The sequence below is a fragment of the Lygodium microphyllum genome, chromosome 13, assembly GCF_053477565.2.
Source record: "Lygodium microphyllum isolate KBCC chromosome 13, Lygodium_microphyllum_v1.1.10, whole genome shotgun sequence".
Classification (NCBI taxonomy): Eukaryota; Viridiplantae; Streptophyta; class Polypodiopsida; order Schizaeales; family Lygodiaceae; genus Lygodium; species Lygodium microphyllum.
In genome coordinates, this window is record NC_141147.1 from 77,048,115 (window position 1) to 77,120,203 (window position 72,089).

General features: G+C 39.4%; 1 protein-coding gene across 1 annotated transcript; it reads right to left on the reverse strand.

Moving 5' to 3' along the window:
• Window positions 1-39,615: 39,615 nt before the first annotated feature.
• LOC148026802 (pyruvate kinase, cytosolic isozyme-like) lies at window positions 39,616-46,810 on the reverse strand. The gene is made up of 3 exons (XM_087691327.1): window positions 46,344-46,810; window positions 44,938-45,399; window positions 39,616-40,625 (listed from the first exon to the last, which is right to left on the reverse strand). Exons 1-3 carry the CDS (start codon window positions 46,602-46,604, stop codon window positions 39,813-39,815), a joined length of 1,536 nt encoding a protein of 511 aa, XP_087547453.1. The 5' UTR covers window positions 46,605-46,810; the 3' UTR covers window positions 39,616-39,812.
• Between the last annotated feature and the right edge of the window lie 25,279 nt (window positions 46,811-72,089).

The window sequence follows — 72,089 nt, forward strand, 5'->3', positions numbered from 1 at the left end:
GCTCATTGATGCTGAGATTAGATTGCAAAGGCTGAGCTTAGATTTGATCGGGTAGTAGGGGCCTTCAATGTCGATGGTGGTTGATCGCCATTGTTGAGTATACCTAAAAAAAGAAAAAGGAAGTGCACTACCTGGGGGTGCGTCTACCTCACTATGAAGTGTTGCATGGTATCCGTGCTAGTGAAACTAGGAGTTGGGTCTCAGGGAAGGTTGTGGTATTGTTCCACACTTGAGGACCCAATTTGTGTACAAAGGAGGTGTTGTGGGTGTCACTTAGGGAGATGGATCTAACCATAGGCATGCACAAACTCCCTAGGTGTGTCCTGCCCTTGATGTGCCCTAAGTGTGAAGTGGGGGGATAGAAAGGGCTAGGGGGTTAGGCACAAAGGCACAGAGCCGGCTTACCAAGGCCACTGGACATGCCTAACATAAGGACCCCTAGGTGTAGTGTTTGTGGCACTCTGATATACATGGAAAAGCTCATTGTTCATTTCCTTTTTTTTTTTTGGAGATGCATTGGGAGGGGGCACGCTAGACATCATCTTGATGCTCTACAGTAGTTACATTTTGAGGGGGCCTAAGAAATTTACCAAGGAATGTATGGCTTGGTATGGAGCCCATGTTGCACAGCCTTCCTTCTTAGCTCTAGTTTTCTTTTTAGTTGTTCCAATGTCTCTTATCCTTTTTGGCTACATGACATTCAATGTGCTCAAGGAGGATCCACATTGCTGCTCTAGCCTTCTAGTCTTGACAGTTGCGAGATTTCTTTTCACCAGGAGGCGTTCACCCTTGGAATGTGTGAGCTTATAGACTAAGTATTTGATTCCATTTTCATTAGAGCGATCTCCTCCTCCTCCTTTTGCCTTAGTCATTCTTCCTCCTCGTCTGGCATTTTCATGCACTCTTCTTCTAGTCTCTTTGATTCCTCCTCCACCCTTTGTTGCTCTGTTTCCTTTGGAGGTGGATCGAGTTCTTCTCATGGGGATTTTGAGAGTGATCTTTTCCTCTCCCATTGACTCGATAATTTTTTAGCCTTGCTGCTCACTAATCTCGCTCTTGCTATTGAGATGGTTGGTCATTCTCCATTTGTCCCGCTGTTCCTTGTGGCCTTCATCTCCCTCTTGTTCTCGGATTGGTGCCTGCTCACCCCCAGCATGTTATATGCATCCCTTCTTAGGCATTTCTCAGTCTTGCTAGTGGCTAAACCCAAGGCATTCTCCACCATCGCAGGGCTCAACTCCACCTCTACTTGGTGAGCTTCTTCTCCTCTTCTTGCTGTCACCATGCCATAGTTTCTTTTGGCATTGAAGCTTTTCGAAAATTTTGTGTACTTGCTGTAATCGATAGCTTGCCCGATCTTATCTTCATACTTTTGTAGACTACACTGGTCCATGAATTTTTTTAAAAAATGGCTCGCTCTTCCATGATGGTGTCTTCTAGGTTAAGGGTAAGCTTGAACGTGAATTGGTTGAAACCCCTCGTTTCTACCATCAAGCCATACTTTGCTTGCTCTTTCACCATGAATGGGAGCTTGCTGCCTTATTCTTGCCCTGGTTGTAGAGTTTGGCCAAGAAAGAGAGAGTAGCCAGTGACTATGCTTTGGGCCATGCTTAAATGTAATGTGTGCTTTTTGTTGGGGTGATTTTCTCTTCCAGCAAGTGGGGCTTCCGTCATGGCTTTTTGTTCTTCGTATTTCTATCGCTTTCTCCATAATGGCTCTTTATGGGGTTGTTGGTCTTGTGGTGACTTGGACATTGAACACTTTCGTACATAGACCTGGGTCGTTCTACATTCACTTGGCAACTCATGAGAGTACATGCAAGTCATATGATTCAACCATAATGAATAGGTGCAGCTAAAAAATACATCACTTATCTGAATCCCATAGTGTTGACTTCGATGCATATCACCTGCACTTGACTATCATTGCTTGTGTGTGTGCTGACTTTGTTTCTTTTGGTATTATCTATACACAATCACAAAACATATTGTTTATTTATATACATGTTTATAAAGCCATGTCACTTCATGAGAATAAAAACCAATTGTAGAACTTAGGATTGTACTAGAGTGTGGCACACGTATCTAGTAATTGTGTCAGCCTACTCAATAACAACAGATGTTTTACAACATCGAGTGGCATGGTGCCTTGTCTGAGTCTACTAGCAACATGTAGCTCCTCCTCAGTGAGACTTTTATCAATCAAAGAGTTCTGTTGGATAGTTCCGTCTAAGTCCATACCCCGAATGGTAGTTAATACTCGGAAGAAAGTTGGCACCACATAGCTCGGGTCTCTTTGAGACCGACTAGTCACTCCTCTGAGACTGGGGCTCCAAGTTCACCCATTGTAGCATGGTTTTCAAACCAACATTTTTCAAATTAACTTCAACTCTTTGATTGCCGATTTAGCTGCTCTATCTCTAAGAGATTTGGTTGGCAAAGAGATTTGGTCACAATTAAGTATAGTTTGTTGGCTTCCTCGTTAGAGATGAGTTACATGTGTTCATGTAGAAGCTTGTCATAGTGCACGTTAAGATATTCTTACTCTTCCCATGATAGCAAATATAACAAATATTCCTCAAGCTGCTCCCTAGGGAATGTGCCCATGTCCTCAAGGACGTAGGCATGTGCGAATAATTTGAGTTTAGCATCTAACTCGGTCAAGCACTTTGTGACACTTCTATGTTCGATGAGGACTTCCTTGGTTGCCATCTCATGCAAGGTTCTAGGAGTTTCCCTAAGCTATAGCATAGCTTGGGGTTCAGGCTTAGATGAGCAAGATTGGTCAATGCTAGGATTGCTCATGTCCTTGGGGTTTTCATGTTTCTCCTTAGGATTTGTTCCTATTGTGTCATGGTTCTCCTCGGGTGTGACTGCTATAGTTTTGTTAACCTCTTGTGATAGTGTTGTATCCACTCTTGATTAGCCAATGTAAGTTTTGTTTTGTCGGTGGATTGAGTGTTGCAAGCAATTGTTGATGGTAATGGTTGCTTTGATTTATTAGAACACATGGATGTATTTGAGGTTTCACCATTGTTAGGACAAATGGCAACTGGTTCATTTGTGGGTGGAATCGATGCTTTGTTCCTCAGCTCTTCAGCACTCTTGGTCTCAATCTTCTTGGCATCTACAGCCACTTGCAACTGATGTTGTTTTTGTTGTTTTCTCCTCTTTTTCTTAGGCAATTGAGGTGTACCCTTTAAAGACTCAAGACCTTGAACTAGGTTAGCCCCCCGTTGATGTGCTTGGTTGGTGGGTCCCTCAACCTTCTCTTTCTTTGGTGTGTCCTCATGGGACACAATCACAGTGTATTGAATAGCCTTGCTAGGTTGTGAGGGTACAATTGCCTCTCTTTTTGGAGAGTCTAGCTCTTTAGCAATTGCTCTAGGTCGGGCGTTTGCTCTTGACTCTTGCCCTTACCCACTGGAACTTTCCTCCATTGCTTCTTATCAGAGCAGATGTTGTGTTTAGAGCTATTTTTCTCTTGCTCTGGAGGTTTAGGTGACTCTAGTGTAGAACCAAGAGATGGTTTAGGGTTCTTGTCATGTAGGCTTGGACAAAACTAGCTGAAGAAGTTAGGGTTATATTGATGGGAGCATAAAGATCTAGGATTGCAAGGTCTTGAGTGAGGCAAAAGACATATGCGCTAACATTAAGTACCATGTTTTCTACTCCTAGCCTACTAGCCACATGTAGATATTCTTCTAGAAGCAATTTATCATATACAAGGGATGTTTTTAGATAGTGGCAAAAAGCTGGACCTCATGGACCATTGCCAACACTCTTAATGAGGTCAAGGCAATGTATGTGGGATCATGTATTAATGTCCAAAGGGATTTTCTTTGCTCATCGAGTGTCATTAGTTGGTGGCCAATTTTGGTTGGCCAAACTTTGGTTGGAGTACCATTTCTGCACATTTCTACACAAAGTTACCTTGTCCTTTCCCTTTTCATTTGATTGCTTCGAGCTTTTCCTTATTTCTCTCACATTGAGAAGTATAGAGTGAGGGTATCAAGTGCAATTCTCTAGCTATGGTCTTTGGGATGTCCTTTATGACTTCCTAGGCAATAGCTACATAGCGGGAGCAAACATGTTGTTGCTCACGTCCTAAGTCAGGGGTTTGTTGTCTGTGAGCTTTGTGTGCTCTGGTGTTGGCCTTCCACTATCTACATGGACGTATGCACGTGTGATGGCTATCAGCTTGTGATCAAGCTTTATCATGCACTTCATCTCTCGTTCATTGGTCAGGTGTGCCATCTCTTTGGAAAAATCTTCGAGAGATTTCTCCTCAAGCCTAGGCTTTAGGTGCTTCAAAAGTGTTGGAGGTGTCAAGGATGTTGGTTGCAACACCTCTTCCACAGGTGAATTGCTAAGGATACTTTCCGCAAGGGGTGTCATCAATGGTTGATTGACTGCTGTGATTCTTGATTGAAAGTAGTAGCAACTAGTTCAGTGGACTGGCCACTATTGGTAGACTGCGGTGTCAAGTCCTTAAGCAGATCAAAAGTGGTCATTATTTTGTTACCCTTTACACATTCACTTGTGCAGATCGAGCATTAATTGAACTAGTCACGGTGGACTGCACATGCATATCCTTAGGTTGAGAGGTGGTGTCATGTCCCACACCTTGGACATTTGGAAGCTCAGATGGAGATAGAGATTGGGATTGAGCACTTGCACTTGATGACTACTGTTGTGCTTCATGTGTCCATTCAAGGAAAGAGGGTGTAGGAGATTTGGGACTCCTAGATGGATTGGGAACTAGTGGCTAGAAGATTTGCTTGTTGTTGTTAGACAATTCTGCCATTTGCTTTGTTGAGCAATCAGTCTTATCATGAGCAACGTTGTGCCTATGATGCTCATTATCCTCTTAGCTAGTAAAAGGCTCCTTGGACACTAGTGGTCTTTGTGCACACTTGGCAGTTGCATCTGACATCCACTTGTTAAGCACGCTAGACTAAGGATCTACCTTTCGAACAATCATGTTTGGTTTCTTGATTTCAATCGTGAGGGGCTCAATCACTCTAACGTGGTTGACTCAAGGCTTGGATTTTCATTTAGATTTCCTCCTACGCTTCTTTACTTTTGATATTATTTGGCCTTTAGCTACTAGAGGTGGTTAGCAAGGGGTTTTGGTAACCAAATCCATTGGTTACCTACGTACTAGCCTTGAGCATGTAGCAATACTTTGGATATCCATCACGGCGTTGTGCTGGCTCTCCATCGATAACTTTGTCTATAAGGCTTGGGCTTGTTTTGTGGTCTTCTACAATATTTGTAAGTCCAAAGCCTATCCTTGGCATTGTCTTTTGACCTTCTTGTTTCAAGCATGGCCTTGCTCACTGGTTCTCTCTATTCTTGTATCAACTCTTTCAACAAGTCCTTGCTCCTAGGCTTGCTTGGTATGTCAGAATGTTCCTTATCTTTCCCTCAAGGTTTGATGAGGTCACCCTTACTAAAGGTTGTGATTATCCTCACACCTGGTGTAGTGTCAAGTGTATTCTTTGTGCTACATAATCAGTCTCGCACTTTGTCACTCTTTGGAAGGGTCTTCCTAGGAGGATTTCCTTTCCACAATTAGCACTATTTGGAGGAACATGGAATAGGATAGGCAAGCTTTCAGTTTCAATAGTTACAAGGATTTTGCACTTTCCTATAAGTGCTTGTGGGTGTCTCCCATAAGGATTAAGAGTTGCATTAGTTGGCGTGAGCTCTTGTTGGCCTAGTCGAGTCCATAGTTCATAGGTCAAGATATTAAAATTTGCTCATTCATCGATGAGAGCATTGGCATTGTGCTCTCTTTTTGCGGTGAGTTTGACCCTAAGATAAGCAAGCCGTAATATGTCTTCATCTTCTGGGTCTTGGCTTATAAATTCAAGCCTTCTGATATATGCCTTTGAGTCCCCAACTGCACAACCAAATGTGGATTCTCCACCGATGTCTTGGGTCACTTGTGCAGTATCGTTCAAGGTGCATCTATCGTCAGTACTGTCATGTCTAGTCATCCTCGTAGTTGTAGCTTGATGTTATTGCATTCCGCTTTGACTAGATGCAGTCTAAATGCAACATATACACATTTTTGTGGTGTGGCCTTTTTGCCCTTGTTGGCTAGATTAGTCCTTTGAGGTTCTAGGATCTTTGGTTTGGGTATGGGCTCTTGCTTGCTATTTTACAAGTGAGAATCTATGTTGGTGCAGAGCCATTACTACACTAGGATCTAATTTGGAGGACTTGTCACAGTGCATGTTTTCTCTCTAGCCTACTTGTTGGGGGAGGTGTGGTAGGGGTTGGGGGGCAGTCCCCCTGGCGCGTAGGGTCGTTACGCTTACTAAACACCATGAGCAATTTGAAGGACCGTTTGTAGCCAAGTTTTGAACTACTTACTCTAGATTTCAGCCCAGTGATAGATCTATGATGTGCTTTCGGCTCTATATGGTCTTTGGGTCAGTTTCAGGGCTCAAATGTATCAAATTTGCATTTTGTTCCCCTATCTAATTTTGACATTTTTTTGTCTGATTCTCAGAGGTCCTATTCTTAGGAGTCCGATTATCAGAATTGGACATCCAATTTTGGGTTTGATTAGCTGATCGGACTCGAGTGGTTTGATTGTTCCGATTCAAGTGGTTTGATTCGGGTGATCCAATTATGGTGGTTTGATTATGGGTTAGTTTGTGTGCCTAATTTTTGTGTGTTTGATTTTGGGAGTTGGACGTCCAATTTGATAGGTGTCCAATTCTGGATGGTTCAATTTTCGTGTCCGATTATGGGATGCTTGATTTTCAAAATCGGATAGGGGTATGTCCAATCGAATAGGATGGGTTGGTCCAAGTCCAAAAATCAGACCTGTTCTGGGAATCGGACTCTGGTAATAGTGTCTAATTCTTGCAGATGAGTTTCCAAGGATGACAAAAATCAACTCGATTCTAATGATTTTGGTTATGAGGGGTCGCACAAACTTCCAGAATGTAAGAATAGATCCTAATGAAGGATTATGTATACTTGGAGTAGCAAATAAACTCCAAATACGAATCGGCAAACAAATCAAACACTCTTGCCCTATTATGACAGCAGAAACCCTAATGCATGTTTTCCTTTTTTTCTTTGTTTTTCCCTACCCTAATGCATCCAAATCACAAAGCAAACACCTACACTACTCCAACTTACCTTTCCAAATCCAAAAAATAAAAAACTTACTTGCCAAGGAGATCTTCAAAATCCCTCGCTTCCTACACATCTACCTCAAGCACTAGTTTGGGAAAAACCCTACTTCTATGCTCGATTCAAACTACACAAGCACTCAAGGCTTAAATCCATTGGTCATGGGCAAACAGAGCCAAAATGTAGAGGCATCAACTGCCAAGACCCATGGACCGTTTATTCTTTCAAGCGTTTCAAACTGAGCAGCACTGATGGCTACCTCTCACATAGCCGATGCGTTATCTCTCTCTACGAGTGTATGGAGCTTACCTCCATGCCCGATTGAGTTGCCTCCTCTCTTGAGCACTTTGCTAGCTCCATGCTCCAAGTGCAATCTTGAAATGAGCTCGATCCTCAAGCTGCACGCTTTAAGATCCATTGCCGCGAGTAAGAGAAGAGAAGAGAAGAGATGAGAAGAGAAGAGAAGGGAAGAGAAGAGAAGAGAAGAGAAGAGAAGAGAAGAGAAGAGAAGAGAAGAAGAGAGGAGAAGATGAAGAGCTTCTCCACCATGGTCCCTCACCCTCACACTCTCACATTCCCTCTCTCAAGCACAAGCTCAAGAAAGCAAGCAAGAAGAAGAAGAAGAAGAAGAAGAAGAAGAAGAGGAGGAGGAGGAGGAGGAGGAGGAGGAGGAGGAGGAGGAGAGCTACTTTTGGCCACACACAAGAATGAGCTCCTCATTCACTTTTCAACTTTATATACAAAACCCTAAATCCCTTTTGGGTGATCATCCCCTTATTCCCTTTTTTACATGGCCCCGCGACCGTAGCCTAGGCCCTTTTTTCCATTGTCCTCCTATCCTCCTAACTTCCTTCCTATCGCCCATCTACCTTTGCAATTTGCACGAGTGAGAGCCTAGCACTCTTAAAATAAATCATGCTACGTTCTCTCTTTTACAAAAGTATTGACTTGCGCTTTTTCTTGTGCGCCTCTCTCCTTGATTTATGACTTTTTTGCACTTCTTGTATTTCCATATTTTTCTTAGCATGCCTTTGTCTTCCATTTCACTTTTGCCTTTTGCTTTAGATTTTTTGGATTCTCCACCTTGTTTGTTTGAGGGTTAACAGTTATAGTGGTGACTCGAACTTTCACAAGGGGCTCTAGCATGGGAGGCTTGTGTAGTGGATGCGTGGTACTTTTTTAATCGGGTACCATTGAAGAAGCCTATGCCCTCTTCGTTGAGGGTCTTGAGCTCCACATTGCTCATCTCCTATTTACTATCCTCCTTTGTACTGTCTTCGTTTAGGGAATAGCAATCTTCATACTCCTTGTCTGAACTATCCTAATCTTAGTGCTTGTCATCTCCTAAGCCTCAATGTTGCATTTATTTCTCATTAGTGACTGGGACCCAATGGTACCTCATGTTGAGATTGTACACCTTGGTCCACCTCCACTTGGATTTGTCCAAGAGATCCTTGAGGGGTACAAGGTTAGCGGCTAGGTTGCCCCAGCTAGCTCATCCGCCAAGTGCTCTAAGATCTCGTGGAGCTCTTGCTTGTTGTTCAAGATATGGAATGCAATAGGGGTGGGCCGTTCACTAGGGCTTCTGACCATCATGCATAGTGACACTGAGGGTTTGTCCTTGGGTTCACTAGGACTGCCTTAGGAGCTTGCTCATATTCCTCGTTATTCGAGAATGGCAAATCAATTGTGGCTAGTACATGCATCCAATCTCTCTCATCCTCAGTGCATATGAGATTAGCCTTATCTCTATTGGCTTGCTCCCTCTTAGGGCAGCATGAAGAGATGTGTCCTAGGTGACCACAAGTTCAACAAGAAATCATCGACTCTTGGATCTACCCTCCCAAGCCTTTGTCTTTCCCTCTTCCTAACGCCATCACTGGAGCTGGTTAATAGTCCATGAGAACTCCATTGCCCTCTTCGTCATATGAAACATAGGGGTTCACATAAGGCTCCTCATCGTTTGGTTCCTCCATGTAGTGGACTAGAGAGTTGCTTGGTGGATGGGTTACATAAGGTCCAAGCAACCTAGGTATGCTTGTGGGATTGATCTCTATCCTAGGGATTGCTAGCTTTGCATTGTTAGGTGCTAGAAGGGCCAATGGGGCTCCTCTCTTGAAGAAATTTAGAGGCTTATTCCCTAGGTAAGGCTGGTTGTAAGGCTGTGAGTATGGAAGTCTCTGCAGCAGTCTACAATGCATGGCATCATGGCCAAATCTTCTACAATTGGCACAAGGTCGGGACCTAGGGTCCTAACACTCAGCTGTGAGGTGGTTTCGTATAGTCTAGCTAGCTCCATTTTCGTCTCTACTAGCTCCGGGCTTGGGTTGATGCCCTTCCCTCTACCTTGGTTGCTTGGGCATCATCGTTTGCTAGATGGCATTGCCCTTTCTAGGGTTCTAGAGTCAGCATCATCTCAATTTGAGATTTTGGAGCTTGTCTTCTTAAGCTGGTCATCCACTTGGGCCTCATCGTTTGCTGGATGGCATTGCCCTTTCTAGGGTTCTAGAGTCGGCATCGTCTCAATTTGAGATTTTGGAGCTTCTCTTCTCAAGCTGGTCATCCACTTGGGCCTCATCGTTTGCTGGATGGCATTGCCCTTTCTAGGGTTCTAGAGTCGGCATCGTCTCAATTTGAGATTTTGGAGCTTCTCTTCTTAAGCTGGTCATCCACTTGTATGGCCTCTTCAAAGACCCTAGCTAGTGCATCTCTTTGCAAGCTTGAGTTGCCTACCAAAGCCTTGTAGAGTTCCTCACACTGTGTATTCTGTTGATGAACACTGTGGACACACCGCTCTCTCAGTGGGTCACTCGTTAGTGGGGATTCTCTCATAGAGACTCTACACGTTAGTAACATAGTTCTTGATGTCCTCTTTGTCCGCATGCTTGACATTCATCAGCTGCATGATAAGATTATCTGAGTACCCGGCCTTCGAGAATCTCTTAATGAAGAGACTCTTGAGGTCATTGAAATTGTTGTGCTTTGTAGCATCTAGGTTTATGTACCGCGTCCTACCCTTATTGCCTAAGCATAGGTCGAAAGCTTGTGAGGGCTAAGCAAGATTTGTAGCCTCGCATACCTACTCGAAATACTCTACAAAACTATACTGGCCATTGCTTGGTCGACTGGTACTTGTCTAGTTGTTTCGTAACAGTGGGGATCCTCAACTACTGGCTCTTGGAGCCCTAGGTAAGTCCTAATCCTGCAAGCAATGATGTTGCTAGTGCTTTTGTGCTTTGTTCTGCCGACATGTTGTCTATTAGTTAGTTTGTGAGAAGCTCACTCAACGTTAAGTCTGCCTCTATTAGCACTCTTTTCCTCTTTGCATTTGGTCTTGTTTGGTTTCTATTTGCTAGGGCTAGTTGGACTTCTCGCATTTCAATGTCATGTCCGCAATCTCCTATTCTACTATTTGCTGGTTATATACCGCTATGCTTTGCAAGGCTTTTTCTACCATATTTCTTTCCTCCTCAAGGTCTACTATGATGTCTTATAATGGTTTTCCATGGTGATCTAGCCTGGTTTGTGCATCATATTCGTTCACCATTCGTAGGATTTTGAGACCGGGAAATCTCCCAGGTCGAGCTCTTTGTTTCCACGGTTTATACTAGGTTCTACCATATCCACAGTCTCCTACTCCACTAAATTGTCGATGAGTTTGATCAAGTCGAGTAGTGTTGTGCTCAAAATGGTGTTGCTCCTTTGATGTGTCTAGTCTTTCGTGTGGTGTCTATCACTTGGTCCTGCCGATTGGGGTTGCTTGATCCCCCGTCTAGGTTTAAGGGTTGTCTCCTATTGGTGGGTTCATTCTGTTCATTAAGTCTGAGTGTGTTCCTTTTTATTTACAGACAATCCTCAATTTATGTTCACTCCGTGCATGTGTGGTGCTCTTTTCCATGCATTGTGCAAAATCAGGCTTTTAGTTTTTTCAAGTGCACTTCAAGTGTTGAAAACAATATGGGTGCGAACATGAGATAATGAATGCAGCTCCCGCACTCCGATTTAAGTTCTCGATTGAATAAGGATTTATACTCAGTCTCATTGGCCGCTCTCTCTAGTCTCTAGGGTCTATGCTACACTACTTAGCTCGACTAAGGTCAATGGGGATCTAGGGGTCATTTTAGGACTCTAAAAGGGACTAAAAGCTGATGTGACTATTAGCAATCGTGTCAATGGGGGTCTAGGGGTCATTTTAGGACTCTAAAAGGGACTAAAAGCTGATGTAATTTCTAAGGTCAATTGTGCCTGTAAGGATTTCAGAGATTTCCTCAATTGCGGGAGGTATTCTGCCTCGCTCAGGATGATATGCTAGATTTGTCAGTTTTTCCTATTAGAATTTTGGTCCGATTTGACAGTGTCCAATTTTGCAGTGTCTGATCCTCAAAATCGGATGTTTGATTTTTGAGTGTTCGATTTCTGTGCGTCTGATTTAAACTAGTATGATTCTGGCATCCAATTGTTTTGCATCTGATTTAGATTGATCCGAGTGGTCAATGGTCCGATTCTCATTTGTCTGTTCGATTTCCAAGTGGTCCGATTTTGGGGTGTCTAATTTGCATGAATCTGATTGTCCAAATCGGATGGGCCACGTGTCCGATCGGATAGGTTGGACGGTGTCCAAATGATTTGATTTCCATAATCGGACCGTCCAATTATGCAGAACCTGATAGTTTGAGTCCAATTCTGGGAATCAAACTCTGTCAGTCGCATCCAATTTCGACAGTTGTGGTTCTAGCAATCAAGGCTAAATCAAATCAATGGCAATGATTTTGGGCATGCCAGGCCACACAACCTTCCAAAATGTAAAAATAGACAAGGGCAAGGTTTGTATATACTTGGAATGGCCAAAAAACTCCAGCACAAGTTGATTTATCCGTTTCTTTGGCCTTGGATTCTCTCTTCTCTCACAAGATCTCTCTCTCTCTCTCTCTCTCTATATATATATATATATATATATATTGCAAAAGCTAGAAATGAGCCTTCAATCCCCTTTCTTGGGTCTTAAACCTTTGTTTTAATGCCCAAGTGCTACCCCAATTTAGTGCTTATGACTTGTTAATGGATTGCAAGCCTGTTTCCCCTAGTTTTTGCTGAGTTTTGGCCCTGTTTACAACATAAACCCTAAAAATATTTGCTTCGATTTCTTGATCCTATCCTACTCTAAATGCAACAAAAATCAAAGCCCAAGTACTTAATGATTTATCCTACTTGTCTACTCATAAAAAACCCAAAATACTTGTTTTGAAGATTAAAACCCCAAATCTCCTACCTATATCAAGCATTAGTTTGGGGGTGCAACCCTACATCGACGCTAAATTTGAGGCACGCCAGTGCTAAAGCTTGAATCCGTTGGTCCCAACAACAAAACCAAAATTTAGTGGGAGTTCACGCTCAACCGCCAAGACCCATGGACTGCTTATTGCTTCAAGCATTTCAAGTGAGCACAAATGGCTATCTCTCACCTAGCCGACACACCTTTAATCCTATGGGGGTGTAGTGATCTTACCTTGATGCCCAAATGAGTAGCCTCCTCCCTCAAGCAAGCTGGTAGCTCCACGATTTGAGATGCAAGCTCAACCCTCCTCCTTTGAGCTCCATCCTCCATAGCTGCGTGTGAGACAAGAGAAGACGACAAGAGAAGAAGAAGAGAGGAGATGATGGAGAGCTTCTTCTCCAAGATCCCTCACCCTCACACACTCCCTCTCTTACTCCCTCACACACTCTCTCAAGCGCACACAAGCAAGTAAGAAGGAGAGAAGAAGAGACCACTTTTGCCACACACCAAAGAATGACCTCCTCATTCATTTTTTAGGTTTATATACAAGCCCTAAATCCCTTGGGCACTCGTCCCCTTTTTTACATGATTGGGCATGTTCCCAAGGTCCTCTTTCCCTATTCCTTCTAGTAGCCTTATCCCTTCACCTATGTCTGTTTAGACTTTACAACTTGCATAGGAGGGAGCATGGTACTCTTATAAAATGAATTACATTGCGCCCTACACTTTCCTTGGTTGCGAGAGCCCTCGGAGGCTCTCCTTCATCCTTGAGAGAGCCTCCTTCACCCTTGTTTGAGAGTACCTTGCTAGAACATCCGGTGCTCTCCCATGTTTTTTTTTAGCTTGCTTTCTTCTCCACTTTTCTTGCTTGGGCAGAATGAGCTTCTTCATTCACTTTTTGACTTGGGCTTCCTTGGTCTTCCTCTGCTTCTTTTTGGCTGCATGGTCCGTGTCCAGTGACATGTCTTGTAACACTCTCCAAGACAATGCTGAAAATTGTAGTTATAGCAATGTTAAAATAAAGACATTAGTACTTCTCAATCCAAATGTAGGAAAATAGCCAAGAAAGCAAGCTCCCATTGTCATGGATATTTGAGTAGCAACCGAGATACAAAGAATGCAACTAGTAGAGTGAATAAGCACGGACCACTAATACCAAAGACTGTCACAAATTCAAAGTGTTAGTAAACCATACATGCCCTAATCATATATATCACTAACAAACTATTGGTAGAGGTAAGTGCCAATGTCTAAAGCATACAAAATCAAATTAGTAGAGGTAACTCCATCTAATAGTATACAAGAGAGCATATACATAAACCATAAGTCCCACTACCTCAAAGAACCAAGCTCTGCCAAGTACAAGCTTCTCCCACTAGAAGTGAATCTACAAGGCAAAGTGAGCAAGCAAGGCTTAAGATATATACATCAAAGCATCCGGGAAGCCCAAGGGTATCCCAAATACATATGAGAGCATAAGTGTCCAATGAAGCTTCAATAATCATTAAACTGAGTAAGAATGGAAGCTCAAAGCTATTGACCAAAGCCCAAATACATCAAATGTAGCTCAAATCCAAGTACATAAGCATGTCATAACCATATCCGGACTCATATCTCAATGGTAGACATCACTATAGACATGTAGTATACTCGAAATATCACATATGCACAATATGCATTCAAAGCATGAAGCTTATTATTGCATGCTTATTGTCCAAACTATTATGACAATAAACCTTTATAAAATTGAGGTAATCAAGCTCTAAACAATCCAAATAGCATCCCAAAGCATAGCCATACCATCTCAGCATAGAAATAACATCTTCGAAGTATCAAATATGCATTATGGAATTTACTATTTGTCAAGATTGTGGGAGAGAAGGAAGGAGTCTCACTTGTAGCTTTCTTGCTTGCACAATGGGGGAATACACACAAGGGTGGAGGTTGAAAACAATTTTCCTCTTCTTAGTTGTGTAAGCCAAAAAGAACTCTCGTACAAAGAAATAGAATAACCCTATATATGGGTCTCAAACCAAACTCAACTAACTAAGGTGGCATACTAACTGAGCCACGAACTAGAGTAGATAAGGATAGCTTTCATCTAGCTATTATTCATGGGCGGTGTACCAACCGCATCTGCAAAACTGACAAGTCGGTGACATAAATGCACAATGGTCACCCTGGCATATCATGAGTGGAGCTCGATATCTCAACACTCCCCCTCAAGCTCAATCCCAATTCCTGCACACCAAGCAGGTCTCTGAACTTGCGCAGCTTCTCTGCGCCCAATGCCTTCGTGAATATGTCAGCTTCCTGATCCTCTGTGCTGACATAAACTAGATCAATAAGACCTAGTAAAACTCTCTCTCACACATAGTGATAATGCACCTCAATGTGCTTTGTTCTAGCATGATAGACTGGGTTATTTGCCAAGTGTACACTACTCATGTTGTCACAATAAATGACAACTGGCCCATCTGTAGGCTGATGCATATCATAAAGTAGCTTATGCAACCAAGCTACCTCACATGCAGCCATTGCTGCACCCCTATACTCAGCCTCTGTGCTCGACAAGGCAACTGTAGGCTGTTTCTTGCTGCTCCAAGTGAATGCAGCACTCCCAAAAGAGAACACATATCCACTGGTAGATCGTCTATCAGAAATACTACCAGCCCAATTAGCATCAGTGTATCCATGCAACTGTATCTGAACCCCAGTCTCATAAAATAGTCCATACTACAATGTGGACTTCACATATCTGAGTATGCGTTTAGCCGCATCCAAATGTGGTTTCCTTGGAGCCTGCATAAACTGACTTACCAATCCAACAGCATAGCTCAAATCTGGCCTGGTAATAGTCATATAAATCAAACTTCCTACTATGCGTCTGTACATAGTAGGGTCTTCGAGAAGCTCACCTGCATCTGTGCTCAACTTCACATTCTGCTCCAAAGGAACTGAAATAGGCTTACAGCTTGTCATCCCATATTTGGATAGCATGTCCAATCCATGCTGCCTCTGCAAGAGCCATATCCCACTTGGTGATCTAATCACCTCAATGCCCAAGAAATAACGCAGCTCTCCCAAATCCTTCATGTCAAACTTTTGCTTCAATAGCATTTTCACATGAAGGATATCTTCATCACTATCACCTGTCATAATCAAATCGTCAACATAAATGACAAGTAGCATAATACCTTTCTCTGTTTTTCTCACATAAAGTGAAAAATCTGCCTTGGAAATCTGAAAGCCAATAGTGACAAGATACTGTCCTATCTTGTCAGACCATGTTCTAGGTGCTTGCTTCAAGCCATACAAGGCTTTCTTCAACCTGCAAATAAACTCAGGATGAACATCATGCACATAACCTGGTGGCTACTCCATATAGACCTCTTCTTGCAAATCACCATGCAAGAAGGCATTCTTTACATCCATCTGATGTAAAGACCATTCCTTTGATGCAGCCATAGCAATGACTGCTCTTACGGTTGCCATCCTTGCAATTGGACTGAATGTTTCTTCATAATCAATGCCATATGTTTGTGCATACCCCTTGACTACTAATCTTGCCTTGTATCTGTTCACAGAACCATATGCATTGTGCTTCACCTTATAAACCCACTTATAGCCAATTGCATTCTTACCTTTAGGCAAAGGTACCAACTCCCATGTAGCATTTTCTTCCAAGGCATCCATTTCTTCATCCATGGCTTTCTCCCATTTTTCTTTTCCCATGGCTTGCTCAAAAGAAGTGGGTTCTGGTTCCTGTATCACTTTGACCATACATGCATAGTGAAGGATACCTAGCTCTAGTAGACCTGCTCAAAGTAGGTTCACTCCCAGGTGCTCTCAAAACATCCCTGGTCTTCCTTACTCTAGGTGTAATAATAGAAGGAATATCCAACTCATCATCAATACTCTGTTCTGAGCCACTGGATTCACCATCCACATAAGAGTGACCTGCATTCACATCAAACATGGGCTGATGTACCTTCTCTTTTCCTTTTCATGATACCTGAATACCACTATCTGCATTGCTTTGAGAAGATTCCCCTGATCTCAATCTTCCTATCCATTGCGAAGAATGTGAACCGCTGCTAGAGGACGCTCCAGGTCCACTAATATTTTGTGACTGCTGCTGTGAATTCTGTGCAGCATTACCATTTTTTGCATCTATATCATCAATCACATTTACTGGTTTATACCAGCTATCCATCTCATCAAAAACAACATCTCTGCTCACTCTAAACTTACGAGTAGAAGGGTTATAGCATCTATACCCTTTGTGCTGCAGAGAGTAACCAATAAAGATGCACTTCTCAGCTTTTGGATCCAACTTGGATCTCAACTCATCTGGCACATGAACATAGGCAATGCAACCAAAAATTTTCAAATGAGAAATATTCGGTTTCCTACCAATATACCTCTCCTCTGGAGTCATCCCATGTATTGCTGCAGTGGGAGTCCTGTTCATTATGTAGACTGATGTAGCAACTGCTTTAGCCCAGTAAAAATCTGGCAAGTCTTTTTCATTGAGCATGGCACGAGATACCTCTCCAATATGCCTGTTTTTCCTTTCTGCAATTCCATTTTGTTGTGGGGTATGACTACATGAATATTTCTGCTTTATGCCATGCTCCTGTAGGAACCTTGCAAACTCATTTGAGAGGTACTCTCCCCCTCCATCTGACCTTAGGCATTTTATTTGCAGGCCTGTTTCTTTTTCAACCATAGCTTTAAGAGTTTTGAAATGCCCAAAAACTTCACTTTTCTTTTTCATAAAATACACCCAAATTTTTGTGCTATAGTCATCAATAAAAGTGACAAAATAATGAGAGCCTCCAAGAGATGCAGCTTTAGTAGTCCACACATCAGAGTGGATTAATTCCAATGGCTTCTTACTCTCTTGAACATGTCTGGGAAATGGTTTCCTTGCCTGTTTTCCAAACTGACAAGCTTCACATACCTTATGCATTTCTGCAACCTTGAATTTAGGCAATCCTGCAACAATATTTTGGGCCTGCATTGATTTAAGTCACTATACGTTAACATAACCAATGCGTTTATACCAAATATCAATATCTGCAACTACACCGGTCCCATGTGCAAACATTGCTGCACTCAATTCAGGCATGTCTGCATCCAATGTAAACATTCTGCCCTTCTTCTTTCCTTTTGCTATCAAGCGACCTTTATTTTTCATATCCTCAACAAAGCATCCATGAGGATTAAATCTGACCTGCAAGCCTTGCTCAACCATTTGACCAACAGAAACGAGATTCTTGGTGATATTCGGGACATGAAATACATCTGACAGGTATTTCTTTTTCCCATCCTGCATAGACAAAGGAATTTTTCCAATCTGCACAATAGGATGTGCAGTATCGTCACCAGTCTCCACAAATCCTGGTTTTTCCATTTTTCTTGCATCCTCCATCCATTCTGCATGACCTGTCATGTGGTTTGATACACCTGAGTCAACATACCATGCATCGTTGCTTTCTTCTGCACTTGTCACAGAATTGTTCACGTGCTACACCATAAACAAATGCTCATTTCTGTCATCACCCTGTCTACTAGAAGATGCATAATTCTCTTGTTGCAATTTTCCATTCATGATGTCATTTTGCTTTTTATAGCAGTCTTTAGCCATATGACCCATTTTACCATAGTAGTAGCATTCAACATTGTTGTTTGCATTTTGCCCTCTTTGCCATCCACCACGACCTCTTTGGCTCCCCCTGCCTCTAGAGTTACCACGTCCTCCTCCATAGGACTGGTTTTCTTGAGTCTGCTGCATATTCTGATTTTTACCACGGCCTCCAGATCAGCCTCCTCTACCTCTGCCTCAACCTCTTCCAGCATTTGAGTAGAAGACAACTTCTTTTGAAGTTCCTCCTAAAGAAGATGCACCACCATTTCTCTGCTCCTCAGAAATTAGAAGAGCAATCAACTCCTCAAAATCAGGAAATCTTTCACGAACTAAAATGGATGTCCGAAACTGTGTATAATCCTTTCCTAGACCATTCAAGGTCACAGAAACTAAATCATCATCTTCCATTGGCGACCCAATGGAAGCAAGTGCATCTGCAATCTTCTTCACCTTCATGTGGTAGTCATTGATGCTCATATTTTCTCTTTACACATTGTGCAACTCTTGCTTGAGCTGCATTTTCCTGGCTTGAGTATTTGTGCTATACATTTTTGACAATGTATCCCATGCCTCCTTTGGCATACTTGCATCTTGAATATGCACAATCACAGAGTCTGAAATGCTGATAGACAGCCAGTACATAACTTTCCTGGCTCTCTCATGCCATGCTTTAAATGCCTGCATTTGCTATTGATTGGGAACATCAGGAAGAATTGGTTCTTCTTCATTTCCTGCAACAAATTTCCAATATCCTTTTCCCATAAGGAAATTCGTCATTCTAAACTTCCATGCTTGGAAGTTGTTCTTGTCAAGCTTTTCAGTTACAATCTGTGAAAGAGAATCAGACGCCATTACAGAACACTGCAAAAAAATCTGTCACTGCAAAAAAACACAGCTTCACCCTCACAAGGGCAAATCTGCAAAACTGGCGAAAGTGGTATTTGACCACACAGTCACTTCCTATTGACGATTTTGTATCAACAGGCAACAGGGATGATTCTGTAACTCCCAATGTCTCTGCGCACAGGCATACGATGAAATTTCTACAGTAACTTTTCACCGACATGTAGAATAGTGGTCGCACAGCATAAAACTGGGCCTTTTCCTGAGTGCGTGCAGAAAACTTCCGCCTCCAAAACAGGCTCCGAAATGGCCTCAAATAAAAAAAACAGGGTCACCAAGGGCTAAAGCCCTTACCCGCAACATATACTGCCCCCTTGCTTCACCGCGAAGGGTGTCTCAACCTGAGACAATGCACTCTTGCACTTTCCGGCTGTGCTACCTGCAGAGACTTGCTCCCAAAACAGAAAAATGAAAGCAACACTGGTCCTCTTACCAGAACACCGCAAACTTGGTTTGCTTTCTTGAACTCCTTACAACGAACAAGGCTCTGATACCATGTCAAGATTGTGGGAGAGAAGGAAGGAGTCTCACTTGTAGCTTTCTTGATTGCACAACGGGGGAATACACACAAGGGTGGAGGCTGAAAACAATTTTTCTCTTCTTAGTTGTGTAAGCCAAAAAGAACTCTCGTACAAAGAAATAGAATAACCCTATATATGGGTCTCAAACCAAACTCAACTAACTAAGGTGGCATACTAACTGAGCCACGAACTAGAGTAGATAAGGATAACTGTAATCTAGCTATTATTCATGGGCAGTGTACCAACCGCATCTGCAATTGACAAGTCGGTGACATAAATGCACAACGGTCACCCTGGCATATCACGAGTGGAGCTCGATATCTCAACACTATTTGCTGCCCAAACCTGAACTATTATGTTCTATGTGAAACAGAGAACTAAAAACTACACCAAATTAACTCTAAGAGTCCTTAGATCTATGGCTCTTATCGCCCTTGTCATTTCTAGATATAGAAGCCTGAATCTAATTTCATATGCAAAAGTTATGGCCAAAACATGAAAGTACATTAAGCTGCCATAAATGTCCATGACTTCTGTAGCATGCTCTATATCTACTCAAAATGGATATAACGATTGCTTTTCATCTCAATAAGTACTCAACAATGTTTTGAGAAGCTCCTCAACAAGCCACAAGCCAAGCTAGAATAAGTCACAACAAGAAGGGAAGACTCAACGCATACATCGGGAGGAAGAAACGATGTGTTTGCCATGAAAGCTTGAGCTAAATCTTTGAATTTGAGCTAAAGAAAAGGATGAAAAATCTCCCTGAATGGTTGAATTTGGTATTAGTTGAAAGATAGAGCCCAAATGGAAGCACATAAGTGGTGGAATCAAGAGCAAAGCAAGAGCTATGGTAAATGGAGCAAGAGAGCAAGAGAGAGAGACATGGTATGTGGAAACTCCAACGATCACAATGTTTGACCGGCCTTCCCTTATTCAATAGTAACTCAAAGGATAATGAATAAAATAATGATGATAGACACATGCCACTTGCACTATACAAACGTGCAGTCATAGTATGTAAAGTAAATATAGGGTGACATAGGCACAGGTGCCTTTAGCCCCAACAAGGAGCTCTTCACCAAGGGACTCTTTGATTGCATTGGAGGCTAGGACCAACCCTAGATGTGAGAGATCTCTCCACATGAGGACATTAGGCTAGGAAGTGACAAGTGTACCAGGGAGGCTTTGACCATAAATTGCTTGGGTCTGTCGACCTAACCCCTGCAAGCCTAGGATGGACTTCTTGGAAAGGCCCGGATGGTAGATAAGGGCAGATTGGTGGATCGTGTAAGATTTGGATACAAGTCCTAGATTAAGGGATGGAATACCTGGTTGGCATTCAATTTGCATCTTAGAGAAAGTGCGTGATGAAAATATATTTTTTTGCAAGTGCTTTCAAAGGATTGTTTGATATTCTCTTTGTGTCTGTGACAATAAATTACATGAAGGAATCGATGTTAATGGCTAATTAAGGAAGCCATCTTTGCATGTCAATATAAATGTGTTAGGATAAGTAAATAACTAAAACACGCCCTTGAGGAAAGCAAGAGGATGAAATTCTTGATAGGTTTGCTGTCTTATGGATGGGTGGTCTCAATGGGCTGAGAGTTTTTCTTCAAGATGATGTAATTTGGAAAGATTGAATGCTTAATTGCCTAGTGTGTCATCTTAGACCCTAATCAATACCATTTTAGGGGACTAGAGTCGAGACTATACCCTATGGGTAGAGGGGTTGATGTGTATCACTCCTCCTTGTTTCTCACTCTCTTTGAACCAAGTGTGATATTGATCTGCTTTGGTTCGAGTGGACTTGTGAATGCAGTGGCTCAAGGATCAATGCTAGTTAAGTTGATAGGTGACCTTATCATCAAATTAGAAACTTGGATTCAAGCCAATCCTTATGGGTTATGGTAAGAACCTTCCATTATCGAGTGGACTTGAGAGAGCCTAGGTGGCAAACCCCTTATTATTCTAAAGGGTATCGGGCAACATCGCTTAGGATAATCTCTTAATGGGCCACTAAATCGTGTCATTGAGGGATCCTCAGTCATGCACATTGCACTTGATGTAATGAAATAGAGATCATGATTCAATGTCAAATAAGTTTGTCGTTACATAGTTGGAGTAGGAGTTTGAGACAAATTGGAGACATAAGCAAGTCTTGAGCAACATGAGTCTCTTGTTATAGCAATATGATATATTTACATTCACTAAAGTTTGGTTTCTTGAGTTGAGTTGATCAGTGAAAGTTGAGGGAGGGAGAGCTTGAGAGAAAACATAGAATGTATAGACATGATCAAAACATAACAACTTAGAAAAGAATCAAGAAATGTAAAAACACACAACAAAAATAGAGAAAAAGAGAACTTTGAAATGAATGGATGTTGTTAATAAATGAAGGTCAACATAAGATGCTCAAAGGCAAAGCAATGGAAGTAGTTGGAGTGTGATAACCATCGGAGATGGATCCTAAAATAGGCATGTGGATCTAATCTACAGGATAGTGAACATAAACTTTTAACATATATACTATTCAATTCAATAAAGAAAATAAATTACACAAAGAACTTGAGAGCTAGAGTACTCTTGTGTAGTAGACAATGCCAAATTGTCCCTTAAGGTCCATACCCCTTACATTGTTTCTTTAATATTGGATATGAGCCTTTACACAAATCACTTGTGATCCATGTGATCAATATGGTTGTCATAGACCCCAACACTCTTTGCTAATGATTCCTCACATGCCTTGCTCTTCAATGGGCCATATTGGCTATGTCCTTAGTTGCTTTCATGAACTGGACCAACAATCTTTGAATATGTCTTAATTACATAAATTCATTGTATCTTCAAGCATAAGAGCTGCAATCACTCCAACCTTTAAACAAGTTTCTTGCCTTTTTGAAGCCACAAGAACATACATGCATCTCCCAATGTATCGTGAATGGATCTCATTTTACTCCTCAAAGGTGTAGTTCTTTGTGAAGTTCACAATAGAGACCACTGGCTCATTTGGAAGAACAAAGAAATATAGTCCTTAAATTGTTGTGCTTGCCAACTAAATACAAAATTGTGAATGAAATACTTCTTCAAGTGGTCTCGATACACTTGAAGAAGTTCTATATGTAGAATTTTCTCGTGGACAATGTCTTTCATAGTGCTATTCCTTCCTTTGTTTTTTAATCCACTAGTACTTGCTATATTTTGAAAGATCTTGATACGCACTTGCTTACTTTTCTCAAGATCTTCTCTTGGATAAAACTACATTTTACTTATGCCACATGCATTATATGTTCCCATTAAACATTTATGGCGATGGAAACTGTGATCAGAAGGAATAGAGAAAAGGATAGAATCCCAAAGTGAAGTGATACCGTTGCTTGTGTCCTTGAATGCAAGACATCCATTTCTAACAACTCCATCATGACAACTACATTAAAAGTAATTGCATGTGCAACAAGAAGTATGAAGATCAAAACTTTGAGTTTGCATGTGATTTACAGCCTCTATATATATATATATATATATATATATATATATATATATATATATATATATATGCACAATATAGCAACACGTGTAGTCTTCTCTTAATTTTCCTTGAATATAATATAGAGTTCAACATGCAATATACAATTTCAACACTATTAGCAATAAAATAAAACGATAGTCAATTTTGAATTACGACTAAAAGAAGTAAACATATCTATTTAGAAGTGTTTTACTTGTAAAATAGTATAACATGAAAAGAAAGAAAGCACCACTAAAAGTTGTTGCAATACCACTATTGAGTGGTGCAACATTATAAAAGAGTCATGTGACAACATTTAAAGCAGTATCATAGTACTTGAAAGTGATGCTAACAATACAAAGAGGGGGGTAACACTTCTAAAAGGTCAAGAAATAGTAGACATTCAAAATAGTGGCCTATGAGAACTTGAGACTAGTGCAACACATAAGACTCAACACATTTCATTGTTGAATACCAATTTTCAATGTTTACCAACTAGTTATGACCACTTTACAATAGTGTTTGAATGTTGACTATCAATAAAGAGTACATATTTTTGTTTTGAAGTGATGATTTAACCATATAAAATTCATCACTAATCAATGGAAAGATGCGACATACTAGCATAATACTATGATAGAGCAATTGCAAGTGGTGGCCACCCACTCAATGAAAGAAAGGACTTCCAAGTGGTTGCTACCACTTGGAAGTGTTGAGCAACCAACTGCTAGGAAGAGATGAAAAATCACTAAATATTGTGATTTACCACTTATGAGTGGTGAAAAGCCACTCCTAAGTGAAAATAAACCATTTCAAATGGCCACTCCTTCTTCCGAGGAATCCTTAGTAAAATTGGCTCCAAAGTGTGGTATAGCCACATCTCTACACACGATTAGTTTTTGCACCTTCTTTGTTGGCTACTCTTGAAAGAAAAACAAAAGCATGGCAATCATTTTGTTTGCAATGCACAACTATTGGTCTCAGAATACCCATTCATACAATGCATTGCTCTTGAGCCCTTCCATGATTTGTAGCGCCATTGTTGGGATCACTTAACATCACTGAGCTTGATCTCTCAGAAGGCCCCAGTAGTACTAAGGGTGGAACCCAAGAGGAACACCAAGAAAACAGAGAAACTAATGTAAGAAAATCTATCTCGTCACATCAACAAGCATGTTCTTCATATTTTATTCAAGCATAAGAAAAAATGAACACCAAGAACAACCAAGCTTCATGCATCATTGCATAGTGAATCTCCCATAGATCAATCATAACAAATCTTAAATCTTCATAGAAACCATCAAAGAACCAAAATAACACAAAGGAACGATCAACTTTGAATGGAATTCATCATATAGTATTCATATTTCATCATCTTCATAGTCTTCATAGTGTTTTTTTCAATCTCTCTCATAGTCTCACTCAAAGATACATTGTTTTTCATACAAAATTGTCTATCTCTCATACATTGTCTCTGTCACATATGCTCTCTCTCAAAAATACATTAGAAAATAAATAATAACACTCAATAATCCTCTCTTGATTGTGGATACCTCTCCCAAAGGTATGCTTTATATGATACGTCACCAAAGACACTACAGTAACCCTTGAGAGCTCACTACTATCACTATCACTTCAATCTTCACTTCAAGTCTTCATCATCTACTTGTTCTACTTCTTCAAGATTTTCAGAGCTTTCGTTCATCTATTTCCAAGATTGGAAAACATTCTCAAGCTAAACATTCATCCAACAGAACACTCATAGAGGCATTGAGAACAAAATATAAGATTTACAGAAGCTCTACAGAACACTTCATAGAAGGTCAATAGAAGGCATAAAAACCAGATAACTCAAACCAAAATCAATTCTATCCATAAAAAACCATTCAACTCACTTTTACTCATTCCTTAAACCATTCTTTTATAATCATAACATCTTAATAAGAAAGAAAACAAATTTTAAAAAAAGCAAATCATCACCATGAAAACATAAGTAGTTTACACTAAGGTTGAAAGAGAGGTATTTGCTTTACTTGGGAGGTTGAGAAAGAGAGGTCATGTGTTCAAAGTTTGCTATAGGTTCTTGGGAAGAGCTAGTCTATAACTAGAATTGGGATCCCCTTTTTGACACCCCTATGGCATCTAAAATGTGTAGTTGTATATATTCATCTAATAGCAATATCAATAATATCACTTTCACATAGAAATGCTCTTGAAACACAACGACAATAGTAATTTTTGCTATTTCCCATTGGATTGAATGCTATAAAATATTGTCTTTCATATTACATTATTACTCGTATATATATCAAAACAAGGTGACGTTATCACAAGGGCCTGCCAACATAACATAAATGATAGGTTCAAAGGCTTTAAAGAAGGTGTAGGAAATACCTAACCATACATGAAAGTGAGTGTCAAGCATACTCATCAGGGAAAGTTCACATGTATACAAATAATTGGGAATATACTTGGATACCATGTCTCAAACATGCATTAACCCATGAGAATGGTAAGTTTCCATTCAAATTAATATTTAATATAAAACTCAAATATCTCTCTCTCCCTCCATTCTTCCCTCCCTCTATCTATCTCTTTATGTATGCATGGTTTGAGTATTTTGACCAATTGGCACACGTTTGCATAAGTATGACTATCACACATATTACATGTAACCTCCATTCTTCCTTCCATAGGAAGAATGTGTCCAATAAAGTCTTAACTTCTCACTAGTGTGTTATGTGATCAAGAGCACTTAGTCACCTACTTTTTAATCTCTTCTTGTTTGTCTCTATTAGGTTCTAGGGCATGCTTGAGCCAAAAAACAACTAGTCTAAATTTTTTTTCCATCACCCATTGCAAGTAGAACTTCTTGTAATCTGGTAGTGATAGGGCCAAAAGAAACTTAATGGAGAGCCATCAAATTTTTATAATGACTAGAGCATTGGTTTCTCTAGCCATTTTATTTTCTAGCCTAAACATCCCACCTCATGCATGACACATATAGTGTGTTTTAGCAATTGATGACTTCAAAGTAACATAAAAATTGTTCATGCATATATAGATAGAATTTTGATTCCTAAAACAGGTTTGCATATATATAGAGGGTAAATTATATCTTGGTTGTGCATTACAATACCTACTTAAATTCTTCTTGTGATGCTCATGTGCAACAAGCTGAACCCATTTGATCATCCACAAATACATTATTAACATGCTATACATATACATTTATACACATTATACAAATATATATCCATACAAATGCCTAAATCTTAAAAGCCCATACATTATACAGGTGTGTATCTCTACAGGCCCCTAAATCTCATGAGCCTATATATGCATTGCATCTAAACCAATGCTTACGCATATATATACACATTTGCACATGAAGCACTCATTCACAATATGCATACACAAGGCATAATACATGGTAATACTAAAGGTGACACATCTAACTAACCCACAAAAATGTTGAGTGAATGCATGCACATGCATACTTTCTAGATGCAAAGCCTAGTTTCCATGTACATATCAACTCAAAATCCCCTAGATCCCAACACCATTACATACACACTTGCACAACTATTAAAGACCACATCTTTCCATATAGATAATTTACAAGCATTGTATGCCCTTAGCCTTACTCATATATGTGTGTGTGTGTGTCCTTTAAGGTGCATGTTTATGTGCACAAATATGTGTAAACACCTTGTAAACATGAAAGTATGTATCTTAACAAATTCCCAAATGCCCCCTCCCCCATTCCTCCAGGGACATGTACACATGCTAATAACTAGAAGGACCACATATTGTACCTACTTTTTCATACACATACCCCCATGCTAGCATATGTATAAGCATGCCACCATGAATGACAAATTATGGTTGCCTTGGTGGAGGCTTATATTTGTAATGATTTTTTCCAATTACACGTTACATGCATTGTTGCCAGGTTGCACCTACATGAGGGCGTGAGCACCTTCACAATGGTTCTCCCCTCTGTGCATGTTGATGGGATGAGTGCCTTGAATGGTTCTCTATTAGTGCGGGGCATGTTCCTTAAGAGCGAACTACTTTTTGTCTTGCGGAAGGTTGATGGGGACAGCTATCCTTTTCAAGCATGAGACTTTGCATGTATGAATGCGGATGAAGTTGTACATGGGTGATACCACAATATTCATATCTCAAGTGCTAACATCAATGTGATTTGATTATTCAATAGGATTCCAATGATTATTTGATGTATTATGGCTAGCTGCATTATTCAGTTCATTATTTTTTCTAACATGATTTTTTGAATTTTTTATTGCTAATGTGTAGAGCAAGGTGAATTGGATATAGATGGCAAGTGCAATTTATCCTATAGACTTCTTCATTGAATTATTTAAATAGATGCACCATTGTTTATTCTAAGGCATGTGCACATCCTCTTTGTAAATAATTATTGAAACTTAAGACTTTAGGAGATATATTGAAAATTTTTTAAAAATATTTTATGGTTCTCATCAATTGTGAGTTGTGCAACTGATTGCAACCATTTATTCATTGAACTCAAACTCTTTTAGAAAAAGAGTGATTGTAAAGGGTCTATCTTTGGGCAAAGAAATATTTATTTTAATATTATAAATACATCATGGAGGAGATGCCCACTCCATGTACTTGGAAAAGTTGCATCTAATAGTGTGTCACTCAATTTTGATTTACTCTTCTTTAAGTCTATTTTGAATTTTATGAGTTGTGCTTTCATTTTTATAAGCAAAAGAGAGTGAGGGAGAGGTTCTTCTGCCCGCTACGCAGCACAAGCCTCACATCCGATTTGTGCAACAGGTATCAGAGCTCAACTTACATTTGGGGATTCCAATAGTCTAACCTCTTACATGAAGCCGATCTCTCTAGAGCAATCAGGCTCTATGGTCCATCTTAACTCATTCAACTTCACAGCTAGATTCCTAGGGCTTCAAAACCCCAAAATCCCCTATCTCTACTTAGAAATTTTGCAATTTAGTCCAACATTGAAAAAATCAAACCCCCCTACCATGGTGCTATCATTTTGAGAGTTCTAAGCCAAAATAAGGTTTGTAAGAGCTTAATTAAGCCTTGTTTAAGCTTGAAGCTTCTTCTTCAATTTCATGGGGAGGAGGCAATTTGTTGGGCTACTGTGTGAGGAGTAGGCCAACGGCATCCTCAAGTGCTTCAAAGTCATTTTTTTTAAAATTAAGGCTTTAAACCTTGATTAATCATCTCTTGGTTAACTAACTCTAGCCTCTCCTACACCAAGTCACCTACAAACCTCCCTGATAAGCCTAAATCACCATTGACTTCTAGTCTTCAAGAGGGGATTCTTGCACAATCACTCAGGGGCTACAAAATTTCATCAAAATACCATCATTTTTTTTTCTTTCTTGCCTATTCTATCTCATCATTTTGTCAAGAAGTTGCTCTTTATTTTGGTGCCTACATGCCAAAATTTTATTTCCATGAGTGAAGCTTTTTTTATTACAAGGCGTCTTTATTATTTGGATATCTTCATCAAGCCATATGCAATCAACATGTCTCATGAAGGACCATCCACCAACATTGCAAATTTTGATTCCACATCACCGCTTCCTGAACCAACCATGGGGCAACACATGGATTTATTGGCCATGCAATTAGAAGAAGAGTGCCAACATCGAGCCCAACTGGAGCAAGAGAAGCTATGATCTGTCAAGCATCCAGCATCCCAAATTTCCTCTGTTGACGACATTATGGTCAACACCATCCATGCCACCCTTAAAGCACAATCCATCCGCAAAGAGGTGAAGATAAGCAAACATATCTTTAAACTTAATGCTTACAATGATATTAAAGATGGTCGTAAGGTTCTCTCTTGGCTAAGTCAATTCTACTCATATTTTGATAATGAAAGTTATGCTGAAAATGATAAAATCAAGTGTGCTTCACATTATTTTATCAACAAAGCTTTTTTATGGTGGAATGTCACACACAAGAGCATTGATCGTTCTCTTATATATGGGAGGCATTCCGTAAGAAGGTTCTCACTAATTTTCTTCCTGCCCAATTTGAGCTTCACATGCAACAACAATGGGATGTCTTTATGCAGTGAGAGTGAGAGACCATTCCTCGGTACACCAAAATATTCTGAAGTACTTTGCTACAACTTTAAATGGTCAAGCTTGTAGCCGAATCTACTTTTAAAAGGAAGTATATGTTCGGCCTTCTTTCATTTTTCCAAGCTAAAGTCAACATGTTTAAACCCAATACCTTGGATGAGGCTATCTCTTTAGTGCATGACGCCGAAAAGAAACAAACTAAAGATCGACGATAACTTTTAGTTTCCATGGGAAATAATATGGGTAACAACAATTCTTGTTTTCATTCTTTTCGTACCTCCAACTTTTAGTTTGGAAAGAATAGTCATAATCGCCAATCTTAGATGCAAAAATTTATAAGCCATCCTACTTTAGATTCTAATCCCAAGATTTCTCATCTGCCTACTAATATGCCTAAGTCGTCTGAATCTAAAAATGTTAATCCAAGTATCTCAAATACCAATTCCAAGAATGTAATTTTTTATAAAATGTAGTCACTTTGGCCATATTGCGAGTCATTGTTCTACGGGAAATACTCATGATTGGAAAAAGCCTACTACACATTTAAATTATCTTGGAGCTAACGAAGCAATTAAAGACATTGAAGTAATGCTTGATTTCAATGAAGATATGCTTATGGGAGAAAACTCTAACGACATTAACAAACTTGCTAGTAAAATTTCTATCCATGCTTTATTTAAAATGAGATGTAAAATCCATAATAATAAAAGGATTATCTTGCTGCATGATGAAGGCAGCACGCATGACTTTGATTTAGAAAAAGTAGTCAAAATTTTGTAACTTAAATTATTCCATCCACTTATAAAATTAAGGCTACATTTGTAGGGCAATGATATAACGGAACTAAAGAAGTATATGGATTAGAAATTTGCATTGGACCTTATAGAGAAAAGAAAATTTTTTGTAAGACCGTTACAATTTGCTGATGTAATTTTATGTATGCCTTGGCAGCATCAATTTAATCCTAACATTGATTATGACACACATTCGATGCATATTCAATATGAAGGTAAAATTCTTTTTCTTGAAGGACTAACAAACACTGAGCTATATCCATTAATTAGTCACAGTCAGGGGAAGCATGCCATTCGAAAGTAATCTAAAGCTTTTTTTGTATTAATTAATGAAGTTGAAGCTGCCAAGTCTAAGTTAACCATAAGACTATAAAATTTTATTAATAAAATTTTTGATTATTTTTCTTCTAACTTGCCTCTTCAACTTCCTCCATCATGATCCAAGGATCATCAAATTGACCTTCTACCTGGCAGTTAACTCTCTATAAATCTCCTTAATATCGCCATAATCAGTAGAAAAAAAAGAAATCCAAAAAATAAGTTGAAGAACTATTAAATAGAAAACCTATTAGTTTATCTTTTTGAGCTCCCATTCTTTTAGTGAAGAAAAAAAATTAAACCTATGTGCATAAAGTACAGAGCTTTAAATAAAACTATTGTTGAAAACATTGATATCCAATTCCTTGTGTGGATGATTTGTTTGACAAATTGCAAGGTGCTACTTTGTTTAACAAGATTGACCTTAAGTCTGGCTATCATCAAGTCCACATGGCTACACCTAGCATTTATAAAACTACTTTTAGGACCTAAATTGGCATTACAAATTTTAGTAATGCCCTTCAGATGTGCTAATACACCTACCACTTTTAGTAGAATTTATCATTGTGTTATTGTCTTTTTCGACCATATCCTTGTGTATAGTAAAATTGAAAGAGAACATGAAAATAATTTATCTTTAGTTTTTCAGTTTACTAAAACAAAATCATATTTTTGCTAACCCAAAAAAAAGTACTTTCTTTCAAAGAGAAATTGGATTTCAGGTCATATTGTGTCTCCTAAAGGAATACAAGTTGATCCATGCAAAATTGAGGTTATTAATACATGGCCTGCACCCAAAAATATGCATGAAGTCCACTCATTTTTAGGACTAGCCAATTTTTATTGGGTAACTTTGTTAGAAAATTTTCATTACTTACTTTGCCACCATTAACGTTGTTATTGAAGAAAGGATTTGCATTTCATTAGGGTGACAACCAATAGCGATCCTTTGATTTACTAAAGCATGCATTAACTCACACACCTATTTTACAATCCTTGATTTCAATAGATCATTTTTTCTAGTCGTTAACTGATGCTAGTGGTTCTAGCATTAGTGTTGTATTGATGCAAGATGACCATCCAATCGTGTACTTTAGCTGTAAATTGAAACCCTATGAACTATAATACATATGATAAGAAACTTCTAGCTATAGTACATGCATTATGAATATGGAAACATTATTTAATGGGGTCTGAATTTATGATTAAGACAAATCAACAAAGTGTCAAACACCTTCTTTCTCAACTACAAATTTTTGATAGCCATATCCAATGGGCATCTTTCATTCAGTCTTTCCATCCTCTAATCCAGTATTAGCACGGTAAAGAAAATGTTTTAGGTGATGCATTAAGTCCTAAATTGTTAGTTAATAATATTTATGTGATTTCTCCATCTTCATTAGATGCAATGAAAAATACTCATTTGCATGACTCTTATTTTCATGATGCTTGGTTGAAAACCAATGGATTCCTGTTAATAATTTTTTTGTCTATGATGGATTCCTCTTTTATGAGAAACTTTGTGTGTTACCTATCCCTTTCATCATTTTGTTCTCCAAGAAGTTCACAATCCACCTTCTATTGATCATCGTGGCATCATTCCTACTCTTCGTAATTTGCAAGAAGATTTTTATTGGCCTCACATGAATCAAGATATTTTTGCCTTTGTTTCTGAATGTCTTGTTTGCCAAATAATAAAAAGGCATCATGGTAAACACTATGGTTTGTTAATACATTTACCTATTCCTAACTCACCTTGGAAACAAATCTCAATGGATTTTATTGTTGGTTTGCCAATGATTTTTTGACAAAATAATATGCTTTGGGCTATTATTGATAGATTTAGTAAGCAAGTATATTTTATTCTTTACAAGAAAACTCTAACTACTTCACAAGCTGCTAATCTTTTCCTTAAACATATATTTGTACATCATGGTTTGCCAAACATTATTGTATCTAATCGTGATCCCCATTATTATAATAATATTTGGATAACTCTATTCTTTAACCTTAGTACTAAAATTGATTTTAGTTCGATCTTTCATCCTGAAACTAATGGCGGAATTGAAGCAACTAATAGCACCGTTCTTGATTTAATTCATGCATATACTGTCGATCAAAAGACGTGGATCTAGAGCATGGCATGAGCTATGGAGGGGATGGAAGATGTAGACAAGACTTATGTAGTCATGAACACAAACAAGACCAACTATCACACGAGTGAATTAGGTTCCAAGATTGAGACTTGGACTCATAAACACAATCTTGCGTGTAAGAAAATGACACAGACACTTGATCGAAGGACAAAAGTACTATGACATTTTTTTAATTGAAAAGTGAACCAAGTACATCATTATATAGTCTTTGACCTTTCTCCACTCTCCTCACTATGCATGTGGGATATACAAGAGCCTCTGTTGGGCATCATCATTTGCTCTCTTTTTCAACACCCCCCCTCAAATGATGAGTTCCTACACCTACTGACATTTTCCCCCCTACATGTAGACATGGCCGGGAGACTTTCTCTTAGGCAGCCTAATCAGGTCAAGCTTCAAACTTTACATTCTTGGTAGGTTTTTACAATATAACATCCATTATGGAAAAATACAAAGAATTTTTTATTTAAAAAATGTGTCAGAGTTGTTGTTGTAGACAGTAGAAGCATCTTCTTCTTCTTCTCTTTCATTCATGCACTGATTCTGGTGGTGATCATCTTACACTTGTTGGCCTCTTTTCTTTTGAAAACATTCATTGGCTACATGGCCAGTCTTACCACAATAGTGACATATAATCTAATCCTTGTTGTTGTTGATTATGAATCCTTGACCTCTTCCTTTAGTAGGTCTACCAGCTCCTTTGGTGTATAAGAGGTTTTCCCTAGATGATGGGACACCATCTTTTGCATTCTTGTTCTTCTGTTTATTCTCTTCATCAAGAAGAGAATGCTCAATATATTTCTATGACAAATTAGGTACATTTCTGAGAGTAGAGACAATATTTTCATAAGGATCCTGATTTACACTAGCAAGGAGTACAATAATGGCTTCGTCTTCATCTATTGTTTTCTTTAGAGTGGCAAGTTGAGTTTTTAGACTTTTGAATTTGTTAATATGCATAGTTATTGAAGTATTGTCTTTTATGTCAAGCTTATAGAACTGCATTAACAACTTGACCTTAGAGTTTTTGGCTTGACTTCCAAAGATCCTGTCAAGCTCATCCCAAGCCTTTTTAGCATCTCTGATGCCCAGAGATATGTTGTAATACATCGTCAAATAACAATCCCCAGGCAATAATTCCCAAAGCTTCATTATTCATCTTTTTTCACTCTTTGGAATTTGGTTCTTCATATGTTGGTTGGACCCTTCCAAGGATTTTTCCATCTTCACTTTCTTCTTCTTCCTCCTCCTCTTCCTTAAACAGGTCCCACAAGTCCTTCTGCATGAGGTGGTACATGGTATTCTCCTTCCACGCATGAAATCCTTCTCCATTGAACTTAGCTATTTTCTCAAGCTCTGCCATGTTGATCAGCTTCAAATAACCAGCAAAAGAGTTGTAGTTCAATGTGTCAAGAGACACAAGAAGATTAGTGTCAAACTAACACTAGTTGAGTATCAATGAATACTATTCTTTGAGCTTAGTGTTGGATGTCAGTGCTTGATCTGCTTCTTGTTTATTGATCTGAAGTGTCACTCTTGCTGGGAATTGAGTTCAGGCTAAAATCAGAGTGGCAATGGGTCAGTGAGCTAAGAGGAGTGGGAAAATGAAGTGGGGATGAATTTGAGTGACAATTAGGGTTATAGACAGGAGACTAACTTCTGAGCTCGTGTGTAGCTCATACATTAAACCATTTTCATGGGACTTGAGGTGAAGATAGTCCATATGGTAGCCTTCCTTTGCCCCATACTTGCAGGAAGAATCGTGCTGCATGTCGGGAGCCCAGACGATACAACCAGAATAGGGCACATATCTATTTTAGTGAGCTTGAATTCATGTAATCAACCATGGGGAAACACATGGATTTGAAAATATATGGCCTATTTTAGAAGATCTAGCTGCTCAAAGTAGGGTAGGTACAATTTTGTCTATGGCAGCCATGAAAGTGGGAATGAAGATAGAGGTGAAAATGAGGTCATAAGCTAGCATTGAGCTAGATTGAAGTTTAAAAAAAATCTTGAGAGAGCAAAGAGGAGAGCTAGATTAAGCTGGGCCATGCTCAACTCTCTGATACCATGTCAAAAGACGTGGATCTAGATCATGGCATGAGCTATGGAGGATGGAAGATGCAGACAAGACTCATGTAGATATAGACATAGATAAGACCAACTATCACACAAGTGAATTAGGTTCCAAAATTGAGACTTGGACTCATGAACAGAATCTTGTGTGTAAGACAATGACACAGACACTTGATTGAAGGACAAAAGTACTATGATATTTTTTTATTGAAAAGTGAACCAAGTACATCATTACATAGTCTCTGTCCTTTCTCCACTCTTCTCACTATGCATGTGGGATACAAGAGTCTCTGTTGTTGGGCATCATCATTTACTCTCTTTTTCAACACTATCTCTTCACCTGGCACATGGGATCAATATTTATATCTTTTACAATTTTTTTAGAATAATACGCCTCACTCTGCCACCAACAAAGAACCTTTTGAAATTATCTATGATTGCAAACTGCAAACACCAACATTTCATTTAAGTCAGAAAGTGCCTTTTGTTGATGATTGGGTACATACTCATTCCACTATTTTTGAACAATTGATTGCTAAGTCCCAGCAATCCTATATTAAGTAAGTCAATAAGAAACATCAAGCTATGCATTTTAAAGAAGGCGATTATGTTTGGTTGTGAATTGAGAAACATAGATTGCATACTGCTGAGAAGAATCCTAATGTTAAACTTGCACCCCAATTTTATGGACCATTCAAAATTCTTAATTGTATCAATGCTAATGCTTCTAGATTAGAATTGCATGTCCACTGGAAAATTCATAATACCTTTCATATTAGTCTTCTCCATCCATTTAAAGGTTCATTACCTACCCATCCAATGTATGATTCTCCACCATTGCTTAAAGATGATTGTAAACTTTTAATTCTTGAATCTATTATTGATACTGATTATATGACCATCCGCATGCACTGATAATACTTATCTTGCTATCTTGTGAAATTTCAAAATCATCCTATATTGAGGAAGCTTAATGGATGACTGCACATGCTTTGCATGGCTTTCCACATTTATTGACTCCACATCCAGCCAATAGCAATTGAAGACAATTGCTATCCTACCCTAAGGATATGTTTACAGGTGATATCTATACGAGGGGATGAGCACCTTCAATGGTTCTCCCTTATGTGCACGTTGACGAGATGAGTTCCTTGAATGGTTCTCCATTAGCATAGGGCAGGCATGTTCCTAAGAGAGTGAATTAATTTTCATCTTGGGCAAAAGGTTGATTGGGGATGCTTATAATTTTTGGGCATGAGACTTACATGTGCGAACACAGGTGAAGCCATACATGGGTGATACCATAATATTCATATCTCAAGTGCTAACGTCTACATGATTTGATTATTTAATGAAATTTCAATGATTATTTGATTTATTATGGCTAGTTGCATTTATTTAGTTAATTATTTTTCTAACATGATTTTTTGAATTTTTGGCGGAAGGAGATGATGCGTAGAGTGAGATGAATTGGATATACACAGCAAACACAATTTATTACATAGACTTCTTCATTAAATTATTTAAACAGATGCACTATTTTTTATTCTAAGGCATGCACATCCTCTTTGTAAATAATTATTGAAACTTGAGACTTTGGGAGATATATTGAAGATATTTTAGAAATATTTTATGGCTCTCAGTATCGTAAGTTGTGCAACTGTTTGCAATCATTTATTCAGTAAACTCAAACTCTTTTATGAAAAGAGTGATTGTAAAGGGCCTATCTTTGAGCAAAGCAATATTCATTTTAATATTATAAATACAACATGGAGGAGATGCTCACTCCATGTATATGGAAAAATTGCAACCAATACCGTGTTACTCAATTTGCTTTACTCTTCTTTAAGTCTATTTTGAGTTTTATGAGTCATGCTTTCATTTTTATAAGCAAAAGAGAGTGAGGGAGAGCTTCTGCTCGCTACGCGCAAACCTCGCATCCAATCTTTGCAACACACACCCACATATTATGAGTCCATGTATATATTTGGATGCACTTTATAGCTGCACGTGATGTCTACAGTAGTTCTTTTCTTGATAACCACACATGGATGTATATTGACTATTTTTAAAACTCAAGGATCGTTTACATGCATTCATATACATACAAAATGCATATACTCTTGTATCTCTATGTATCTTCTTGCTTCTCTCTCGATAGGCCTCCTTGCCAATCTAGTAGGCTTCTATATTCCACATTTTTAAAACTAGAAGTGGTACTTCATGTGAACATGCCAAAATATCCATGCTCTCCACATGTCTCATCAATTCTTCAAATAGACTCAAAAGCTTTCTAATTAGGATGATAAACTCATGTTAGTTCCCCTTGTTACCGATAAAGCATGCCATTTGTCAACTCACTCGTCCCAATTGCATTGATCATAGCATGTCATTGAGATCATCTCTTTTGATCTTTATTAGAACTAATGGCATGGTAGAAAAACAACAACAAAATTGTGACATTTCTCATCATTGTTGCATCACCACTAGCATGTCATTGAATTTTTCATCAACCAGCTACATCATTTTCTCATTGAATGAGAGAGAGAGCCATCACCCATGCATGTCAAACTAATTGAAATGCATGAGAGAGAGAGAGAGAGAGAGTGTGTGTGTGTGTGTGTGTGTGTGTGTGTGTGTGTGTGTTTTAGGGAATGGCTAGTGATAGATCATGTGCCCCTCCCCTAGTTACTAACGTGGAAAGGGACCCATGACTTCCCTTTCCATGTGTTTTAGGGAATGGCGAGTGATAGATCATGTGCCCCTCCCCTAGTTACTAACGTGGAAAGGGACCCATGACTTCCCTTTTAGAAATACTATCACAATTAATTTTTATTCACATTGTTGGACATGCCCTTAATCATCAATAGTATTGGCTGGCCATCAACGATGCTACCATGGGTTCAAGATATAGTAATATCTCGTGACATATATCTATGAGCTCATATACAATAGCATCCATACATATACATTTGATATACGTAGTATTTGTATACTTGATATAATATTACAATCTATTGCGTGCACATACCTTTGAATATATGTAGTGTATGTGCATAAAAATATGCAAAAAATATGTTTGTTACACTACCAAAAGGAAATTGAGTGCATAATAGTTGTGATATATACAAATGTGTGCATACATTGAGCATCTAGTAGTGATACATAAGGTCATATGCATTACATTGTGATATTTATACATACATGTATGCCCATGAGTATGTGTGTACGTGCACACACACACACACACACACACACACACACAAATGTATATATTAGTACTATCAATGCGGAGCACTACATAAACGCATATAATTAGGTAGTGCTTTTATAATGTATAGGTACAAAATAGATTGTGACAATATAACATCACAAATTCCTACTTGAGAGCATACAAGTGACCTGAAAAATCACAAATGTATGGACTAAGCCACATACCAAAAGTTAATATGACACATCTACTACTTTAAACTAGGAATGTGCCAAGGTATCCCGTTAACTACAACAATTTGTAGGCCATGTACCAGTTGTGCTTGGCATCTCCATGAATCTTGCATACATCGCATCGCAAAATGGCTAAGCGGACACTTGGTTGCACTTCCTCTATTAGTTGAAGTCCTCAAGGATCAAAAGTAGGAAACGTCAATCAATTTAATTGTAGAAACTTAGCCTTCCATTCTAAGGCACTTAATAATCAAGAGATTAAGTGCCCTTAAGTTTACAACCATTCCTGCATTTTATGTGCGGATGCGTCATGATCAAACCCCAAGGTTCTTGTAGATATGATAAAGTTGTTTAAGTTGGAATTTGTTGTGTTATCTCATATTTGTTTGCTTTCCCTCTACCCATTATTAAACCACTCATATATTTGCTTGTATAAAATTGGCCCCATTCATTGATTTTGAGTTATAGCTTTTATATTGTTGTCTCATTGCATAGTTTTATGCTTAACGTTTTACAATGCCAATATTACGTTTTAGCTTCCTTGTATTCACATGTCTATTCCAAAGTAACCCCTCATAAAGTCTCAACATTATCAAGAGTACCATTGTTGCCAATTTTACATCCACAAACAATGTTTATTACTATTTCCTTCCCGAAACTCTCCTAGATGTCTAGATATATGTTTGTATTTTTTGAATGCATAGTAACTCTGGAAATACACTTGAACTTGTAGACATGAAACATATGTATTCCCCTAATATTAAACAAAGGTTTTCATATCTTTATACGCTGCACAAAATGGGAAACAAAGTCAACCAGGATGCTCGGTGAGATGTTACCGAAAGGGTATGTGGGGGACCTTTACAACAGGAGCAGGATCCATGCAAAGATCTAATCGTTAAACAAGCAATTACTGTTTAAGGTAACTTCAATATTGATCTTCACATGGAATATAATTTTCTCAAATAGACTTGCCACGATCAATAACAAGATTAAGCTGGCTGATTGCGAACATGATTGGTCAGAGTTGGATCATGACTTGTTATTGCATACTGCTTCAGAAGCCGGCACCGGGTGAGGATCAACAAATCTCAATCCCTACACCACACATGTGGCTGATCGACGTCGCCCAGCACCACACAGAGTGCCTGATATGCTGACTCTTCACCTTACCTATCCTTGTCTTGTCGTTCAACTACCTTCTGCATACAGACACCAAAACGAGCAAATAGACATTTCTACATACCCACTAAAACATAGATGTTCCTGCTTGATGACTGCAGTCCATGGCCAACGTTGCCAAGCGAGGGGCGCCATAACATCTTGCAAATCAAGCAAGAGATTCAGAACACGACGGTGTCTCTTTGTGACATCTGCGGCGGTTCACAACGCTCAAACTCAAATTGGGATATGAGACAATACCAATATGTATATAGTAAATGTGTTATTATTTCCTGTCGTACGGAAAATTGCCGCCCAAAATGATCACTATCGGCATAGGGCAAAAGGAAATAAGATTTTTACAATCCTGTAGAAGGTTCTCCGAAGTGCTTTGATGTCCCATGCCATTGATTCTTGTTTCAGCATTCCAATAAAACTTAAGAGATCAGAATTCTAACATGATCTTCCTTTCCTCCCTTCCTTCACATCGAAGCACCAACACCAAAAAAACCAGGTGGATACCAGGTACAAGGGGAATAAGTGCATCCCTTAACAACAATGTTTTCCTTCATGAGAAGAAAAACAGTTTTATGCATTTACAAAGTGCTTTATGGTATTGAATAATTCAAGTTTTAAAGGCCAAAAAAGAGAATAAAGATGTAGTCTGGTGTTGAAGATGATGTCTGTTGATCAAAAAACCAATGTGATGAATGACGCAGGGCCTTACTTAACCTCCATAATCTTGATGACACTAGATGCTCCGATACGGTGCATAGCTACAACTACATCACCAACCTTGCAGAGCTTTTTTCTTAGAGCTGCCTGCAAAGATGCATTCAAAAGCTCATCAGTAGACTCAGAGTCCGTTGCTCGTGCAGAGCCCTCACCAAGAATGGGAATCATCCCCCTGTACAAGAGGGAATGCCGGGCGGGAGACTCCTCACTGCATGACCAGGATACTCCATCAGATGTCAACAGTGGCACTGCCACAAGTAAGATGGGTACCGAGGGACGGTATTTCGCGACTAGTTTGGCTGTCGTTCCACCTCGAGTAAGTACTACAATCAGTGCTGCATTCACATTAACAGCTGTGCGAACTGCAGAAGAAGCCAGACTCTCTAAGGGGCTCAAGGGGAGTGGTGCTGATATTTGCAATTGCTTGAAAATCGCATTGTAATCCACTGATGACTCTGCCTCTAAGCATATCTGTGCCATTGTTTTCACTGCAAGCTCAGGATAAGCACCTGCTGCACTTTCTCCACTAAGCATAACTGCATCTGTCCCATCAAGCACAGCATTGGCAACATCAGTGGCTTCTGCTCGAGTTGGACGTTGAGATTTTATCATGGATTCTAACATCTGAGTGGCTGTCACAATAGGCTTTCCTACGGTGTTGCATTTGTAGATCATCATCTTTTGAGCCAGAAAAATCTTCTCCACAGGGATTTCCATGCCCAAATCACCTCGGGCTACCATAATTGCATCAGATTGATTCAAAACATCATCAAAGTTTACTAAACCCTCCTGATTCTCAATCTGCACCAGAAAAACAAGACATGTAGAGAAAATGTAACTCAGTCCCATCATGAAGATTTTTAGAACTTTTTGTCAAAAAGTCAAATCAAAGAATACAGCTTTTTGAAACAAAATCATTCAGCAAATGAACTACTTCACCACTAGGAAAAATTTTCAAGGAACAATCGGCTTTCAAAACATGAATCAAGATGAAAAGGAAGTACACATCCCTCCAACTCCAAAGCATTGAACTTATATTTGAGCTTTTTCACGAGAGGCTATTTATGCATTCAAGAAAGACTATCTTTTCGGCACCACACTTGAAAACGACTGAGGGCTCATGGAACGGTATTAAGAGTACCACCACGCCTAAGTCTATAGACTTGGCATGGAGGGGCTCTGCCATGCAAAGCTTGTGGCCACGCTTTAACTCCAACTTATATGGACCCGGGAACTTCATGTGCCAAAAATAAGTCCCTCTAAAAATGGAGGGACTACAAGGACTAGGTGAAGTCTTGAAAAAAAAGTTGTTCAATGAGGTTAGGAACTTCTATAGGTTAAGTATTCTCCCTCGCCTCTATTTGCCAAGACTTTTGGGACTTATCTAGGTGTGAAGAAATGCTCTAAACACAAAAAACACAAAACCAATCATACAACAAAGCACAAACTGATAACACAAAACACACTTAAGGTTAGGGTAACTCAAAGACAGTGAACACAATGAATAATGAAGTGAATGACTACTAAATATACAATGCTCATGCAGCAAACACACTATGCAGTGAATGACTACTAAATATATTGAACCTTGAACTCTTGTATCTTTGATATCACGGCAAAGGTTATGAACTAGAGAGTGTATCATACTCTGAACGAACCTTGAAATGCAACAAGGCAATCTCCATGTATCAAACAACAATAAATGCAACCAGAGAAGCTAGATCTAATGCAAACAACCAATAGGAGAGAGAATATGCAGCAAACGCAAATTGCAAAGGAGAAAGAAAACCTCGCAATTGTGTAGAACATGCAAATGCAAGCTGCCTGTTGAATCTTGATGGGAAATAGGTGGAAACTAATGGAGACAATGCAGATGCTGATGACAATAACTAGAGCAGAGAGATTAACTCCAAACGCAAGCACGATGATTATGGCAATTGGATCCAAATGATGGCGATAGTGAGTGAAGGCCCTAACAAGAAACGCACGTTTCCTAATGATGGTGACAGCTCCAGAAGGCAAGCGACAAGTGGAAGAGGCTAGAATCAAGTGCCAGATATATACAGACTGCGATGAAAGGCTCTGACCATGATGTCCTTCACAAACAGGGTGTGGGCAACAAAGATATACCTCCTAAAACTTGCAAAAACGAGATCAAGGAAGAGTGGTGGGCTGCATGTCTATTTACAAAAAGTTTGGGGCACCCAAATTAGGGTTTAGCATGTGGGACACGATAACTCTCTAGGATCGCGTTTCTTTCTAAAATAAGAAGGTTTCTTCATTAATTAAGCGTGTTGTGGGGCTGTTTAAGTCAGGCTAATGCACTTTTAGCTGAACACCAAGTCTCAAGACCTAGCATGTCTTGGCTCTAAAGACTGGTGGTTTACAATATAGGTACTTTGCTCTAAGGGTGATGTCACATGTACCACTTGCTATACTTTTTGGATGTGTAGCAAGTAAAGTGAGTTGCATGTGGCACCTTATTTAAGTCTCATACTTGCTATGAAAGGGGCTAACTTTACTTATTAGACATTTGGAAATTGAGATAGAAATAGAATAAGATCCTAAAATATGGCCATGTCCTGTTAGGATCATTAACCATGTGTGTAGTGAACCCTTGAGGTAGAAAGGGCAAGAGAGCACTACCAAACTGCTGCACCTCTCAAGGACTTCAGGATGCAATCCATGTAGTGCACTAATATTGAACTGAAGAGCCATCATAGCTCTGTCAGAAGGAATGCATTCTATGACCTTCAACAATTGGTCAAGGTCCCTGTTTGACAAAGAGGGGTCAGGGGCTGGAGGAAAGGTGTTTTCCGTTGGTATGGGTAGAAGGCCTGGTAAAAGGGACAGGCATGGATCAAATCTTCCACACTACTCAGCCACCCATGGTTTTCATGACATGATCCATCTAGTGCAGCAAGTCGGAACTGAGGAGCCATCATTTCTTAATAAGAAGGAAAAAGTCTTCTTGATCTTAAACATTTGATCGAGAGCTTGAGACTGTTGCTGAAGAAGGGGGAACAAAGATGCCTGGTAATGAATCCCTGAGGTTGTTGGGTTTCAAAGCGAGGCAGGGATACACCCCTAGCATTGTTTGCTAGGATTGTATTCAACCTAGGACTAAGAGATTTTGATACGCACAAGAGAGAAAGTCCGTCTTGGATGTACTTATGGCATGCATATTGCTTATGTCTGACCGGTCTTGACATGCTTAGCCTATGCCACTTTATAAGTGGGAAAACATGGGATAATTCCCAACAGAGACAGAGAGTCAATTCATCGGCTGCCTTCTGCTCTCCAATATCAAGATGTTGCGTACATTTTTTTTGCATTGTCTCTTAGTTCCATCAAGATAAGTCCTGTTACCCTTGAGATGGCTCTTAGTTCCATCACTCACTAAGCTTGTGATTCAAACACTCAGCAGACTTTCTATATCAAAGAAGAAAACGAAACTCAAGAGTATGTCAATTCTTGTGGACTTTCCTCACATCTCACGCTCACCTAGAGAGCTAGCCTTCCACATGTGCAAAAAAAAAAAGACCATATGAAGGAGGCTTGCCCAAAGCCTCTCTCCACTAACACTAAGAACCAAAGTAGAAGAGAATTCAAGCAACAATACAAGAAGTCTATCATCCACCTATGCCCTCTCTCGAGTCCACTCCAATACAGGGACTCCTTTATGGTTGATGGTGTGCTGCTGCTGGATAGATTTGTGATGGCACTGCACCAACTACATAATCACTCAGGATACTTTGTATCATACACATGTTTATACTCTGTTTTATGATGCTGCATATCATGTTTGATCGAAATTTTGTGCAACAACATGGCTTGCCTGCTCAACTGTGTCAACATTCCAGCCTGTACACCATACAACCCTTCCAGGTAGCTCCAACTTGAAGATGTGCAGATGTGTACTGGCACTTTGGCTCTTGATAATTACTTAAAGAGACAGATTTTGGTCAAACCATTTTGTACACAGTTGAGTGATAAGGCCATTGAGAAGTCTCATGATGGCAAAGCCTAAACCCTAGATGAAAAGACCATTCAGCACTTGATGGTTGAGAATTGAAGCAGCAGTCTTGACTTGTTCTCAAGCAAAAGCAAAAGAGTAAACATGGTGGACTTGTGATTGGATGATTGGACAGGGACCACATCAGCTACTTTACCCAGCGGATCCCAAATTAACCTGGTTCCACATTCTCCACAACTCTCAAAGCACCACCACACCAAACCCAGTGGTGTAATCAGGAGATCAAAGCTCTGCAACAAGAAGATAGTATGGTGGCATACCCACACTGCTGAGTTCACGAGTATCATTGTACCTTGGAGTAGAATCGATTTCTTTTGGCATCTGCTTCAGTCTAGTAGCAGATTTCAAATTCCAGCTACAAGACCAGTTTCAGTAGTTCAGTTCGTTACTAGACTTTTTTCATATAAGGTTATTGATAAGCTTACCTCCTAGTCTGACTTACTGTAGGACTTTTGTTGCATTTTCAAGGTACTAAATAATCCACTGCCCCAGTCCAGTTGCATTACTTGATCGAAATCAGAACCTCTATTTTCAGTCTTTCCTCTGCTCGGCTCTCGTCCATATATGCAATGTGAAGTGAGAGTAGCAGCCAGTGTCTTTGAAAGCAGAAGTTATTTGGAAAAAGTCCAAATATAAGTTGTCTGGTATCTTGTACAAAAGACCTAAGGACATTGAAAAGTTAGCATGAAGCAAGGTATTATTGTTGTGCCTGTGTCTACCCATTCGATTTCACTGAATAGTGTTAATGTAGTAGACAGTAGGTGAAAATCCATCTGTCGGTGAGCTTCATTTGGTAATCAAGTGAAGGAAATATGAAATTGTAGCTGTTAATTGGATATAAATCCTCCCAGTGACACTTTTAAAGTTTGTGAAGATGAAAAAGCTAGTCTATGATCACAAACATAAATAGCAATTCATGGAGCATACTTCATACCAGGCATGTTGATAAAACATGAATGTGCCACACACTCGTACACACAGCCAGCCACATGCACACCCATCCATCCACATGAACATGCACCAAGTTGTTTCATATGCACAGAATGCACAAAAGAGTTCTAAGAAGTGTATGTTTACCTTTGACATCAGCTTGATATTCTTAGCCTCCTTGCCAAGCAAGTCCCTAACCGTCACAAGGTCAGAACCCTTGCGGGCAAATGAAAGGGCAATCACATCAATTTTGTTGGGCACACCCCATTGCATGATGTCTTCTTTGTCTTTTTCTGTCAAAGTTGGTAGGTCAACAACGACTCCTGGCAAATTAACATTCTTTCTCTCTCCAAGCATGGCTGTATTTTCACATCGAACTTTCACAGTACCGGCTACAACATCACACGATAGAACTGTGAGTGTTATTGTTCCGTCAGAACATAAAATGATGCTCCCGGGTTGTAAATCTTGGGCAAGCTTCTTGTAGCTCATAGATATCATCTTTGAGTTGCCTTTAATACTATAGTCTGTCGAAATTATTAACTCTTGTCCCTCCACAAGTTGGATAGGTTTACCGTCAAGTAAAAATCCAGTACGGATTTCAGGACCCTGCATTCAAGAAAAGAAGGCAATTTTAGTTCACACAATCATAAACTGCATGACCATTTCAAACTGATTTAGACTGAAATGAGGATTCCCTCAAACTGCATGACCATTTCAAACTGATTTAGACTAACAAAAGACAAGCTTGAAATGAGGATTCCCTCAAACAAGATGTAAGGTTACCCAACAAATATAAGTCTGTACAAGGTGAAATTATTATAGGGACAGGCTTTAGGTGTATCAGGCAATACTGTCCAAGAGTGTGCACTTGAAATCGTGTCTCAAAACTATGCATTATTGAACCACAATTTGCAAATTGAGGAAATGAGATCGTTTTTCACATTGTAGATTATGCCAAAAAAAGCAGGGAAAATAAGAAACAAGTGTGCATGTGATAGAAGTAAATTCTGCATTGGCTAAGTTGGTTACAAAGAACAGCTAAGTTCTTGAACAGGTAATTCTTATAATAGTTGAAAGAAGATCGCTTGGATAAACAAACAGGACGTAGGAAGGAGAATTAGTGCTGGCAGACAGCAGTGTGGTGTGTTCCCAAGGCGTGAGACTGAGTTCGCCCAGCAGTTTACATGAGCTTTTTAGCTAAACGAGGTGGTTTTACCATCTCTTGTCATACAGATCTTGTGTTGTGATTAGCCAAATTTACACTCAAAAGAAGAAATCAGATACGCAGTAGCTTGATGTGATGTTTCTATGCATCCTATGGCTTCCTTTTAACCCGAACAGCAGTATTTTGCTGCTTGAATTGGTGCTTTGTGTTTGATGAAGGTTTCCCCCAAAAGACCATGGCTTAGCCAACGGAGAGCTGCCATTGAATTTGATAGACCACTACTCCAAATTCAGAAATGCTGAGATTGACCTTCACCAATCTAAGGAATGGAGCTAGGGATGAGAAAAACCAGCTTTAGATGTAGGGATCAGGGGGCGGCGACGACCTTGGTGTCGAGCATGACGGCGCACATGATCTGCGTGTTGTGCTGCGCGATGTGGAGGTTGTCGAGGGTCTCCTGGTGGTACTCGTGGGAGCCATGGGAGAAATTGAAGCGGGCGACGCTCATGCCGGCGCGGAGGAGGCGCTCGATGATGGGGACGTCCCTGGACTTAGGGCCGAGGGTGCAGACGATCTTGGTCTTGGGGATGCCACCGGGGGCCTGTGCGACGCGGTTCAGGAGGGCGTCCATGTCGAGGAGCACCATGGCTGACTCTCTCTCTCTCTCTCTGTCTCTCTCTCTCTCTCTCTCTCTCTCTCTCTCTCTGTGTCTTAATTCTTTCTTTCAAGGCCTCTCTATATCATAATGGCTTGCAGAAAACGCAGGAAGCACACGGTATATGAAACAAATGAAGTACTGTAGATCAATCCGTTTGCTGATGTCTGTCTTTTTTTCCCCCCTGCAGTGCAAAAAGTTTGCTTTGTTTGACAGAGAGAGAGAGATTTGTGTGTTGGGGGGGATGGGTCCTACCGCTGTGGGCCCCATTTCGCTTTTTGATACAAATATATGTCCTATCGTCCTTTCCTAAAATCATCATTTTACGTATTACCCGTAAGCCAATCAGGATTCAGGAGTCAGGACCACCCTCCACACGCTTGGGAATAGGAGCCACCATCTGTAAGAATATTCCAACTCACACTCCTTGAACCCCCCCCCCCACATCATCCATGTGGTGCAATGCCATTAAAGAGCAGGCTCGACCGCCTGCCCGCGCCCCCCCCCCAAACCCCTTCAGGACTATCTCCCACGGGGCCTCTATGACCTTGGGGAGATGGGATCAACAGTGGACTATGCACCTCGGTCATGCTCCTCGATCTCGACCGTTAATCCCCCAAGAAGTAAACCCATAATGCACAATAATCCCAACCCACTAAGTAAACCCAACACGTCGAAAAGAGTGGATTTTCGAGAGTTAAGCCGTGATTTCGGGGATAGTAAACGCAGCCAAGCTAGTAAACCCGACAAGCCGGTGACCTCGAGCTTTGTGGAATGATCGTTATTCCACGTGAAATAGCTGTGTGGAATCCACCGAACCTTGTCAAGCTGTCGGGCCGCATCTAAAATTTCGTGGGTCCACATTGCCATTGAATGGTGTCGGCAGTAGGCTAGGGTGTCCCTTTCAAAACCATTGATTCTAACCCTGACCAAAAGTAAACCCGGTGTTTGTAGAACAAAATAAACCCGGTTTGCGAAGTGTGCAAATTTGATCGAGGATTGTGGGTACCTTTTTTGCTCTCGGTATAACTAGTAAAAATACCTTGCGGGCAAGGCGTGCTGAGGGAACAACTCATATTAAGAAACAAGACCCATACTACGACAACACATTTGCCCGAGAAGTGGAAATCTCTATGTTTCTCCAACAATGGCCTCCGCATCAAGGTGCATTTCACTCTATCTTTTCCATTCATGCTCATAATATACATACTATGATATTGTGATAACAGATTGGTGATGTGTGCTTGTTTAGTCAATGGCAATGGATTCTAGAGAGCAATGTTGAGATTGGTGGCGATGATACCGATGAGGAAACATCGAGCGAGGAGGATGAGATACATGATACTTATGTTGAAGAAAATGATACAACACCACAAGAAAGTGGTAGCTTTGGGCCGAATCCACTAAATTTTACCTCGCCAAAGTACATCTCGTTCGATCGAAAGAGCTACATGTTGATGGTGAGTGTGTTGAACGAGGAGAGAGCTATCACACTGGATGTGCTTCAGCAACTCACAACAGGGGGGAGTTGCTAGACTTGAAGAGATGGCAAAGGATCAAAGAAACTCTTTGCACTGTCACAAATGATGTGGGTCAAGTTGTGCTCACCTTGAGATCAAAGCCCTCACTCCACATTGCATGCTTGGAGGATTGGGAGAGCATATCCATTGCAAATCATATAAACATGGTTATAGGTGCTCATGAAGGTGTTAGTGTGACAATAGAGTCTATCAAATCAAGGTGGTGCACTCACATGCAGAGCCATGGCATTCCTCTCCCCTATGCCAAGGAGCTTATCAATTCGTGTGCTTGCAAGCCTATCGCAAAGTCCCATCGATTTGATGGAGTTTCCTTGTATCCATTTCATGCGGCAGAAAGGAAAGTGCCTATCATAGAGCTTGTGTCAGATAGACCACTTGTGGAGCGCAAGTTGCAAGAAATCATGGTTGAGCACAAGGTTAGGTTGCACAAGCTTCGATCGACCAAAAAGCACGGTCCATCCAAGGTGATTGGGGAGTTTGCATGCCATCATGGTGGTAGTGCTACTCGCAAGGGCTCCCAAGTTTGTAGGCTAAGAACATTGAAGAAGTGTGGTTGTCCATTCAAGGTGCAAGTGGAGTATAAAGATGGCACCCAAGAAGTCACTATAAGGGTTCATGCCTTGCATGAGAGGGGCATGTCCTTGGTTCTATCCAGATTTGTATCACTTACAAGTGCATCCTCGCGTCATTGATTGCTGCAAGGAGGACTTGTTTGATGTTGGGACATGCCACCATGTTGCCAAGATGAGTCTTTCAAAGGAACAATTTCACTTGCAAAATGCATCTCCACAAGATCGGGCCACCTTCAAGTTCTTCATGATCCCAAAATAAGTGAGAACTTTGTCATACCAACTGTGCCTTGAAGGTATGTTGCATTTATTGAAACTTTAGTTCGATGCCAATCAATTACTGTTGACACCAATTGGATATGGGGTATTGTAGGCAAACTTTCCAAGGACGATTGGACGGCCATGTACATGGAAGCGGTTCGTCTATGGGACTTGAAAAAGGTATTGCACATATCCCTTTTCACGTTCGTATATTACAACAATCATTGTGCATGTGTGATGAAGCAACTTTGGATCATGTAGGTGTTGTACTGTCAACCTTACAATCCCTATGCAAAAGAGAATAAGGATAAACCATTCATATTGGTTATCCAAGGTGAATGGATGTTGGAGATGAGCAAGAGGTTCTCAAGGAACAATGCATGGGCGATTGATAGTACCTTTATTTGTTTGGTTTACCGCTTTATACTGTCGTTCTACCAAACCAACATGGAATGGGTGTTCCCATTTGGTTCATGTTATGAACGAGCGACAACCGTTCCAACCAAGAGATTGTGGCATTGCAAATTACAATGAAATTAGTTCTCTCCAAGATGGGTGATATTCATCCAGCTACTCTTGTCATTGACAAATCCTAGCAAGAGCTAGAGGCCCTCTCTAGCATTGTTTCAGATGATCCTTTTTGTTGGCGTATGAGCAACCTTTGATGGTGGTAGATGTCAGGTTGCCTACCACATAATACTTTGTTGGTTTCACACAAAGAAGGCATGGGTTGAGAATCTCCTCCCCCAGGTATGCATTAGCTTCATTTGATGTAGTTTGATTAACTTGGGGTTTATATTTAAGAGACTATACATTGAGGTTCATACATATGTGGCCATGAATGAAGGTTCCTACAGATAAGTGTGACCATGTTTATGCATCCCTATGCAATCTAATGAACTGCCCAACGGAGATATGATTTGACGAGTTGTTTGAGCAGTTGGTGCATTGTTATTCCTCTCTCCCAATCATGGTGCGATATGTGACCAACAACAGATAGTGTGGGCGTGCTTGCATTTGGCAAAGAAGGTGGCCCAAGTTTGGTCAGGATGTTTCCCCATGGCAACATAGACACCACTAATCTCATTGAGAGGTTATGGCAATTCATAAAGTACATGCTCCTTAATGTGCAGATCAATAGGTTTGCCTTGGATCTACTACACACCCTGGCAGGTAGCTCAACTTGGGGTTCTAGGATGGGTGGAACCGCAATCGAGTTTTTCAGACAAAATTAGGAGATAAATAGCGTATTCAACCTATAATAGAGCTTGTTTTATGACTATGTGTGATTGAGTGCCTTACATGATTACTTGTGATAGCTGACTCCACACGCTTCATCTTCTATGGATCAAGCAAGAGTCACACTGCTAGGCTGGCTGCAGGGGAAAGGATACTCCAACAGTATGAGAGGGATTAGTCCTCTCTTCAAGTCATGAACGAGGGAACGATGCTCTTCACGATGGCTCTAATACAACACAGCAAGAGAAATGGTACCATGTGAGTATGTGATCAAATTATTGTGATTGTGGTGATTGGGTCACTGCCTACAAACGCTTATACTGCTTGAGGCTGATCTTGGAGAGGCACTTTCCACACCTTCACCAAGTTTTGCCCATCATCGATAACTTGCAGGCAATTGGTGACACACCAGTTGGCGTACCTACATCTGAAGGCCCTAATTTAGAGGAGCTTTCTTCATAGGAGGGGGTGCATGAGGAGGATCTCGTGTCCTCTATAGAGGACCTGAGGAGGCTTCTCAAGAGGATTGAGGACGAGGTTCCTTCATATGATTCATCACAGAAAGAGGCTTGCTTGTGGCAACTACAGAGTGACAAGAGCTCTCTTGATCACATGTTTGCCCCTACGGAGATTGGTATGCTGACAATGGGGTCCATAAAATCCAAGCGAACGTGACACACATACGCCTAGGCCATGGCAAGAGATTTCACCCTTGCTCGAATGAGGAGTTGGGTTCTTTCATGCAGCCCATGCGTCCTTTTGCCATAGGTGTGCTAAAGCACAAGCAACAGAGAGGAAGGGACCGAGTGAGGTTCAGTACTAAACCTCGCATATATTGCACTCACTGCTACACGAAAACATTCTTGGTCGACCCTATGGTCATTTTTCATGCCATATATGCCTTGTTTTGCTCCCTCTTACCTTACGGCATGCTCCACGTGATGCGACATCGATCTTGGTAGGTAGATTGGTGTGAGTCTGTGATGAGGCGTGTAGTGGCACTCTCACTATTTCAGATTGTATCTATGCAGACCCTTATGAGGAGCGATATTTCTCCCTCACATCTCACGATGGGCAATGATCACCCTAGTGCTGGCATCTAGATGCATGATATTGCTATTGTATATTTGAGCATTGCTTGTTTGGATGACTCTTGATTGCATGGGTTGCTTTGTTTGTGGCCAAGATCTATCATTCATGTATCTCCCAAGTCTATACCTGTGTATTTTGAGGATTCTCATTATTTTAGTCATAGTGTTCTCGTAAGCTTGTTATCAAACTCTTTCATATAAGTAGATACATAATCTTCATATAAAATCAAAATCCTCTAAACCTCTCAATTACATGTGCACTTGCAATCATGTTTAATCAATATGTCAACTTATATAAGCATCCACAATGTATATCTCCTTAGAATGAGTTAATCAACGACTTTGACTGATCAAGTTTTTTTTTTTGCAAACAATGACTTAGCAACCATATCAATAAATCACTTAATTAGATGGATGTATGCACTAAGCACAAGCTAAGTTATGAACAAGAACAAACTTCACACAATAGAGCTCAAAGCTAAGGTTTGGATTTCTTGATGATTATAACTCTGTGTGATATAGATCATTAGGTTTTACTAATAAGAGATGAAGACTAATTAAGCACAAGAGATTAAGACTAAATAAGCAATGCATTACTTGGTCTCTCCTTATGATAATAGATATGGATACTTGATACCTAAAAGCCTAAAAAACACTAGAATCTTAATACCTAAAAGCCATTCTCTAATAGGTTTATCTTTCACTTTGCTTTCCAAAATCTTGAATGTGCCTTTAACTCCATCCAACTAGTTTAGAATCCAATCATGGTGACCACAATCAATCAACGCTAAATCCTTCAAATAATACACAATTAAAATTCCAATTATCATGGATTTTACCCGTCAAAACACTACTTCAAAGTTTAATCAATCATATTTTTATCAAACAAGATACTAGTTAAAGTCCAATTATCATGGTTTTACCCATCAAGACACCACTTCAAAGTTCAATCAATCATGTTTAAACCCTAAACAAGACACTAGATCGAATCCAACCAAACATGTCATGTGAATTATCATGGTTTTACCACCAAGACACTAGATCAAATCCAACCAATCATGTCTCTATGGATCGATTATTGAGAGAACTAAACAATTTGATACCTTTCATTTTATACTACAATCTGATACTCATAACTCATAAGAAGTCTTCACATAAATTTAAAGTTGTTATTACTTTAGATTTTCTAAACTAATGTTCTATCACTTCAAGGCACATACCTAAGCAAGCTTGCACAAATAGAATGTGATCACTGAGTTCGGAAAACATGACTATGCATTAAGACCAATGTTACATGAGCTTCTACTCAACTGCCAGGTGCTATGCATACCTTGAAACAGAGATAGCATCCATAGAGAGTCCACTACCCACAATGTCTACTACCACTCCAATAGAGTAACAACCCACTTGCGAAGGTCTTCCTTGGTCGATTGAACGTACTCGGCATCAAACCATCTTCTCTTAAACTGCAAGAGGCAACCCCCAATCCTTAGAAATGCCCAAAAAACCAAAACCCATTTTTTCTTAACTTGAAAATTTCTTACCCAGTACTTCGGTGGCTTTCCAATCACCCCATCCTCAATGATGCTTCCGATATAAGCCATCACGTAGAACTCGCAGTCCATTGCATTTGTTTGTTGAGGGCCCTAGTTATAGGAAAACACAACAAGAAGGTTAGATGGGCCTTTAACCCTAATCCCTAAACCATGAGCAACCCATATGTGACATTCATAAAGTACAACCTTTATGTGCACAAGCTTCATTTGATCCACTTTTGACAACATGTTGGCACATTTCGTGTTTGTGCAATGCTTAGACAATGCATACACAACCCTAGAACACATACACACGAGTGATCAAAAAACAATACGTGGAACAACATCACAATCCACACATGCATGTGGGCGGGTTCAGTGTACCTACATACGAGGGGCAAGCATTCCATGGGATCAATGCACCCCAATGAATCGAGGTATAAGATGGCACCTTGATCATCAGGCAATTTCTCGACCCTCTTGAGTCTAGGGTTGTAGATAACGAACATGCTCCAATGTGACCTGCAACAAAACAAGAATGCATGCCATGCCATCAAGATCAAGTGGAAGTCCCTTGCAAATAACAATTTGGTCGTATGCCATACAAACCTCAAAACCACTGGAAAAAAAAAAGGGGCTCTCGTGAGATTGGTGCCGTCAAAGTAATTCTTCAATGCCACGGTGTCATGCTCCTTGATCATGGACAAGTACTGATACCACAAACACGTCATGTGTGTGCTTTCTTGGAAGCACATGCTCCATCCATCTAGAACCAAAACTATCATTAGTAATGTGGACTATGATATTACCCTAAACCCTCAACACCACATATTGCACAATGTACTACTCACATGGCGAACAGATTCATGGTGCGTGTTGATGCCTCTACGGGAGGGGCAAAGCAAGGGATCAATCAAGGCCTTGTCAACATCAACGTGCAGCCTCGACCGTGATGCCACAAGCTTGGTGTACACACAACTCTCCAGCCTGAAATGCAAATCCTCCATTATGCTTTCACATAGAACCAACATACGCAATGACAAGCATACCAAGGGATATGGACATACCACTCAGCAATACGCTTTTGTGTGCACTGGATGCAATGCTTTTTCTTTGAATCGTACTGGCCCATGACCCTTCTCACAAAAGCAGCTACGAACTTCTCTTGTGTCATGGTACGCTCCTCCTCCTCTAGCAAGTCCCATAAGTGTCTTGCTCTTGCATATTGCCCTCTCTCATACTTCTTGCTGGCTAGCTCTAATTTTCTCCCCAAGTTTCTCAGCCTGGCTAAGCCATGCATCAACAACAACACGAGTGTGTGTGGTACCAACAGGGTGACTAGTCTTTCATCGAGGAATATCTATGTGGATGCCATGCTCATCCCTCAAGTGGACAACCATGCTGACCCTCCTCTTCATATTCACACGTCTCTTTGGGCAGAGGATGTCAGCACGACACTGCCAGACTTGAGAGCCATTAGGGAGAGTGATCTCCACATATAGTGCTTGACCCTAAGCAAGCACATGCGTAGTGAGTGGCCACCACATCACAACGCCAAAATCTTAGAGAGAACCATAATGGCATTGAACACAATGCATGGTATTGCAAAACTCTTACCAATAAGTGATTCTTGAAGATGGAACCATCATCATGTGGCGGGGATGCAACATGTGCGTTGTGGCTTTCACAGCTAGGCTGAGAAGATAATGTCACCTACAAAAAACAATTGGAAGCACCCCTCATGAAATCATTACAAATAAATACAATCCATTTAAAGTAGAAACCGAAAGATAAATGAAACTTACAGTCCTCTTTGATTGTGTGCGTGGAGGGTCTCGTTGGACCGAGCCATGCATGGAGCCATAACCAAGTGCATATCAACCCTAAGCCTGAACAAACATCACCCAATGGAATTGTCCTAACTTTGGCCATAACACCCTCGTTTTTTAGTGTGTTTGCAAGGGCTTCCTCGTGTTGAGGAGACCCCACTCCCCCCCTTAACTTGTTGGCATGACAGTTTGGGTAAAGAGGGGAGACAGGGTCTCCCCCTCCACTACTACTATTGGGTGCAACGTAACTAGAATCCACTATGGATCACCTAGTGAAAAAAACTTGCAAGACATGAAATCCCTTGAAAATTCATCTTTTTTGCGTTTTTTTCAAGACTTGAATATATGAATATGTAGGTGACATAAAGAAAAATTGAATGAGTTTAACATTGAATTGTTTATTTTTGAAATATTATGCACAATTTGACAAATACAATTTTGGGGGTGGGGTCTCTCAAGGTAGTGGCACACTTGTGAGCCAACAATGTGATAATTTTTTACAAACGTATGAGTGATACCTAAGCAAAATTCTTAGCATATTCCCATTTTTTGTCACATTACTAGCCCCAAGGTGTTTCCTTTTTGGCACCCATTTCATAATTGGGCCCCTTACCCTACTACTAAGTATTTTGAAATGTGTGGACAAAAGGTTTGAAATATCTAAAAGCTATGATCACTTTAGATAGAACAAACCAATGTTGCTAGTTAGACTTGCTTACCATGCTTCATGTAGTTGCCATCATCACCAATTTCTTCTTTTCTTAAAAGATCCGCAAATGGCATAACTTCATTCTCAAATTGATTTTCACAAAAGATATGCTTCTCATAGCAAACAACCTCACTTTCTAAGGAATCTATACTACATTATAAATATGATAGTGGGTGGCAAAGGTGATCACATGACCTCCAATTCAATCCCAAGCCTTTGTTTGATACCAAACCTTCACCATTCTATTCTTTTTTGAAAATTTCATGTTTTTTTAATGGTGTTTGCTTCATGATTGAAGGCAATCAAATGACTTCTCTCCAATTTTCAATATTTTGAATGTACAGACTATATTTTGCATGAATCTCTCTTGACTTGATTGTCATTGTTGTTGCTGGAATCCCTCTCGATTATCATTGTTGTTGATGTTGTGCTCATCTCTCTCTCTCTCTCTCTCTCTCTCTCTCTCTCTCTCTCTCTCTCTCTCTCTCTCTCTCTCTCTCTCTCTCTCTCTCTCTCTCTCTCTCTCTCTCTCTCTCTCTCTCTCTCTCTCTCTCTCTCTCTCTCTCATATGAAATATTTTATGAAGATAGAGAAAGTTCAATATTTGAATAGTTTGATAGTGCTTAAATGGCATCTAATGATACTTATATCTAGATAGTACAATACTTACATTGGATCTTTTTTTTTTTGTAACCCTTTTGCAAGTTGGAGATATGGGTCTCTTTGCTTATCATTAATATCTATAGAGCATTCTCTTTGATTGATCAATTTTTGTTTATTTTTAAATTGGATACAATAAAAGCACCCACCCTTTGAAGTGTGCATGGAACACTAGTCTAAATAGTATTTAACGGTACTTATATTTGGATAGTTTAATACTTACATTGGATCTTTTTTCTCTAACCGCCATGCAAGTTCGAGCTATGGATCTCTTTGTTTATCTTCCACATATGTAGAGCACTCAAGTTGATTGATCAACTTTTGCCTAGTTTTAGATTGGATAAAATGAAAGCACATGTTCCTTTGATGGTATGGGCAAAGGATCCTACACTCCTCATACAATATGTAGTTAATTTTTGTGGGCTTTGTGATAATATAATAAGTTAAGATTTTCTAAAAATGATTTATTTTCACAATTCCATTTTGACTTTTTGTCAAGGTTTGATAAGGATTTCGATGCATGCTTCAAACAATAGACAACTTTTTAAGGGCATAAACCTTTTCATATGAGGCAAGTATGCACACCCCTTTAGTGGTATGGGAAAAGAATTCTACACTCATGCATTTCCATGATTCCATTTTGTTTTATTATCAAGGTTTGATAAGTATTAGGTACTAGCATTAAGAAAGTACTTGATTTCTAACATTTGATACATTTAATTGAAGAAAAAGAGAGAGGATAGGGACAAAGTGTGCTATAAAGGCGGAATCATGAAAAATAAACATTGGATACATTTAATATAAGGAATAGAGAGAGGAGAGGGAAAGAGTGTGGACAAAAAATGGGAAGGAAAAAATGGAGAACTCAGTATAATCGAGAAAATGAGTATAAGAAAGCAAGACGTTGTTGAGCCCAACACCTCCAAGCTCTTGCCTTAGGTCCCCATTGCCTCTCTAAAACCCTAACCTCACTCGTTAAAACATAGAGATAGAATGTAAATTGGCCATCCTCTACATTCTCGACATAAACCATCACCTCACATAATCCCCTCATGCATACTAGATAACTTTTCTTGGCCATTAGGTATGGCAAAAACAATAAAGAACATTATGAGAAAGTTAAACAAACTTGACCTTAGTGTTTTCATATGTTATATATACACACCTTATACTACGATGGGCAAATATCCTTTGCCACTCATATGCATTAGTAAGCATGATTACAATGCATAGTTTGCTTGCATGATTGTAATATGAGGCAAATCTGCTTGTCCTTACCCAATTTAGGATTTAGGGGTTGCACATATTGTATAACCTATCCTAAAAACTTTGAGATGTCCCTACGATAAAACCTTATTTACTTTTCAAGAAATTTTCTCCTCTCCTCAATTTATTATTTCCCCAATCATTGATATTAGGGGGCTAAAGGTTTCTGTTTTTTATAGAATCTCTAAAGAGATGAAGTAAGGAAAAGCACTATTCCCTAACATAACATTTCTAATTCCCCCATCAAAATGAATGTAGTAAAGTTGAATTCACTTGAAGAAGTTTAGACCCTCTAGAAACTTTGAAATGCCTTGCAATTTAGGATTTTGAATTACATATATTTTGTAACTATTCTAGAAAGCTTTTAAGTTTTCTTTGTTAGAAACCCTATATTCCCTTTCAAAAGTCGTACTTCTCTCCTTAGACTCTTATATCCCATGAAATTTGGAGTTTTCTTGAAGAAACATTGACCCTTGAAAAGTGGAACCACCTTGTCTAGAGTTTATGGTTACATATATTTTATAGGTTTTCCTAGAACAATCCAAGGTTTCTCTCTCAAAAACCTTACTATATACCCTTTCAAAAAGGGTTCAAAATTTGGTATCATGAAAAGTTGACGTACATTAGATGTGTAATTGATCTCTCCTTATTTCTTTAATTCAAGGTGTTGCACATATTTCTTAGCCTATTTCAAAGAAGTTTAAGCTTTCTCTCTTGAAGACCTAAGACTTTCTATCTTACATATTGAAAACCCTCTTCTAAAATCATACTTTCTTATGGTCCTTATAAATTTTTCTTGCAAAAACCTTGCTCCTTTCCTTAGGTCCTTAAATAGAATTAGAAGCTCATGTAGCGATGAAGTTGAAATTGAAGGAAGCAACCATTACAACATCCATTCATTACTTGCTTGTTGCTTGGTGCCATTTGTTTTGTATTTTTAGGAATACTTATATGTGTATTATGTGGTGGTCCAAATGCGAACATAATAGAGTAAATGCATAAATCCTTAGGCTCTTAAATTTGATATGCACTATTGTTAGAAAAATGTTTAGTTTCCTTGATGAAACATTGATAGTTGAAACTCTTGACCACCTTGCCCTTACTCAATTTCGGATTTAGGATTGCAGGTATTTTAAATCTTATCCCAAAAAGGCTTATTATTATATATACTTTCAAAAAATCCACCCATCTTCTTAAGTTAGTATAAGTATATTAAAAAGTGAAATGAGAAAATGGAGAGCTCAAGATGATTAAGAATTAATATTGTCCTTTGGGACAAACACACAACCCCTCCATGCAAATGATATGACTTTTGGTAGCCATTAGATGTGGTAAAAAAAAATAAAGAGGTTTATGAGACCATAAAATATATTTGACATTTTCTTATCTTTATATTAGGCAAACATGCATCCCTTTATTGATTTGGAAAAAGGGTTCCTATACTCATAGATTAGTATAATTAATCTTTTGGGACTAAAGCCAACAATTCTAAAAAGTTTGAATTGCCTTGCCTTACCCAAATTAGGTTTTAGGGTTGCATATATTTTATAGCTTATCCAAACAATCTCTAAGGATCCTCTCTTGAAAATCTTATTGTGATTCACTCTTTTAAAAGTGTGTACTTTAAAAATCTAACACTAACTATTTTATATATCGTGTGTCATTCCTTTATCCTTACTTGGTTCATGTCAAAATGTTGCATATATTTTGTACCCTATTTCATGTTGGGGTAAAGGCCAATGGCCAATAATTGGCAGGCACCCCTTGTATAATTATAAATTGTATAGTCATATATATGTGAAGATATCAAAGAATCTTAAGGATATTGTTAGACATTGACTTTGGTAGTGACATTTGCTAGAATTATTACTCTAGCATAGCTTAGTCTATTTTAGTCATAGACTTGGATTATATGTAATGCGGATTTATCTTTCATGTAATTCATCAATTTTCATGCTATGTATTCTATGCAAGAGAGATGATTTTGTCTAATATCCGTTTATTCTTCATTCTATATCATGATTCTCATTGTCTAATTTCTCCCCATGGTTCTATAACGGTGTTTATGTCTCACTGCGATAGTTCTTGATACTGTTATCGATTTTTGTTGTAATGTTTATAGCAATAATATAATCATTTGTTCTATTTTGTATTAGGGTTAGGGTTGTAATACTTTGGCGACCCTACCTACTATGATGCCCTATATGTTTAATTCAAATTTTATGTGAAAATGAGATTTTTGATGGTAGAATTGTGAAATTCCTACAAATCTTGGAGCAATGGCATACTTTGTTTAGCCCAATGATGTTAGTTAAGGGGTTGGTTTTGTCTTTCTACTTATATGCAAGACAGTTACCCTCATCCATCCAATATCATTTTGACAAGAGCTATTCCAGGAAGTTGAGGAAATTATTAACAAAGCATGAACAATAAGAGTCATTACAAAAAAGAAAGAGGAAAAGTAGGAGAATGCGCAAACCTAGAGGAGAAAAGTGAGACAAATTACACAAAGGAATATCAAGATGTAGATACCTCGAGAGAAGTACCCTTGATGTATCATTGTCTTGCAAGTTTTACTAATCAAGAGAAAGTAGTACCTGCAAGGGGATGAAAGCCTACTATAGTTAGTACTTGGTAGTGTAGTTCTTTCGCTAACTTCTATAGTGACAACAATGAAATCTTTGAGTTTCAACCCTTTACCTTATTTGAAGAAGAAAAATAAGTATTCCATAATGTCTCAATAACCACCACTTAACCCTAAGGTTGAAGCTCCTAAAATTTTAGATAAAATAAGGAGGAACCCAATTGCCATGTGGCCCAATTTAAAATAAGGTGGACTGGCAGTTGTTTCAACATTATGTATGATGATTAATAGTCAAGCTTCAACAAATTGCTACTACTTTTAAGGGAAAATCTACAGATTGGTATAGCATGCATTGTGTTGCTCATTTTGCTACCTAGTATACATTGAAACTGCCACTAATGTTATAAAGAAACTTAAGTAGATTAAATAGAAATCTATGCTTATATTGGATTATGCATAGAAATTTAAGAATATGCTAAATAGGATGGAAATTAGGAAATATATGGACTCGAAAAGGGCCTCGTAAGAAATTAATTAGGAATCTTTAATCTTGGACTAGTCTCTCTTCTATGGTCATCATTGCATGCCATTTTCCTTGGCCCTCCTAAATTCCTAGGCTCCACCATACTTTTGGTGGTGGACTCCATCTAAAAAGGAGAGGGCCTTGGTAACTATCCCTTTTCATCCTCTAAGCTATGCCCCACCAATCTTCAAAAAGTGCAACATCATCAAGTGGATTAATTTTTTTTCAAAAAATAAAATTTCCAAACTTTTCACAAAAAGAGACTTCTTTTTTTCAAAAGATACCCAATCATATTGAAAGTTGATATAGTCCTTTTTAACATAGTTTTTTATATTAAATTACCTCCAAATTAATCACTTTTTTGAATATCCATACATGTGGACCTTACAGAGTTGGTTATATACCCACTTTAAGCTCTACTACTTATCCTAAGTGCCATATTAGTAGGGAGAGCTAATTTTGACACAAAAACTAAAATTTTCCCTCCCCTCTCAAAAAAATGGTATTTTCAATCTCTAATGGTGCCTAATTGTTGACCACTTTTAGGAACACATGGTAAATGAATTGCAAAAAGGAAGAAAAAATTAGAATGACAAGAGAAGTGAAAATTACAATACCTATCTAGTACATGCAATTTTTTGGGATAGAAAATTATTTTGAAAATATTTTGTGAAAGAGAGAGTGCAAATTGTAAGTCTTGAATGAGGTATGAGCACAAGATATCTCGGCCCAACAAGTTGAAAAAGAGTTGCAAAAAATAATAGCGTGTGTGCAAGGTAAGAGAAGATAAGTTTTTAAGCCAATGAAATGGGAGAGTGCCCATGAAAACTAAGGCCATGTATAAAAGCTAGAATGTGAATGGATAAGCTTGTTCTTTTGGTATATAATCTTTTGTGAGCTCTCTTCTTACTTCTTGCATGTATCTTGCTTGAGAGAGAGAGAGAGAGAGAGAGAGAGAGAGAGAGAGAGAGAGAGAGAGAGAGAGAGAGAGAGAGTGTGTGTGTGTGTGTGTGTGTGTGTGTGTGTGAGGTAGAGTAAGGGACCGATGTGGGAGAAGCTCTTGCTTGCTCTTCTTCTTCTTCTTTCTTCTTCTACCACCACCACCACCACCACCACCACCACTACTACTACTACTACTACTACTACTACTACTTCTTCTTCTTCTTCTTCTTTGACATGAATCTTGCTTGGTGATTGAGGCTATGGAGGTGGAGCTCACTTGAGGCATATTACTTGAATTGTAGATCCATCGATGACTCCTTTTTTAGATAAACTACAATGAGAAGGTAGATCAGTGAGTTTACTATGTCTATTTGGAGAAAATGCAATGGTTATGTGAGAGTAGCAAAGGAGACTAAAGAAATTGGATTACAACACAGGTTGACCTTACTCCATCTATGATAAATACATAAGTATGACCTTTAAGACCATGAGCTAATTGATTCTTTGTCTCATCTATTCAATAGTTTCCAATTTAGTTACTGACAGCTTCACTTGGAAGTCCACGCTTTGAGAGACATTAGGGCTTTGTCTCACCACAAGGCTCTCTCTCTCTCTCTCTCTCTCTCTCTCTCTCTCTCTCTCTCTCTCTCTCTCTCTCTCTCTCTCTCTCTCTCTCTCTCTCTCTCTCTCTCTCTCTCTCTCTCTCTCTCTCTCTCTCTCTCTCTCTCTCTCTCTCTCTCTCAGCAAAGTCAGCTATAAATCTTCAATTGATTTCAAGACAACAAAAATTTGACTAAAGCCATGAAGCTATTAGGCTATGGTTTGTGCAATCTGGCAAAATCCTAGGCCTTTAGGCCTTTGAAGAATCAAGTATCCATCTCATCAGTTGTGGCTTTTAAGGCCCATAAGCCTTACTGAAATTTAATTAGCTGGTTGATGGCTTTATAATAGACAATTGGCCCTATTCAAAAGGCCATAATGCCTTTCTTGTTAAAAATTAGCTGCCAGGCACCGTGATGATGATTCACATGATTGGTTATTAAGCCTTAAACAGCCACATTGCCAATTTGGCCATTTGGTTTGCTACTACAATTTGACTACCACATGATTAGGAATGAAGGGAGTGAGCCCTCAAGTGGAAGCATGGAGTGGAAGCAAGAGCTATGGTGGAAGAAGCAAGAGCAAGAGAGGTAGAAAGACACAAGATGTGCGCACTCCAATAGTCACAATGTGTGACCAACCTTCCCTTTATTCAAATATCATTGAAATCAATAAGAGTTGATCAAGAACGATAGGAGCTTCCGTGTTGTCAATTGAGAGAGTGATGATATTTTTCCATCCATTAAAATTTCTTGGAGAACACAATTCAATAGAGAGGCCATGGGCAATGCATTCTTGGGCCTCGAGATGTAAAGTACAAAGGGCATCCCCTTCCTCAATTGTTGTTCCGATTGAGATAGAGTCCTCTATTTCAAGATGCAAGAGGAGAGATTCACAGGGGTGATAAATATTGTAGTATTGAGAGTGATTAGGATAAGTTGAGAGAATGAGAGCACAAAATGGAAGAGTCATGAGACAGATGTGGGTATGAGGGGCCTTCATCTAGTAGAGGATTGGGGTTGTCCATCAAATAATTTTCTATGTATTCCACTAATTGGCAAGAGAGAGTGAATACTGGACTTAATGAGGATACAAGGATGGAACATATGTGTTGCATGATGTGATAGAAATATCCTATGACAAAGACTTTAGATAAGAGAGAACATTCAGAGTTTAACTAAAGAGGTAAGAGTAAACATGTGGCGTGTGTTGGCACAAAGTAATAGGATAGTCTATCTGAGTGAGAATAAGATTAGAGATAAGGTTTGTGGATAAGGATCAATAAAAGTGGAGGAAAATGGAAGGTAATGTAAAGGCTTGAGCTAGATTAGAAATGAGTGAAGTATATGTGGCATGGATAGCTCAATGTCTAAAGGCAAAGAGGGTGAGGTTGGTTTGAGAAAAGATCGAAACATGTGTGGCTATGAAAAAGATTCTTTGAGGATAAGGTTGGGTGAGAATTAAAATATATTGTGTGTGGGAGATCACTTTAATGGGTAGTGGATGGGTGGGCCACAAATGAGGGTGAGAGAGAAGGGGTTTAGACCTCAATATGGCAAAGGACCAAAGGGTTAGGTAGGCGGAGAGAGGAGATAAGATGAGATAAGGATGACAATAATGATAAAGAGGACAAATATCTCTCTCTCTTAAGGAAAAGTGATAATGAAGAAGATAAGAGTAGGTGAAGATGATAAGAATAGACACGAAGTAGGTGGATATGATAAAATGAGATCAAGATGATGAAGATAAGGTGCATGTGGATAAGGTTAGTTTACCTTAACATGGATTCAAATCCTACTAATCTACACTTAAAGCAATTGATTTGGATTGCATGAAGGAAATGAAGGATTCATAGAAAAAAGCTAAAAGCTAATAATCTAGGCCCTCATCAGGAGCTTGGCGTGCTTTAATACCATGTAGTGAAAGTGATGGTGAGAGAAAGAGAGAGACAATGAGACAACGAGATGGAGAATAACTCAATGCTTGTATTCCACACTTGCTTACACTCTTCTATGCTTTGGAATAGGCAAGAGTACACACATATATACAATGAAGGTGTGGATATGGTAGGTTCTCTTAGTAAAGTATCATCCACATGTTCTAGATATTCTCTAAGTACATTTTCATATGAGCACATTCTAATATTCTAACACCTTCGATTGGCATTAAAGTCATCTTCCTGTGAGCTCAAGCTTGGTTTGCCTGGCATTACCTCAGCTTGCATTTGAAGGTTTTTCATTGGCAACCCCCCCACCATGGCTTCTCACCTGAAGGTATGCTGTTGATACTATGTGTCTTTCAAGATACTTCTAGCTGCATTGGACCTCTTCCAAGCCTTCCTTGGCAACCTTTGGAGCTTGTTTCCTTCCCTCCATTTGCCTTAGCACACCCTACAACACCCCTAGGACAGGCTATGTGATTTGTGCTTTCCAGCTGCATTGGACCTCTTCCAAGCCTTCCTTGGCAACCCTTGGAGCTTGCCTTGTCCCCAATTTTCCTCAACACACCCTACAACACCCCTAGGATAGGCTGTGTGATTTGGCTTTATCTTCCTCTCTTCCAGTAAGTCAACCCACTTTAAGTGGGGGTGTGATCCCATCAGTCCAAACTCCCATTGTCAATCTGATTGTCGTCATGGCACAACCCATTGCAATTCCTACAGGGACGCCGGATCTGCCAGCTTCTTTAGGAGTTCCTTTGCTCATTTTTAATGGGTTAGCCGAAGAAGATGCAGAGTTTCACATTTGTGAATACCAAAGATTAATGTTTAATTACCGCATCCAAGATGAGGGACATCTTATGATGTTCTTTAACATGACATTAAAAGGAAGGGCTATAGTATGGTATCATAGCATAGAGAGTGGAACCATTACTACAATTGACCAATTTTCTATGAACATTCAAGGTCACTCCCTCATCAGGTACATTGCTTCCACTTCTCTTACATTTGTGAGTTCTATCCTATTTCCTTACATTTGTCACTTAACATCTAGTCTTTATCTAAACTCCACTTCAATCTCAAGATCACATCCCGATCCTTATCTTACACTCTCTCTATAGGGTCAATATCCTCATATCCTTATGGTCACACACACACTCCACTTCAACTATGTGCCACAATCTTTTGGCCAAATGCAATCACACATAATCTTGGCTTCCTCCTACACATTTGGGATTCTTACAATGTTTTCACATTCACATCAAAATCCTATCTCCTTGACTATCTCATTATCACATCACTACTACTCAATGTGCAATCCTAAATCCCTACACAAGATGTTATCCTACCATCTCATTTCATCCACACTATGTTTATTTAACTCCAAATCCATCAAATCATCATTTCTATCTATCCCACCTTATCCAATCATTCACATAGTTACCTTTCTCCTACAATCATATTGCTCTAATTGTATACTCAAATCTCAATCATTAGTCTATCTTACATTGCAACAACCTCATCAAAAATCACAAGTACTCTCTCTTCCAATTTTCTCTCAATATCATCATGAAATGGTCTATCTCTTGCCTTACCCAAATCATCATCTATGAATTGCATCTTTCTCAAATTGGCCAACTATTTTGGCCTTCCAAAGGAGGGGAAAAGAATGGATAAAGTACAAAGAAATACTTGTGCACATTTGCACAAACTACTTTCTATGGATAAAAAAGCACATTGACACTAAGTATGTTATTATTGAATATGTGATACTCAACTCTTGGAGTCCTCTTAAAGACAATATTCTTGAAATTTCTCATCAATCACTTGCTATTTTACACTTCCGTATTCATCAGCAACCTTTCCAAAGATCATATCACAACAAGCACCTTATCAATCTCTATCTTACTATGGTATCTAGTGACATTGGGATCATATTTCCATCTACTGTAAACGCCCCGAACAACGTAGTATGCTTAACAATTATCATATTCGCTTGTTTTCGAGATTTAATATAAAAGAGAATGAACACTTAAAGCTGAAAATGAAAATTACTCACAAAATTACAGCCATGAAAATGTAAAAGTAATGGAGATAAGATTGAGGGTTGAAGATGGGCAACCCCCCCCCGAAGGAATGCATTTCTGCTCAACCCAAGTCCCTTAGGGAAGAGCTCAGTTACAATCAACCTGAGAGTGAGAATAAGTAATTCTCACTCTCACAAGATCATGCAAAGATGTACAAACACACATGCATTATCTATTATGCAATGATAAGAACTGATTTCTTTACAGTATGAGAGAAGAAAAAGGGAAATTCAGCCTTTCTCCATCGTTGATCAGCAGTACATGGATAGGGCTTGCTTCTTGTAGCTAAAATGGAAGAAAGAGCTCGAGGAGGAGGTGTTGTAATGAATTTACAAGCTTGATGTCCTGTAAAACAACAGTGATAGAAGAGGGAATATGGAGGAATTTGATAATGGAGAAGTGGGGGATGATGATGGGGATGGATGGGGCCAGTTTCTGGCTATCTGTGGGTGCTGTACATGAGTTTACAGCAAAGAAAAATGATGATGAATGAAGAAAAACGAGCTCTTATTTATAGGAGAGAGGAGAGCTAGTACAAAAGGGGAAAGTGGAGTAGCACAAGACAAGTGTCCAGCCACATGTCATGAGATGTGACAAGTGGTGGGACACTTGGAAACTTGTGTGACAAGTGTCTTGACACTTGTCTCTTCTCTATGGCCTTCCTTTTTGGGTTGAATACTGTCAAGAATAGAAACAACCAAATTTAGTAAGCACAGTCAGAGTACAGAACTTACTTTTTTTAGAATGACATCCCTATTTTTTAGGACTAGCATTTTTAGGCTAATTCGAGGCTCCTAAATTTTAGGGACCTCCTAAGATTTAGGGATCTCCTAAAATTTAGGGACCCCCCCAATATGGGTGTCATATGAAAGCTTTTTCCGTGTACATCGCAAAAATGGTATCCGAATCTTCATGTGACTTTCCTATGCAAAGAAATGTGCATTTCAAGCTTTCAGCCCACACATGCACATTATACAAGCATTTCATGATCATGCCATCTTGTTGATTGTAATTGTTTGTTCTAGTGGATCTAGCCCACACTTCAAGGCATCAATCCTTTCTGTGTGCGAGTCTAACCCTGATATGCGTGAGTTCTAGTCACAGGCGCCCAATCGGGTCATATAGGTGGAAGTGTGAACTATCTTTTCTCTAACCCACCGCGTGGGTCCACCATAACCTGTGACCACTCATCAGTGGCCAGCTCCAATGCACTTTTCTTTATATCTAATTAGTGCAAAGGAAATAAATTTAATAAATCATTATATAGACAAATTAATGAAAAAGGATACAAATTCTGTTTCTATAGAGTTGTGACAGCCCTCTGGCTTTTATTCAGCTGTCCTCAGCTGAAAAGCTTCTTGATATTGCTGTAGAATATTTGGGTAATCCTTCATGAATTTTTCATCTACCCACTGTGCATCTGTTGTGGGTAGATTCTTGAATTTTAGTAAGAATTTTCGTGTCACAAGGCCACTTCTCGTGGTTCGATCCTTGAGAAACAAAATCTTTTCAGGTTCCAAGAGTTGCTCTGTTTCTTCAACTTCTGGGGGATCTTCAGTAATGGGTTCCTTTGGTTCTGGTCCTATGTAAGGTTTTAGTAAACTTACATGAAAAGCATTGTGTATTTTCCAATGAGTAGGAAGCTCAAGTCGATAAGAAACTTCATTTATTTTCTCAATCACTTTGAAGGGTCCAAAGTATCTACTGGAGAGCTTTGGAAAAGATGAATTTTGACCAGAACCTTGTTTGAGCCTGCTTTTATCAAACTTTAGCAAGACATATTGACCTTTTTCAAAAGCCAAAGGTCTTCTTCGTTTATCTGCTTGCTTCTTTTGTCGCTCTTGGGCAACTTTGATAGTGGCTCGAACTTGATCCATTGCGGTTTTTAAATCTAAAGCAAACTCATCAGCAGCAAAAATCTTATCTTTAGTGCGAATAATTGGAGGAGGAATCACTTTACCCTGTACTATTTCATTTGGAGCTTTCCCTGTGGATGAGTGCACTGTATTGTTGTAAGAAAACTCCAATAATGGAAGATATTTCTCCCATTGTGACTTATGTTCACTAACATAAGCTTTCAACATATCCAAAAGAGTGAGATTCATCACCTCTGTTTGGCCGTCAGTTTGAGGATGAAAAGATGAGGAGAACTTTAAAGTGGTTCCCAAATTCTCAAATAAAGCACGCCAAAAGTTACTTGTGAATTTGGAATCTCTATCTGAAATGATCTCAGAAGGCATACCATGTAATCTGAGATGAAATCCATTGTGATAGATTCCCATGGATCTTTGGGCACTGGAAGAGGTTGCAACAATCCTGGAATCTTCTGCCTATCATATTTGGATTTTTGGCATACCAGACAAGCCTCAATGAAGTTATGTGTATCTTTTCGTAATGTTGGCCAATAAAAGTAGCGCTCAATTGCACTTAGAGTGGCTGCCCTCCCTCTATGCCCTGCATAAGGGGGTTTATGACTTTCTTTAAGCACCTTTTGTCGAACAGGAAGAGTGACACAAAGGCGATTGTTCATGAGAAGGTAACCGTCTTTGATGGAATAATCTGGATGAGAACCTCCTTTGACCAAATTGCTACAAAATCAGTATCTTCATCATAAGTATTCTTCATCGTTTGAAAATCTTCATGATGAGCCACTGTAATAGTTGCAATGCGAGGCACTCTAGAAAGTGCATCAGCAACTATATTTTGTTTCCCTGGAGTGTACATAATTTGAAAATGAAACATAGACAAGAAATTTTCCCATCTTGCATGTTTCTCCTGCAAATGCTTTTGAGTCTTGAAATACTTCAAGCTTTGATGATCGGTTTTAATAAGGAATTCATTGCCTAAAAGATAATGTTTCCATATCTTTAAAGCATGAACCACTGCTAAGAGCTCCTTTTCATAAATGTCATACCTTTTCTCCACATCATTTAGACGGCGGCTTTCAAAGGCTACGGCATGGCCTTCTTGATTTAGCACTGCGCCAATACAATCACCGCAAGCATCTGCTTCCACCACAAATGGTTTTATCAGATCTGGAATGATAAGAACAGGTCCAGAAGTAAGAGCTGTTTTCAGCCTTGTGAAGGCTGCATTTTCTTTTTCCTTCCATTGGAAAGAGATCTTCTTCTTTGTAAGGTCATGAAGTGGAGAAGCCATATGTGCAAAATGCTTGATGAAGCGGCGATAATAAGAACATAAGCCAAGAAACGATCGCACCTCATGTACATCACAAAGATGAGGCCATTCTTGGATTATCATGATCTTTTCAGGATCCATCTGAATCCCTTCAGAAGAGATGACATGCCCAAGGTAATTTATTTTATGCATGAAAAATTCACTCTTTTTACCATTTACCAAGAGTTGATTTTGTTGTAGTAATTGTAGAACAATTTCCAAGTGTTGATGATGCTCCTCTTCATTCTTGCTAAAGACAAGAATATCATCAAAGAAAGTACCGACATATTGTCGATGCTCTCTAAAGATGCGCTCCATCATTCGATTAAAGGTGGCTGGTGCATTGGTTAATCCGAAAGGAACCACCAAGAATTCATAAAGACCGTATGAAGTGCGGAAAGCAGTTTTGTGTACATCTTGTGGTATTACCCTAATTTGATGATAACCACTCTTTAGATCAATACGGCTGAAAACCTTTGAGCCTCCTAGACGATCCAAAATGTCGTCAATTCTGGGAATAGGAAACCGATTCTTCACAGTGATTTTGTTGAGGGCTCGATAATCAATGCACATCCTGAATGTGCCATCTTTCTTTTGAACAAGAAGAACCGGTGAACAAAATGGTGAGCTACTTGGCCTAATTAGCCCACGATTGAGTAGGTCTTCGACTTGCTTTCTGATTTCTTCTTGTTGAGGACGGCTCACACGGTATGGTGCTATATTAGGAGGAGAACTGCCCGGGATAATATCAATATGATGGTCTTCTGGCCTTTCTGTGGGAAGCTGATAAGGAAGATCTTCCGAAAAACAATCTTTATACTTTTCCAAGAGCTGAAGTTGCTCTTGGTTTTCAGCATTCATATTATCTTTTACATCAGTGACATAAAGCAGACAACATTGAACACAATCCTTAATTGCTCTAGAGACTTGCATATGGCTTACCATAGGTATGGTGTCTCCAGAAACTCCAGCTTGGATCTCGTACTTCTTGCCTTTTTTGGTGAGTTCTACCTTCTTTTTCTGAGAGAAGATGGTTGAATCTACTCTATGGTTCCAGGGCATGCCAAGAATCACATCGCAACCATCAAGGTCTCCGATACAGAAGGTATCTTCGTCACTGTAGCCTTGAATTTGAAACTTGAGCTTGCCAATGTAGGGTATCACAGTCTTCACTGTGTCACCTTCATTAGCATTCAAAGCTTGGCGAACTTCTGCCGGAGTGTCCATCTCTTCATTCTTTAATCCAAGCTCTTTAGCTAATTGCAAGGAAATAATATTTTCATTCGCCCCAAGATCTATCAAGAATAGTGCTTGCTTACCTTGCAACTGTCCCCAAGCTTTTAATAATTTGCGCGTCTCTGGAGTGTGAGTTGTGTTTGCAACTACATCACTAATAGCATTGATTTTCACTGGCGACTTAGGCTTGTTGCCAGAAACCTTGCTTTGTCCCTTGTTTGGACATTGCTTCGCTATGTGGCCTGTTTGTCCACATTTAAAGCACTTCCCTTCTTTCATGAAGTGTTGCTTTTCTTCTTCGGAAAGCTGCTTTGCTTGTGGGTATAGATTGGAGCGAAATTGAGGAGCATTAGGAGGTGCATAGGGCTTCATCTTCTTTTGATTTGATGGCCGCTTTTGCCACTGTTTTTGTCCTTCATTTGGGGCTGAATACTCCTCATCATCAGCTACTCTCTTCTTATCATTCTTTTGGAATGATTTGTTGCCATTGTGCTCCATTTCCCATGTCTCAGCATGGTCAATGAGTTCCCTGATACTAGAACAATGATAATGATTAAGAGCAGTACGAAGTTTAAAATGCAAACCTCCTTGAAACTTCCTAAGCTTTTCCGAACTGCTGATCTTCTTGAAATGTTGGACCTTCAAAAGTAGCTCCCAAAATCTCTTGGTATAGTCACCAAGTGACTCATTTTTCTTTTGCCAAAGCCGATCCCATTCCATTTTTACATCTCTTTTGAAATGAACAGGAAGAAATTGGCTTTGTATCAGGCGAACAAAGGACCGCCATGATTTTGGGGCAGCATGATCATATTCCAACCCCGTCCACCAAGTATGGGCTAAGTCGGTTAAATGTAAAGCTGCAAACTTAATCTTTTCTTTTTCTTTATACTTGTCACGACCATACAAAATTTGAAATTGACGAATAAACTTCAGAAGAAGATCAGGATTTCGGGAACCATCATACATACTGAACTTGATCTTCTTTTCAAGTTGAGATAGTGACTTAGTCTTCTTCTTCTTCTTATGCCTTCGTCCATGCTCGGATCTTGAGGTTGAAGATGATGAAGTGCTTGATGGGGATAAAGATGGAGACGAGGGTGAAGAATGTCGACGCCTTTGACGATGATGAGGTCTTCCATGAGAAGGGTGAGACTCTTCATTACTAGAAGAGGATCCATCAGAATAGGCGCCAGATGACTTTGAAGAAGAGGATGAGCTTCGACGCGATCTCTTTCTTTGTCTTGAAGTAGAATGGGACTGCCTCTTAGAAGTAGTTGGACTTCTTGATCGGCTCCTTTCATTGGTATGGCTTTGTCTCCTTGAAGTAGATGGGCTTCTTTCCTTGAATTCTTTGGGATTCTCAACTTTTTCTAGTTTGAGAAGTTGCTCACGAATTTGCTGATTCTCCTCTCTAAGACTTTGAATGGCTTGAAGGATAGCACTCGATTGATCCATTGAGACTAAAGAAAAAAAATATGCTCAAGCACTCAATGCAAGGGCTGAAAACAAACAAACTTATAGTTGTAAGCACTACCAGTGTTGGGGGTGAGGACCGAGCCAAAGCTCTGATACCACTGTAAACGCCCCGAACAACGTAGTATGCTTAACAATTATCATATTCGCTTGTTTTCGAGATTTAATATAAAAGAGAATGAACACTTAAAGCTGAAAATGAAAATTACTCACAA

Excerpts from the sequence above, each read along its gene's own strand:
- LOC148026802 (XM_087691327.1), bottom strand. The coding sequence starts at position 46,604 with ATGGTGCTCCTCGACATGGACGCCCTCCTGAACCGCGTCGCACAGGCC. Across the intron at positions 45,400-46,343 it reads CCGTCATGCTCGACACCAAG|GGTCCTGAAATCCGTACTGG; the intron begins GTCGTCGCCGCC and ends TCTTGAATGCAG. Across the intron at positions 40,626-44,937 it reads ATATCAAGCTGATGTCAAAG|ATTGAGAATCAGGAGGGTTT; the intron begins GTAAACATACAC and ends TTTCTGGTGCAG.